The sequence below is a fragment of the Nicotiana tomentosiformis genome, chromosome 12, assembly GCF_000390325.3.
Source record: "Nicotiana tomentosiformis chromosome 12, ASM39032v3, whole genome shotgun sequence".
NCBI lineage: Eukaryota > Viridiplantae > Streptophyta > Magnoliopsida > Solanales > Solanaceae > Nicotiana > Nicotiana tomentosiformis.
In genome coordinates this window covers 23,919,439-23,991,527 of record NC_090823.1, presented here as the reverse complement: position 1 = coordinate 23,991,527, position 72,089 = coordinate 23,919,439, and the positions used below count along the sequence as shown (strand labels likewise).

Here is a 72,089-nt window from a genome sequence, read left to right as displayed (position 1 = left end):
CTTGTGGTGAAAATTTATGTGTTTAAATTCTCCCTTTGTGAAATTTAAATTTGTACTATACTATTAATAGGGAGTCATGCCTATTAGGCTTATTTGATAATTCTTTTATGTGTTATTGTGCATATTTAACTATATTCGTGTTGTAATTATTAAGTTTTAACCTACGGGGTGAGTGTCTAGGTGGCGTTAAATGTGACTCGTTAATACGGGTAAATAAATATGTGGTCTTCATGCTTCGCGTCTCGTTGTCATTATTGTGAAGGCTTGAGATGAGATTTTTGTTAACATGAAGTTAATTGACGATGCTGTAATTGATTATGAACAGCTATTAAGACCAGAAATGTGGTGATGAGCATACGTATGATGTGGGCATAGGCACAAGTTGATACCGCCGGTTAAGACTAATACCGTGTGTTGATATAAAAATCAGACTTTTTGAAAATGTTTGGAGTGTAAGAAATTTGGTTTTAAAGTAATAAATATGGATAAAAAAAAATCTCAATTGAGATGGTGTTGTCAGACATATGTCGATTGCGGTGGCGTAGAATCACCCGTGAGTATATGTGTAAGAGAAAAATCAGCAATTTGATAACCTCGTAATAATTCTTGCCACGTTCGAGGACGAACGTTTATTTTAGAGGTGGAGAATGTGATGATCCGATAGGTCATTTTTTAATCTTAACCTTCATTTATGTATTCCGAGACTTCGAATAGCTCCATTCAGCCTTCCTTGATTTTCTTGCGCAATCCGTATCTTTTTTCGAAAATATTTTATGTTAAAAAAAAAAGAAATTGTGAAATTTTGCCCTTAAAACTCAATCGAGTTGACTTTGGTCAATATTTTGAGCAAACGAACCCGGATCAGTGTTTTGATGGTTCTGGTGGGTCCGTATTGTGATTTGAGACTTGGGCGTATACCCGGAATCAAATTTGGAAGTCCCTAGCTTGAATTATCGCCATTTGACGAAAACTAGAAACCTAAAGGTTTAAGGAATTCCTAAATTTGGTCATAATTGTATTTTTGTTGATACCGGGTCCTGATTTGGATTCTGAGAGTCTAGTCAGATTCGTAACAATATTTATGACTTATGTATAAAATTTGAAGTTATTCCGAGGTGCGTAGGCACGTTTTCCGTTCGTTTTTGAAAAAAATAATAATAATAAAAGGTTTGATTTTATAAAGCTTGAATTTTTAAAGTTTGATCGAAGATTTAACTTTTGATCAAACGACTCCGGAATAGAATTTTAATTACTCCAATAGCTTTGTATGGTAATTTCGGACTTAGGCGCATGTCTGGATTTGGATTTGGAAGTCCGTAGGACAATTCGGCGCATTTTGGCGAAAGTTGGAAAATAGAGATTTTTGGAAAGTTTGACATGGGTTGAAATTATTGAGATCGGGGTTGGAATTCGATTTTGAAAATTGAAACAACTTCTTTATGTCATTTATGACTTTCATGCAAAATTTGGGATCATTCCGGATTGATTTGATAGGTTTCGACATCGAATGTAGAATTTGGAATTCGTTAGTTTTTATTACGCTTGAATTGGGGTGTGATTCGTATTTTTAGCATTGTTTGATGTGATTTAAGGCCTCAATGAAGTCTATAATATGTTTTGAGACTTGTTGGTGTGTTCGGACGGGGTCCCGAGGGGCTCAGGTGAGTTTCGGAGTGGTTTCAGATCATTTTTAATTGCTGGTTTTTGACAGCAGTGTACGAAATTTCTAATGCGCACAGCTGATATTGAAAGCTAATATCTCAAACTCTATAAGGAATCTGTGAATTATCAAAACATAAAAGTTGTAGACCTTTGATTCTAGTTTCCAGAATGATAAACCATTCATCATTTGAACATTTGTACAGAATATTATGGTTGACTGACTGAAGGCTGGTACTGCAGAGTTTGGCTACAGCAGTGTGCATTGTCAGAAATTTAAGATACGCAGAGCTGACTTTGGAAGTTTATATCTAGAAATCCATAAAGAATATAGAAATTATCAAAGCATGAAAATTTTAGCCCTTTGATTCTAGTTTCTATAATGATAAACCATTTATTATTTGGATATTTGTACAGAAAGTTATGATCGATTGACTGAAAGCTAGTACTGCTGATTTTGGCTATAGCCGTGTGCATCGCCAGAAATGTTTGCTGCACAGGGCTGATTTTGGGAGCTTATATCTAGCAATCTATAAGGAATTAAGAGATGATAAAAACATGAAAGTTAGTAGTCCTTGGTGTCTAGTTTCTATAAAGTTAAACCATTCATCATTTACACATTTGTACATAAAGTTATGATTTATTTACTGAAGCGTGGTAATACAGTTTTCACTGCAATTTCTGGTTGGAAATAAGTTTAAGTAGGTCGCATTTTAAAGATGCGACCTACCTGGGCAGAAGCTATATTTTGGGGTTTCGGCCATTTTAACATATTTGGAGCTATGCAGCTTGGATTGAAGCGACGTTTGAGGTGATTTTCATCATATGGATTGGGGTAATTGTTGTATATGCAAAAGTGATTATACTTTATGATTCCATGGTTATTTTCATCAATTATTAGTGAATCAAATAGAAGAAATTGTAAAACTTTTCAAAAACAAAAATTTAAGATTCGGAGGTCGATTCGTTATCGGAATTTGATAATATTGGTATGGTTGAACTCGTATCGCAATGAGTATTCGAATTTCGTCAATTTTTGTCAGGTTTCGAGATGCGGGCCCCGGGGCTGACTTTTAGAATAAAAATTAAAAATTGACATATTATTATCTGGAATTATTTTCTATGAATTGTAATTATTTTATAAAAATATTTTGACTAGATTGGAGTCGCCCAAATATCGTTTCGCACAAGATGGCTATTTTGGGATATTGGTCCAACTTCGTTAAGATAAGTGTCTTGTCTAACTTTGTGTGGGGAAAACCACCCCTTAGGATTTGAGATGATTGTGTCATTCGTGTTAGGTGAAGTTCGTGTACGCGAGGTGACGAGTGGGTACATGACCTATATGTGGTATTTGACGGGTTTGGACCGTTAGGCTCCTTTTATACAATTGATTGTAAATATTGCTTCATGATTATATCTTTTGTTATTAGAATTATTTGTACGTGCTTTACTGGGAATTGTTAGTACATGTTCCGTCCTTGTTGTCAAGTTCACCCTTATATGCTAATTGTTGATTGTAATCACTTGTTGAATTCGTGCTTTATATGCTACATGCCTTAATGGTTAATTAATGCTCATAAATTATGCCTTGGTTTGTGGATTGACTTTTCCCTGCTATTTGATTTCTCGAGCCATTATGTATCCATTTCATTAGTTGTGACTTCTTTGTATAGCCTTGTTATTTCTTTTGATTTTTGTGGTATACCATAGTCGGTTGTAAATTAGTTGCTTAATTTGTGTTGTTTGAGAGGGATTAGGTTGCACGCCGCAACAGATATAAATTACTCCCTCCGTTCCAATTTATGTGAACATGTTTGACTGGGCACAGAGTTTAAGAAAAAATGAAGACTTTTGGAATTTGTGATCCTAAACAATTCAAAAAGGGCCCTAGAGTATTTATGTGGTTATAAAAGCTTCTCATTAAGGGTAGAATTGTAAGTTTAAGCAAAATTATTTCCAAATTTAGATAGGGGTCATTCTTTTTGGAACGGACCAAAAAGGAAATAGGTTCATATAAACTAGAACATAGGGAGTATTATTGAGAGGGATCGGGTTGCACGCCGCAACATATATGAATTATTATTGAGAGGGATCGGGTTGCACGCCGCAACAAATATAATTTATTATTGAGAGGGATCAGGTTGCACGCCACAACATATATGAATTAATATTGAGAGGGATCAGGTTGCATGCCGCAGCAGATATGAATTATCATTGAGAGGGATATATGAAATAATTGTGAAATTAAGGTCAATTCCCATTGTGATTCTCATGATGCATTTCATGTTAGGACGGTTACTGCGATTTCTTAAATCACTTCATTGTATTTTGATCATAATTAATTAACCGTCAATATATTAAAAATGAAATAATATGAACTTTTTGTGTGAGTCATGCACCCTATGTGATATGTTAAGTTGATCCCAAATTTAGTGAAGGTATATGAAAGAATTTTCAAGTTGTTTCACCGTTGTGTCTTTCAAAGATAAAACTTATATCTTATTAAGAGATTTACTATTTAATTGGTGATTATATTTTACTCTAATTGATACTTCACCTTTCTCATTATCTTATTGTCGCGTAATTTGCGTGAAAAATTATTATTTTATTCTACTCTAATAAATTCCATATTTATCTCGTTATAACTTGATTGAATGTCTTATTTTGCATAAATACAATAATTTACTGGGTCTTATATATTTCTAAACTAAATTAAATTGATATTCTATTTGTACAACCACTCCACTATTTTACCTTATTTGAATCCTAAACTGGCTTAATAACTCATTTGATGCTTCATTGTATTAAATTTGGAAATTGTAATTAATTGTGTTTTAAATTATTCATTGGTCATCTTGGTGGATATTGATACGGGAACTATACCCATGGTAGCATGAGGAATTTGTCGTGCAAAAGTGATTCGGAAAGATGTGGGCACAAGTTGCCACATGTGTATGAATTGGAAGTTGTAAATCGAGATTTTAGATTTCCGAGGAATGATACCTCAGGCAATTTATGTTGAAATACATGCATTTTAAATGATTTCATGGATTGATTTATCATATGATTTCTTACTTGAACCCATTCATATGTAAATTGTACTCTGGTTATGTTGTTGCGTAATTACTTAATTGTCTTCTCGTTGTCATCCGCGTTCTCATTGTTCTCATTGTTGATTTGAATTGGAAATTTTTAGGTTATTGGCCTTACATTGATATTCCTTCCTTGTTAGATTTATGTAATATTTTGTACCGGTTTATATGTTCGGTAGGTATCTTGATCTGGCCTTATCATTACTCTACTGATGTTAGGCTTGGTACTTACTGGGTACCACTGTGGTGTACTCATGCTACCTTTCTGTATATTTTTGTGCAGAGCGAGGTATTGGAGATATCAGACTCGGACATAGTTAGAGTGTGATCGCAATGGTTCAAGGTAGAGCTGCTTAGTCGTCATAGTCCCTTGGAGTCTTTCCATTTTATCGTACTGTCAATTATTATTTGAACAATCTTGTATATTCGATTTCCTTGAGATCATTTCATATATTCAGTTAGAGTTCTTGACTCAGTATTACCAGTCTTGGGAGGTTATATCATTATTTCCGTTGTTGGTTTCGATTATCTATAAAAAAAATAAAAAATGGCTTGAATTGTTATTATGATCGGCTTACTTAGTCTTAGAGACTAAGTGCCATCACGACGCCTATGAGTGGAATTTTGGGTTGTGATAGTTTCACCCCCGATTTATTGCCTCTCCTATGTTATATTTTGGTTATGTAACTTGACAGGGTTTTTGATTCTAGTTTCGGGTGTGTTTCGGAGTGATATAGGACACAAAGTCCCTAAGTTGTTAAAGTTGACCGTAGTTTGACTTTTGTGAAGACGACTCCGTAATGGAGTTTTGACGGTTCCAATAGTTTTGTATGGTGATTTTGGACTTAGGAGCATGTCCGGATGTTGATTCGGAGGTCCGTAGGTCGTTTCGGCGAGAATTGGCGAAAGTTGAAGGTTGGAAAGTATGACCGGGAATTGACTTAATTGATATCGCAGTCGGAATCCGATTCCAGAAATTGGAATAGGTCCATCATGTCAATTATGACTTGTGTGCAAAATTTGAAGTCAATCTAAGTTGTTTTGGTATGAGTCAACATTAGTTTTGGAATTCGGAAGTTCATAAGTTCCTTAGGCTTGAATCGATGCAGGATTCATATTCTAGTGTTGTTTGATATGATTTGATGCTTCGAGCATTTTCGTATGATATTTTAGGAATTATTGGTATATTTGGTTGAGGTCCCGGGGGCCTCGGGTGTAATTCGAACCCTATTCAGCGTATTGCGGAGCCTCAAGGATTACTCAAGTTCTGGTTTTTCTACACGTCTGGTTTCCTTCTACGCATTCGTGAAGGTTTTCCCGCGTTCGCGTAGAGTCTTCAGGGATTGCTGGAGATTTACCCTTTGCGTTCATGAAGGGTCAGTGAGTTTGTGCACTGCGATCATGGACAGGGAGCCGCGTTCGCGAAGAGGAAAGGCAGGCTGGGGGGACCGCTCACGCATTTGGTTTACACATTCGCGAGTGAGGCTTCGTGATCGCGAGTGGGTTCTCGTGTTTGTGTAAGAGGAAATTTGGGCAGAAATATTTTTGTGCTTCGCAAACGCGAGGCATTTTCCGCGTTCGCGAAGAAGAAATCACTAGCAGTAGAACTTAAATTGCAAAACGAGGGTTCTATGTCATACTTAATAATTTGGACCTAGAGAGCTCAGTGTGATGCGATATTTCGAGAGAATTTCAAGAAAATCGTTGGGGTAAGTGATTCTAACCCAGATTGGGCTATATTTCATGAATCTATTACTATTTTCATCATCTAATTAGGGATTTGAGTTGCAAATTTGGGGGAAAATGGTAGAAATTTCCTAGACTAAATTTTTGAGTTTTGAAAGGCGATTTGAGGTCGAATTTGAGTAATTATTATATGATTGGACTCGTTATCGAATGGGTGTTCGAATTTTGTAAATTTGGTCGGGTTCCGAGATACGGGTCCGGGTTGACTTTTTGAGTTGACTTTTTATTTCTTTGCAAAGATCGTAACTTTATTATTCAAATTAGCTTCCTATAGTTTATATTTAGGGTATGAAGTTATTTTGGCTAGATTCGAGCCGTTCGAAGTTGGATAATCGAGGGAAAGGCCTTCTAGTGGATTGAGTTGGCGTAATTTGAGGTAAGTGACTTGTTTAACCTTGTGTGGGGGAATTTCCCCTTAGGATTGGTGTTGTTTTAATAATTGTGATGTGTGTAAGCCGTGTACGCAAGGTGACGAGTGTGTACACAGGCTAAATGTAAAAATTACTGGTTTTAGCTATGTAGATTCCTTTCTTGCCTTAGTTGAGTTAACTTAACATGTTATATTTATCATTATTGGTATATTTTCACATGTCTACTTGTCTTACTCTCTTACATGCTAATTGCCATACATGTTTAGGTAGCAACATTTTTGTGTTTCACGAACGCGAGGCATTTTCCGCGTTCGCGAAGAACAAATCACTAGCAGCAGAACTTAAATTGCAAAACGAGGGTTCTATCTCATTTTTCATAATTTGGACCTAGAGAGCTCGGTATGAGGCGATATTTTGAGGGATTTTCAAGAAAATCGTTGGCGTAAGTGATTCTAACCCGGATTGGTCTATATTTCATGAATCTATTACTATTTTTTATAGATTTATCATCTATAAAACTATTTTTATCATCTAATTAGGGATTTTTGTTGGAAATTTGGGAAAAATGGTATAAACTTCCTAGACTAAATTTTTGAGTTTGAAAGGTTGGACTTATTATCAAATGAGTATTCGAATTTTGTAAATTTGGTCGGGTTTCATGACTCGGGCTTGGGTTGACTTTTTGAGTTGACTTTTTATTTCTTTGCAAAGATCGTAACTTTATTATTCGAATTAGCTTTCTATAGTTTATATTTATGGTATGAAGTTGTTTTGACTAGACTCGAGCGGTTCAGAGTTAGATAATCGAGGGAAGGGCCTAATAGTGGATTGAGTTGGCTTGATTTGAGGTAAGTGACTTGCCTAACCTTATAGGGGAGAATTTTCCCTTAGGATTGGTGTTGTTTGTGATAATTTTGATGTGTGTAAGCCGTGCACTCAAGGTGACGAGTGTGTACACGGGGTAAATTTAAAAATTACCGGTTTTAGCTATTTAAATTCCTTTCATGCCTTAATTGAGTTATCCTAATATGTTATATTCATCATTATTGGTTTATTTTTACATGTCTACTTATCTTACTCTCTTACATGATAATTGCCCTACATGTTTAGTTGAGGTCCCTGTTTTCTTTATTCTGTATTCATTACTTAATTGTTGAACTCTTTACTTGAAATTGTTAAATCGTGGAATATCTTGTTGTTAAAATTGGAATTGACATATAAAGGTCATGATTCACATTGAGGCAAAGTAGTTGTTCATTTCGGTTGTTATTGTTGAGACTGTTGTATACTTTGTGGTTGAGCCATAGGCTCTTTACTATGAAAATATTGTTATTGTTTGATTTCTCTAGCAAGTTGTTATATTGGGCACTTGAGGTGCGATTTGTGATACATTGTGATATTGATACGCATGCAGTGGTATAAGGTTTGGGGGTTGAAACGCATGTGGTGAGATAAGGTGGGCTTGATACGCGTGGCTAGTAGGTGAACTACTAGAAGTCATGCGGCGTGATAAGGTGGGCTAAAACGCGGGATGCTATTTCGGAAAAATGATTTTCAAAACTAAATATAAAGGCTCCCGCGGTAATATAAGGAAAGATTGTGATTTATTCTTGTGATTTGAGACTACGAGGTTGTACCTCGGTAGTGACTTTTGTTGGCATTTCTCTATTTTTGCACTTGTCTTTGGTTGTTGTTGTTTCTTTAGCATATTGTTTATTGTTTTCTTTGTGTTGTACTAATTTCTTTAGTTCAGTATAGCTAACCTTGATATGCTATTTGTTGTTTCAATTTCATTACTGTCAGTATTATACTGCCTTACACTTGTTCAGTCTTTTATTTATTCTAGTAGGGCCTTGACCTGATCTCGTAACTACTCTACCGAGGTTAGGCTTGGCACTTATTGGGTACCGTTTTGGTGTACTTATACTACGCTTCTACACATATTTTGGTACAGATCCAGGTACCTCTTACCAGTCCAGGCATTAGTGATTTGAGTTCGAGCGTGGAGACTTCAAGGTATACCTGCCAGCGTCCGCAGGCCTCAGAGTCCCCTTCTACCTTGATTTTCATATTTCATTACCCTTTTATAGACATTGATGTATAGGATTATTCAATACTATTACGTAGAGCTTGTGAGTTATATTTCGTCGGGTTTTGGGAGTTGTACATGTTGAGTTGCAGATTTTATTTTATATAGTAGTTGAAATTTTGAGACTTTAAATTATTGCTGCAGTCATTTCTGCATGACTGTTAGGCTTACCTAGTCTTAGAGACTAGATGCCATCACGATATCCTACGGAATGAAATTAGGGTTGCGACAAATTGGTATCTGAGCTCTAGATTTATAGGTGTTATGAGTCAAAAGCAAGTTTAGTAGATTCTCGCGGATCGGTATAGAGACATCTATACTTATCTTCGGGAGGCTATGGAACTGTTAAGAAAAGTTTCACTTCTTTGATTCCTTATCGTACGAATTTGTTGACTTCAAAATTCTAAATCTCTGTCTTTCTATTCTCTAATAGATTGTGAGGACATGCATAACTTGATCTGATGATCAAACACCCGCGCCTCCTACTAGAGCCACGAGAGGCCGGGGTCGAGGATGGGGCAGAGTCCAAGGACGGGCATGTGGTGCAGCTAGAGCACCTACCCGAGCTGCGACAGAGGATCCACCAGTAGCTACAGTCGGGGGTTAGACACCCGAGGCACCTATTGCCGCCCTCGCACTTCAGGAGACCCTCGCACAGTTCATGAGTATGTTCAGCACTTTAGCTCAGGTGGGGTTGAACCCACTTGCACCAGCCACATCTCAGGCTGGGGGAGGAGCACAGACTCCCGCGGCCTGTACCCTAGAGCAGTGGATCCAGGTTGACCAGGTACTAGAGGTCATAATAGTACAACCAGTTGTTCCAGTTCAACCCGAGGTTAGGGCGACAACTTCTGAGAGGGAGTAGCTCAAGCTCGAGAGGTACAAAAAGTACCACCCTCCTACTTTCAGTGGTTTAGCTTCAGAGGATGCCCAGGGTTTTCTTGAGGAGTGCCACCGTATCCTCTGTACTATGGGTATATGGATTCGAGTGGAGTTGCTTTCACTACGTTCCAGCTTAAGGGAGCGGCTTATCAGTGGTGGCGGGCGTATGAGTTGGGTAGCCCGACCGATGCAGCTTCACTCACCTGGTCTCAGCTCTCAGAGATGTACATAAGGGAGTTTGTTCCCCCAGAGTCTTAGGGATGCATGGCACGCAGAGTTTGAGCAGTTGCGCCAGGGTTCTATGACCATATCAGAGTATGCAGTCTGGTTCAGTGATTTGTCCAGGCATGCACCAGCCTTGGTTGTTACTGTTAGAGAGTGAGTTTGTCAATTTATCGAGGGGATCAACCCCGGTATCAGATTCAGCATGGCCCGAGGGCTGGAGATGGACATCCCATACCAACAGGTAGTGGAGATCGCGTGAAGATTGGAGAGTATGTGGGCTCGAGAAAGAGAGGAGAGGGAAGACATGAGGCCTCGAGATTCTGGCACATATAATGGTGCATGTGCCCCAGTTGCAGCCCGTCATGGTAGGGGATATGTGAGCCGCCCTGTTCATTTATAAGTTCCAGCTTCCAGCAGTATTCCGGCCACTCCCAGGCCTTAGGTTGCCCATTATCCACCTCTACTGTCGAGTGCACCTCCTGCACGGGGTGCTTTCAGTGGTCAATCCAGCCAACCAGGCCCGAGTCAGTCTTAGTAGCCACGTCTTCTGAGAGCTTGTTTTGAGTGGTGATACTCGTCATATGGTGAGGGACTTCCCTAGACTTAGGAGGGGTGCACCTCAACAGACTACTCAGCTCCGCACATTCCATCGAGTCCTCAGGCTTCTCAGGTCGTGGTTACTGCACCAGTTTCCACTCCACCTATACAACCAGCTAGAGGTGGAGGTCGGGCAGGTAAAGGTCGCCCTAAAGAGGGAGGCCAGGCCATATATTATGCTCTTCCTGCTAGGACGGAGGCAGTTGCATCCAACTCAATTATCACAGACATTGTTCCAGTTTGTCATAGAGATGCATCAGTCTTATTTGATCCAGTCTCCACCTATTCCTATGTATCATCTTATTTTACTCCGTATTTGGGTATATCCCATGATTCTTTGAGTTCTCCTATCTATGTGTCCATGTATGTGGGAGATATAATTGTTGTTGACCATGTGTATCAGTCATGTTTAGTTGTTCTTGGTGATTTTGAGACCAGAGCCAATCTATTATTGCTCAGTATGATAGATTTTGATGTTATTTTGGGGGACTAGTTGTCGCCCTATCATGCTATCCTTGATTGTTACGCCAATATGGTGATGTTGGCTATGCCAGGTTTGCTGCGATTAGAGTAGAGAGGTACTTTAGATTATGTTCCTAGAAGGGTGGTATCTTTCCTTAAGGCACATAGGATGGTTGGAAAGAGGTGTGATACGTATCTAGCATATGTGAGAGATGCTAGTGTTGATACTCCTATCGTTGAGTCAGTTCCGGTAGTGAGGGATTATCCAGATGTATTTACGGTGGATCTTCCAAGCATGTCGTTCGATAGGGATATCGATTTTGGTATTGATTTATTATCGGGCACTCAACCCATTTTTATTCCACCATATCGTGTGGCCCCAGTCGAGTTGAATGATTTAAAGGAACAGTTGCAAGAGTTGCTTGATAAGGGTTTTATTCGGCCTAGTGTATCACCATGGGGTGCTCCGGTCTTGTCTGTAAAGAAGAAGGATGGTTCCATACGCATGTGTATTGATTATCTCTAGTTGAACAAGGTTACAGTGAAGAACAGGTATCCATTGCCACATATTGATGACCTATTTGATCAGCTATAGGGTGCTAGAGTGTTCTCAAAGATTGACTTATGGTCGGGTTATCATCAGTTGAAGATTCGGGAGACGGATATCCCGAAGACTGCCTTCAGGACTTGGTAGGGTCATTACGAGTTCCTTGTGATGTCATTTGGGTTGACCAACGCCCCAATAACATTCATGCACTTTATGAACAATGTATTCCAGCCCTATCTTGACTCATTCATCATTGTGTTTATTGATGACATTCTAGTGTACTCCCAAAGCCGGGAGGATCTTGAGCAGCACTTGAGGACCGTGCTCCAGACCTTGAGAGAAAAGAAGTTGTATGTAAAATTTTCAAAGTGTGAATTCTAGCTTAATTCAGTGGAACTTTTGGGTCATTTAGTGTCGAGTGAGGGGATTAAGGTAGATCCAAAGAAGATTGAAGCAGTGTAGAGTTATCCCAGACTGTCTTTAGCTACGGAGATCCGGAGTTTTCTTGGTTTGGCAGGGTATTACCATCGATTCGTAAAGGGTTTCTCATCTATTGTTGTACCTATGACCAGATTGACCCAGAAGGGTTCTCCATTCATGTGGACCGAGGAGTGTAAGGAGAGCTTTCAAAAGCTCAAGACAACTTTGACTACGGCCCCAGTGTTGGTGTTGCCTACAGGTTCGAGGCCTTATATTGTGTACTGTGATGCGTCGCGTATTGGTCTCGACACGATGTTGATGTAGGATGGTAGGGTGATTGCCTACTCATCTAGACAGCTGAAGGTGCATGAGAAGAATTATCCTGTCCACGACCTTGAGTTAGCAACTATTGTTCATGCCTTGAAGATTTGGCAGCACTATTTGTACGGTGTCCCTTGTGAGATCTATACCGACCACCGAAGTCTACAACATATGTTCAAACAGAAGGATCTTAACTTGAGGCAGTGGAGGTGGTTAGAGTTGCTTAAGGATTATGATATCACCATTCTATATCATCCTGGGAAGGCCAATGTGGAGGCCAATGCCTTGAGTCAAAAGCCGAAGAGCTTTGGCAGTTTAGCATATCTACTGGCAGCGGAGAGGCCATTAGCATTGGATGTTCAGGTCTTGGCCAACAAATTTGTTAAATTGGATATTTCAGAGCCGAGTCGAGTTTTGGCTTGTGTGGTTTCTCGGTCTTCTCCATATGATCGTATTAGAGAGCGTCAGTATGACGACCCCCATCTGATTTTCCTTAAAGAGACGGTTCAGCACGACGATGCCAAGGAGGTCACTATTGGGGATGACGGTGTGTTGCGGATGCAAGGCTGGGTTTGTGTGCCCAATGTTGATGATTTGCGTGAGTTGATTCTTTAGGAGGCCTACAGTTCACGGGACTCCATTCATTCGGGTGCCGCCAAGATGTATTAGGACTTGAGGCAGTACTACTGATGGAGGAGAATGAATAAGGACATAGTGGAGTATGTAGCTCGGTGCCTAAATTGCCAAAAAGTGAAGTATAAGAATCAATGACCACACAGATTGCTTCAGAGGCTAGAGATTCCAGAGTGGAAATAGGAGCGGGTTACTATAGATTTCGTTGTTAGGCTACCATGGACTCAGAGGAAGTTCGATGCAGTTTGGGTGATTGTGGATAGGTTGACCAAGTCGGCTAATTTCATTCCAATGGTTACTACTTATTCTTTAGAGCAGCTGGCTCAAATTTATATTCGCGAGATCATCCGACTTCATGGCGTGCTGGTATCCATCATCTCTGACCAGGGTACACAGTTTACATCGCGGTTTTGGAGGGCCGTACAATGTGAGTTAGGCATGCGGGTTGAGCTGAGTACAACATTTCACCCTCAGACGAACGGATAGTCCGAGCGCACTATTTAGATTCCTGAGGATATGCTTCGTCCATGTGCGATGAAATTTGGGGGTTCTTGGGATCAGTTCTTGCCGCTTACGGAGTTTGCCTACAACAACAGCTACCACTCGATCTTTCAGATGGATCAGTATAAGGCTTTATATGGGAGGCGGTGTCGGTCTCCGGTGGATTGGTTTGAGCTGAGTGAGGCTAGGCTATTGGGTACAGACTTGGTTCAGGATGCTTTGGAAAAGCTTAAATTGATTTAGGATCAGCTTCGCACAACCGAATCTAGACAGAAGAGTTATGTGGATCGGAAGGTTCACGACGTCGCATTCATGGTTGGGGAGTGTGTCTTGCTCAGGGTTTCGCCCATAAAGGGTGTTATGAGGTTCATAAAGAAGGACAAGTTGAGCCCTTAGTTGCTTCAGTGAAGGTTCGGTGGAGGGGTCAGATAGTCGAGGAGGCAACTTCGGAGACCGAGCATGATATACATAGCTGTTATCCTCAACTTTCCACCACTTCAGGTATGCCTCTATACTCGTTCGGGGACGAACGTTTATTTTAAGAGGGGGAGGATATAACGACCCGACCGGTTGTTTTGAGTGTTTCAGCCTCGATCCCCTATTTATTACCTCCCCTATGTTATATTGTGGTTATGTAACTTGTCGGGGTGTTTGGTTTTGGTTTCGGGTGAGTTTCAGAGTAAAATGGGACACATAGTCCCTAAGTTGCAGTCCTAAGTTGTTTGAGTTAACCGTAGTTTGACTTTTATAAATATAACCCCGGAAAGGAGTTTTGACGGTTCCAATAGCTCTGTATGGTAATTTTAGACTTAGTAGCGTGTCCGTATGTTGATTTGGAGGTTCGTAGGTCATTTCGGCGAGAATTGGCAAAAATTGGAAAGTCGAAGGTTTGGAAGGTTGGAAAGTTTGACTGAGAGTTGACTTTATTGATATCGGGATCAGACTCCAATTTTGAAAGTTGGAATAGGTCCGTCATTTCAATTATGACTTGTGTGCAAAATTTGAAGTCAATCAGAGTTATTTTGGTATGAGTCGGCATTAGTTTTGGAATTCGAAAGTTCATAAGTTCCTTAGGATTCAATCGATGCGCGATTCATGATTCTATTGTTGTTTGATATGATTTGACACTTCGAGCCTGTTCGTAAGATATTTTAGAACTTTTTTGTATGTTTGGTTGAGGTCCCCGGGGCCTCGGGTGTAATTCGGACCATGTCTAGCGTATTGCGGAACCTTAAAGATTGCTGAAGTTCTGGTTTTACTATAGGCCTGGTTATATTTCCCGCATTTGCATAGAGTCTTTAGGGATGGCTGGGGATATACCCTTCGCATTCGCGAAGAAAGGCCACGCATTCATGAAGGGTCAGTGAGTTTGTGCACTGCGATCGCGGACAGGGAGCCGCGTTCGCGAAAAAGAAAGGCTGGGGGGGGGGGGGGGGAGGGGCTCACGCATTTGATCTACGCGTTCGCTAGTGAAGCTTCACGATCGCAGAGCTTGGGAGCTTTGGTCATTGCGTTTGTGAGTGGGTTCTCGCGTTCGCGTAAGAGGAAATTTGGGCAACAATATTTTTGTGCTTCGCGAATGCGAGGCATTTTCCGCGTTCGCGAAGAACAAATCACTGGCAACAGAACTTAAATTGCAAAACGAGTGTTCTATATCATATTTCATAATTTGGATCTAGAGAGCTCGATGTGAGGCGATATTTTGAGGGATTTTCAAGAAAATCGATGGGGTAAGTGATTCTAACCCGGATTGGTCTATATTTTATAAATCTATTACTATTTTCATCATCTAATTAGGGATTTTAGTTGGAAATTTGGGAAGAAATGGTAGAAACTTCCTAGACTCAATTTTTGAGTTTTGAAAGGTTGGACTCGATATCGAATAAGTGTTCGGATTTTGTAAATTTGGTCGAGTTCCAAGACGGGGGCCCGGGTTGACTTTTTGAGTGGACTTTTTATTTCTTTGCAAAGATCGTAACTTTATTATTTGAATTAGCTTCCTATAGTTTATATTTATGGTATGAAGTTGTTTTGGCTAGATTCGAGGCGTTCGGAGTTAGATAATCGAGGGAAGGGCCTTATACTAGATTGAGTTGGCGTGATTTGAGGTAAGTGACTTGCCTAACCTTGTGTGAGGGAATTTTCCCATAAGATTGGTGTTGTTTGTGATAATTTTGATGTGTTTAAGCCGTGTTCGCAAGATGACGAGTGTGTACACGGATTAAATGTAGAAATTACCGATTTTAGCTACTTAGATTCCTTTCATGCCTTAATTTAGTTATCTTAATATGTTATATTCATCATTATTGGTCTATTTTTACATGTCTACTTGTCTTACTCTCTTAGATGCTAATTTTCCTACATGTTTAGCTGAAGTCCTTGTTTCCTTTATTCCGTATTCGTTACTTAATTGTTGAACTCTTTACTTGAAGTTGTTAAATCGTGGAATATCTTATTGTTGAAATTGATATTGAGATATAAATGTTGTGATTCACATTGAGGCAAAGTAGTTGTTCATTCCGGTTGTTATTGTTGAGATTCTTGTACACTTTGTGGTTGAGCCACGGGCTCTTTATTGTGAAAATACTATTATTGTTTGATTTCTCTAGCAAGTTGTTATATTGGGTACTTGAGGTGCGATTTGTGATATTGATACGCATGCAGTGGTATAAGGTTTTGGGGTTGAAACACATGTGGTGAGATAAGCTAAGTTGGGCTTGATACGTGTGGCTAGTAGGGGAACTACTAGAAGTCATGCGGTGTGCTAAGGTGAGCTAAAACGCGAGATGCTATTTCGGGAAAATGATTTTCAAAACTAAATGTAAAGGCTCCCGCGGTGATATAAGGAAAGATTGTGATTTATTCTTGTGGTTTGAGATTACGAGGCAGTACCTCAATAGTGACTCTTGTTGGCATTTCTCTATTTTTGTACTTGTCTTTGGTTGTTGTTTCCTTAGCATATTTTTTATTATTTTCTCCATGCTGCACTAATTACTTTAGTTCAGTGTAGCTAACCTTGATATGCTATTTCTTGTTTCAATTTCATTACTGTCATTATTACGCTGCCTTACACTTGTTCAGTCTTTTATTTATTCCAGTAGGGCCTTGACCTGACCTCGTCACTACTCTACCGAGGTTAGGCTTGGCATTTACTGCGTACCGTTATGGTGTACTCATGCTACGCTTCTGCACATCTTTTTGTGCAGATCCAGGTACCTCCTACCAGTCCAGGCATCAGTGATTTGAGTTCGAGCGTGGAGACTTTAAGGTATACCTGCCAGCGTCCGCAGGCCTCGAAATCCCCTTCTACCTTGTTTTCCTATTTCATAATCCTTTATAGACATTGATGTATAAGATTAATCTGGTCGAGCATTAAGGTTGTAGGTTAGGAGGTTGTTAAGTTCATTTAGTCTATCAGTGTGAGGCTAGGCTGATTGGATTTAGTCTTAGACTGCTAGTGGCCGGTATTGTGTTTTCACTACTCTTCCGTTATTTACTGATTATTATTTCTGCTTTCCATTTATTCACTGATTCTTGCGATGTCATGATTATTTACATATTTTTATTGATGGTACTGATATATTGTCTCTTTTCATCTTTTCGTCTTCTTGAGCCGAGGATCTTTCAGAAACATCCTCCCTACCATATCGGGGTAGAGGTAAGGTCTGCGTACACTACCCTCCCCAGACCCCACTTGTGGGACTATACTGGGTCGTTGTTGTTGATGTATTAGATTAATCAGTACTATTACGTAGAGCTTGTGAGTTATATTTCGTTGGGTTTTGGGAGTTGTACATGTTGAGTTGCAGATTTTATATTATATAGTTGTTGAAGTTTTGAGACTTTAAATTATTACTTCAGTCATCTCTGCATGAATGTTAGGCTTACCTAGTCTTAGAGACTAGGTGCCATCACGACATCCTATTGAGAAAAATTGAGGTCGTGACAATTTTTCTAAGTAAGAGTGCAGGACTAAGAAAATATCCATAGAATTAGACCAAATTTATAATCATAGTAATGAACTACACGAAATATCTTTTTCACCTCATTATTACCATCATTTTAATAAGTTCATATGTAAAATGGTGGTAATTATGAAGTAAAAATATATTTTCTATGGTGGTTTAATTTACTAATTATTCTAAATTTTGGTCTATTCCTATGGATATTTTCTTGTTAGTCTTGCTTCGCAAATGACCTTCTATCATAAGTTAGATAGTGCGAAAGTATCTATTCTCTTACTCATATTAAGTATGAAAATAGTTGAGCATTTCGATTTAAAATCTTAAAGTAATTAGTGAGTAATTTAAAAATTTTACAAAAATAAAATCCTCTTGATCGATGGTTTAGATACTTCTGAGAGAAATATTATATAATTCTACTGCCCGACTTCCCTCGTAAAACCTAATCCTAATACTCACGACAAGTGAAAGAATATTGTAATAAAAAAATTAAACTTTATCGTGGAATAAATTATAACTTTTATAAATTCAAACGCCCTCTTACACTTGATGTGACACATTGTGTGTATGTGTCTATATATATATATATATATATATATATATATATATATATCCAACTCATTAAAAAAACTTTACTGATAAATTGGTCGATTACTTTAGAAAACATTACTGACAAATGCAAATTGAAAAAGTCGTATTTTTACAATAAAAAGTTATACTGGTCAATTAATATATTCTTTTTTAATACGTTTCTTCAACTTGTTCTTAAATTATTAAATGGTGTTCAAATGCTAATAAATAACATAATTTTTAATTAAGAAAAATATGTAATGTCTAATTATGATCATTAAGGACTAGCGCTGTCTAGATAAAGAAACGATGAATGAAGGCCAAATGGGTTTGGTTCAAATCCTTCAAAAAAAGAAAGAACATAAGTTTCTAGATTCCGAGGTTATTTGAATTCATTTTCCTCAAACAATTACTTAAACGACATATTAGCAAAATAAAAGGTTATATTGATCATTTTATATTTTCTTTTTAAAACTATATTTAACTTGTTCCCAAATAAAATTGTGGTCAAGTGTAATCCAATAACATAATTCAAATTAAGAAAAATATGTATTGTCTAATTATGACCATTTAAAACTAGCGCTGGTGAGACAAAGAAACAAAGAAGGGAGGCAAAATGGTTTTAGTTCAAATCCTTCAAAAAAAGAAAGAACATAAGTTTCTAGATTCCGAGGTTATTTGAATTCATTTTCCTCAAACAATTACTTAAACGACATATTAGCAAAATAAAAGGTTATATTGATCATTTTATATTTTCTTTTTAAAACTATATTTAACTTGTTCCCAAATAAAATTGTGGTCAAGTGTAATCCAATAACATAATTCAAATTAAGAAAAATATGTATTGTCTAATTATGACCATTTAAAACTAGCGCTGGTGAGACAAAGAAACAAAGAATGGAGGCAAAATGGTTTCGGTTCAAATCCTTCAAAAAAAGAAAGAACATAAGTTTCTTGATTCCGAGGTTATTTGAATTCATTTTCCTCAAACAATTACTTAAACGACATATTAGCAAAATAAAAGGTTATATTGATAATTTAATATTTTCTTTTTAAAACTATATTTAACTTGTTTCCAAATACAATTGTGGTCAAGTGCAATCCAATAACATAATTCAAATTAAGAAAAATATGTATTGTCTAATTATGATCATTTAAAACTAGCGCTGGTGAGACAAAGAAACAAAGAATGGAGGCAAAATGGGTTTGGTTCAAATCCTTCAAAAAAAGAAAGAACATAAGTTTCTAGATTCCGAGGTTATTTGAAGTCATTTTCCTAAAACAATTACCTAAACGACATATTAGCAAAATAAAAGGTTATATTGATCATTTAATATTTTCTTTTTACAACTATATTTAACTTGTTCCCAAATAAAATTGTGGTCAAGTGCAATCCAATAACATAATTCAAATTAAGATAAATATGTATTGTCTAATTATGATCATTTAAAACTAGCGCTGGTGAGACAAAGAAACAAAGAATGGAGGCAAAATGGGTTTGGTTCAAATCCTTCAAAAAAATAAAGAACATAAGTTTCTAGATTGCGAAGTTATTTGAATTCATTTTCCTAAAACAATGAAAATGAGAATGTAAAATCACAATATCTTATATAAAGCTCTCGGTTTTGAGACTCAAAAATCACCAATTCTTTGTTTCTCAATCGAGTGTTTAATCAGCCATGGGTAAAAGGAGTAAAGGTCGCCAAAAGGTTGACATGGTGAAGATGCAAAACCAGAGTAACTTACAAGTAACTTTCTCTAAACGTCGTGCTGGTCTCTTCAAGAAGGCTAGTGAACTTTGTACACTATGTGGTGCTGAAGTTGCCCTTGTGGTATTTTCCCCGGGCAAGAAAGTTTACTCATTTGGCCACCCGTGTGTGGATTCAGTGGTAGATAGGTTTCTCACGAGGAACTATCCACCAAATAATGGGCATAACCAGCTCATTGTGGCTCATCGAAATGCTAATGTTCGTGATCTCAATATGGAGCTCACGAATATTGAGGGGATTCTCCAAATGGAAAAAAATCGCGGAGAAGCCCTACATGCAAGGAAGAGAGATAATGGTCATTGGTGGGAAGCTCCAATTGAAGAACTTAACTTATTTCAACTGCAACAATTGAAGGAGGCAATGGAAAGCATAAAGAAGAACGTTGAAAGAAAGGCACATAACCAACAAATGGTGACTAGTAATGCGTTCCCATTTCTCACCTTTGGAAGTGCCTTGGAACCTATTGGTGCTAGGGCAAGATCTTCATATGGTTCCTATGGCTCTTTTCCATTTCAAAATATGGTTTCGGGACTCACCTTTGGTGCCCCTTCTGCTAACAGTGCCGGTGGATCTGCTTCTTCAGTAGTTCCTGTTATTCCGGAAAATCCTGGGACTTCAAGACCTAGCATGCGTAATTGAATTTTTGGAAATAACAAGCTTAAATATCCTATGCACGTGTCTTTTGTGTCACGTATAATGGTCATTAGTTATGTTTCATATTACTAGGAGTTCAAGAGTTGAAACAATAGCTATATAAGTGATCAGTCCAATGTATTGGAGTTGTTTTTATAATATTATTACCGTGTTTTATGTTTGTCTCGCTATTCCATCATTTTTGTGCCTTATAAGTTTTTTCTTTTAAATATATTTTTGAATGGTGTTACTCATTTCTTTAACTTACAATAAAGTGGTAGAGTGCCCTAGTTTAAATTCCAACAAGAATCAATCATATAGTCATAGTAGTTTTGTTTAAGTATCTGAGGTTATTTTATTATATATACGGAGATAATTACATTTAGATTTTATCCTCATTGCTAGTGATAGTTCAGTGTGGGTAAATATTAACTATTAAGTTTGTAGTATCTATAATATTGATTTTCTTTCTCAGTATGTAAGTAAGGTGGAATGCACGAGCCATATTTATACCATTTGTTTACTTCGGTTAATCATTCATTGATGTGGAAATTGATAGTTACCGAGTTACCGAGTTATCGTGTCTCCACTATATCATATTATCGCAAGTAGTATTTCTTCTCAAGAACGTGTCACGACCCAATTTCACCTATAGGTCGTGATGGTGCCTAACGTCACCGCTAGGCAAGCCAACTAATGAATTAAACATATATTTCCTCTTTTAATAAGTTTTCGAGTAATTAAACTTTCCTTATTTGCAAGATTTAAGAAAATAAAAGGTTTAAATAAATAAAACCAAGCAATAGTTCAAAAACACAATTCTACTAGCGTGTGTGCCAAAACCTGGTGTCACAAGTGTATGAACATCTAGTAAATTATATAAAACTCAACTACTGTCTGAATATAAAATAGACATAATACAAATATAAAGGAGAGGCTCTAGGAACTACAGAATGGCTCAGAAAGTAGCTCAACACTAAGCCTCGGGATATCTGGGATGCGCGCCGGTAGGACCGCCTAATGCACCTGTCTCAGATCCTGTACAAAAAGTGCAGCAAGTGTAGCATGAGTACGTAAACAACGTGTACCCAGTAAGTATCAAGTCTAATCTCTAAGAAGTAGTGACGAGAGGTCGACTTCGACACTTACTATGGGTCAATAATATTAAGATAGGAATATTTAAATAAACACGATTTATGGGAATAATAACAAATTTCCTTAACAAGCAGGAATAAATAATTCTTTCACAATTTAATACATTCCAATAAGTCATTTATCTTTACAAGCTCCAATAATAATGTCAAGACACCGTGTAATTGTTATTATTAAGCACGATTTATGCCGAGGTCGTACGGCCCGATCCGGAATAATATGTACACTGTCGAGGGTCGAGCGACATGAACCATAGATGCATCTATCTACTGCCGAGGTGTTCGGCCCGCTCCACAAGAAGAGAAGGATATTTTATAAGCATTTGACTTAAACATTTTTGAGGTTTTATACAAAAATAATACCAATTTCACTAGCGATCTTTCACAATTTCCCCAACAAATACCAATATAATTTAGGCATTTTAACCTATTAAGTATGATGCAAAAATTCTAAATAGTTCATGAATTGGGTCCTAAACTACCCGGACAATAGCATAATAGTAGCTACGCATGGACTCTCATCACCTCGTACGTACGTAGCCCCCACAATTAGGAATAATTATTTATTTAAAATACCTATGGGGTAAATTTCCTCATACAAGGTTAGACAAAAAACTTATCTCGTCTCAAAGCTCACTTTCCGATCACAATTTCGCGTTATAGCCTCAGTTTGGTGCCGAAAAATCCAAAACTAGTCAAACATTACATAATTTAATCAATAAATACTCAAAATTTCATAATTTATCTATTAGAGTAATTACCCAACCCAAATTGGTAAAATTTCTAAAATTTACCCCGGGCCCACATGCCCGAATTCCGAAAATATTCGGAGGAAATCGTCACCCATAACCTTAAGAACTCAAATATACAGTTTTTATTCCATTCCATAACCATTTTCGTGGTTAAAATCTCATTTTTATCAAAATCTAGATTTTTCATCTAAACCCTTAATTTTCACAATTTATAAGTTATAATCTACCCATAATCTATGTATCTAACTCACAATAGGTAAAATTAACCTACCTCCAAGTTGCTAGGTGAACACCCCTTTCAAGAAGCTCCAAAATCGCCAAAGAATGGAAAAATGGGCTAAAAAATGGCTGAGCCCCGTTTTTAAGACATTTTGCCCAATAGGTTTTTCGCACCTACACTTTCGCTTCTGCGGGAAAATCCTCGCAGGTGCGGTCCTCCCCAGCTGGCCCAAAATTCCTGTAATGACCCCGCCGGTCGTTTTGAATATTATAACCTCGTTTTCCCATTTACTGCTCAATTTATGTCTTGTAATTGATTATTGACTTATCGGGTTAGTTGGTTCGGGTCCGGAAGGAATTCAGAATGAAATGAGACACTTAGTCTCATAATTAAAAATTTAAGTTAGAAAAGTGGACCGGATATGGACCTATGTGTAAACGACTTCGGATTTGAATTTGATGATTCCAATAGCTCCGTATGGTAATTTTGGACTTAGTAGCATGTCCGGAAAAATTTTTAGAGGTCCGTAGAGGAATTAGGCTTGAAATGCCGAAAGTTGAATTTTTGAAAAGTTTTATCGAGGGGTTGAATTTTTAATATCGGGGTCGAAATCCGATTTTGAAAATTTTAATATGTATGTTATGTCATTTAAGACTTGTGTGCAAAATTTGAGATCAATCGGATGTGATTTGATAGGTTTCAGTGTTGTTTGTAAAAATGGAAAGTTTCAAAATTTATTAGGCTTGAATCTATGTGTGATTCGTATTTTTAGTGTTGTGGGATGTGATTTGAAGACTCGACTAAGTTCGTATGATGTTTTAGGACTTGTTGGTATATTTGGTTGAGGTCCCGAGGGTCTCGAGTGAGTTTCGGATGGTTAACGGATCAAAAATTGAACTACAATAGCTGCTGCAATTTCCGTCTGTTGGAAATTTCTTCTGCCAGAATCGAGGGCCACGATCGAGCCCAGGGTCTAGGGCCACGATCGAAGGCAGGGTCAAGGATCAGGATCGAAGCCACGATCGAGCCGAGGGTCGAGGGCCACGATCGAAGGCAGGGTCGAAGACATGATCGAAGGCCAGGGTCGACGGCCATGATCGAGCCCAGGATCAAGGATCTCGATCGAAGCCCAAGATTGAGGCAGAACCGAGGCAGGCTGGGCAGAATTATAAAGCAGGGACTTCGTCCCATTCGCCATTTTTGAAAAATTGAAGCTTGAGGAGAGGCTATTTTTGATAGATTTTCAAGGAAAACTTGAGGTAAGTCCCTTGTAATCATTTCTACTCCATAATATTGTATTATCATCCAGTGTTTTAAAAGGTGTGGGCGTAAGGAGGGCATTTTACATATTTCTCAGCGGGGCGTAAGCCCCATAGGTATTTAATTTTTAATATTTTATAAAATAATATAATGACAATTAATATTTACAAACAGGTAAAATTGCATAAAAATTGAAGAAAACTATATATTTGTGTGCTCCATCCCCACAAAATAACTAATCAAAACAATCTATTATACGTTACTTACAAGCACAAGTAATTTGAGTCTAAAAGAATAAAGTTTTCTATATGGAGGAACAAAAAGGATGATTAACCTGCAATTTTAACTTTGCATTTGCTGCTATGAAGAAAAATGTAGTTCTCTTTGTATTTGTAAAAAAAATTAAATATTCGTTGCTTTTTGGAGATATTAGCAGACTAGAGGACAAAATAAAAATTTGAAAAAACCATGAATTAGGGCTTAAATCAATAAAAAAGGTCTTTACTTTTAAATTTAATACTTTTGAGTTCCTTTTTAAACCTTTTGAGTAATAACCAAACTCACTTTGGAGAATTTGAGTATTATATGAAGGACTAATTCAACAAATTTTGTTTTAATTTGAAAAAGTGTCTGGGGCTTACTCCTTACAAAAAAAAATGCGGCCCGAATGCCCGGGCGTACGCCCCGAACGCCCGGGCGTACTCCTCGAACGCCCGGGCGTACCCCCAAATTGCGGGGCGTATGCCTCTTGAGACTTTTGCCCCACACCATCGCCCCGGGGCATTTTTGGTACGACTCGCCCCAGGGCTCGCCCCAGAAACGCCTTTTAAAACAGAGTTATCATTGAATAATCCGACTAGATTACATCATTTTGAGGTGTAAATCGGAGATTGGAACTTAGAAATTTGAAAATAAGATTTGTAGATTTGAGGGTTGAGTTGAGGTCGGATTTTGGTAAAATTGGTATGCTTAGACTCGTGGTTGAATGGGCTTTCAGATTTTGTAATTTTTGTCAGATTCCGAGGCGTGGGCCCCACAGGCAATTTTTGAGCTAAATTTATGATTTTTATGGAAAACTAGTATTTTCTTATGGAATTAATTCCAATAAATTTTATTGACCGAAAAGAATTATTTGTGACTAGATTCGAGGCATTCAGAGGCCGATTTGCGAGGCAAAAGCATAGCAGAGTAAAGAATTGCACGTTTGAGGTAAGTAACAATTATAAATCTGGTCCTGAGGGTATGAAACCCCGGATTTTGTATCATGCGATTATTTTGGAGGTGACACATATGCTAGGTGACGGGCGTGTGGGCGTGCACCGAGGGAATTGGGACTTGGTCCGTTCCGTGGAAACTGTATAGTTGAATAATTTATTGTTAGCTATATGCTCTCTATGTGTTGAAGAAATTTGACTGTAAATCATGTCAGAAATCATTTTTAGGCTATGTGATAGTGCTGTTGAATACCACAGAGGTCACGTACTTATTGAATTATTTGCTAATTTCTATCTTATGCTCAGTCATGATTTTACTTTCATGTGATACCTCAGTCTTTCTTGATAGTTGTTGATGCATTATGTTATCTTTGTTTGGGATGATCTTTGTGATTTCTATGAGTCCGAGAGACCAGAGAGGTTAAGGACTGAGTAAGGCCGAAGGCCTGTCGGTGAGGTAAGGATATTATGGCACTCTCGTGCAGGATATTATAGCACGCGAGTTGTCCGTGCAGATTATGGCGCTTGGGCTGTAGGAGCCCCTCCGGAGTCTGTACACACCCCCAGTGAGCGCGAGTACCCATTGAGTGTGAGTGCTGAGGGATGAGAGCCGAGTGGTTGAGTTGTGGTGACGAGTTGAGTGATTGTTGCCTGAGAGGTTGTACTTGCTTTTATTTGTTAGTGCACTTAATTGCTATCTGTCACTGTTGTGAAATTCTGTGAAAGATTTTTTATCCGGATTACATGAAATTAAACTGTATAAAAATTGATTTGACTTAAACTACCGGATTTGAAAGCATGTCTATTCTTTGCTGGAATTACTGAAAGTGAACTAAAACTGTGTAGCTCGTCATTATCTTCAGTTTCTTAAATATTATTGTTACTTGCTGAGTTGGTTGTACTCATACTACACCCTGCACTTTGGGTGCAGATCCAGGTATTTCCGGACATAGCGGGTGTTGATCATTTTGCGCAGTTGATTTTTCAGGAGATTTTGAGGTAGCTGCCGTGTTCCGCAGACCTTATCTCTCCTTCCCTATCTCCTTATTACTATATTTTGGTCTTAGACTATTATAAACCGTGCTTTTTCAGACTTGTATTCATATTAGATGCTCATGTACTCAGTGACACCAGATTTTGGGGAGTGTTCATATCAGTATTTGTTATATTTTGTACTGTATTTAATAATTGTATTTTCAAACTTAAGAGAAAATATGGTTTATCTAGATTATCGGCTTGCCTAGTATCAAGATAGGCACCATCACGACAGGTTGGGATTTTGGGTCGTGACGATTCTACACCTGCGGACCAGTGGTTCGCTTCTACGCATCCGCTGGTGCGACCAGCCTTCCGCACCTGCAGCCCTCGTCGCGCCTGCGGTCCCTTCCTTGGCACCTGCGCGCTCGCAGGTGTGCCAAATCCTCTGCGCCTGCGGTCACTGGGCTGCCCTCATTGGTTCGCTTTTGAGGCTCATGGCTCTCACCTGCGAGCTAGCACCTGTGGCTGGCCAAGTGCAGGTGCGATTTTACCAGAAGCTGAAAGCTTCAGCTATTGCTCATAAGTCCAAACTTGGTCCGAGCCTCATCCGATTAACATCCGGTGCCCCCGGGGCCCGTCTGAACATACCAACAAGTTTGAAATCATAAAATGGACTCGCTCGAACTCTCGGAACGCATAAAACAACATCAAAACTAAGAATAATATCCCAAACGAAATTGATTCAACTTAGAAACTTCAAGTTCTTCAAGCTTACTCTGAACGTGCCGAAACATACTTAAACTATTCGGAATGACATCAAATTTTGCGTGCAAGTCTTAAATCACCATACAGAACTATTCAGCGGACATCGATTACTCCAAAACCTACTCCAAACAAAATTTGAAGAACTTTAAACCTTTAAATAGCTAATTTTCACTATTAAGCGCCGAAACGCTCCTTAGTTGTCCAAAACCCGATTCGAGCATACGCCCAAGTCCAAAATCATCATACGATCCTATTGGAACCGTCAAATCCTGATTCCAAGGTCGTTTACTCAAAACGTTGACCGAAGTCAAACGTACCTTTTTCAAGCCAAACTAAGGAACCAAGTGTTCCGTTTTCAACCCGAACCCTTCAAATTCCTAAACTAACTACCCCCGCAAGTCATAAAACAGTAAAAACACATACAGGGAGCCTTAATTAGAGGAACGGGGTTCTAGAAAGCAAAACGACCGGTTGAGTCGTTATATTCTCCACCTCTTAAATAAACGTTCTTCCTCGAATGGGTTTAGAATCATACCTGGAGTGCTGAATAAGTGTGGATATGTGCTCCGCTTGTCCTCCTCGGTCTCCCAAGTCACTTCCTCGACTGGTTGTCCCCTCCACTGAACCTTTACCCCTGGAAATCTTCTTGGACCTCAATTGGAAACCCTGCCTATCAACAATGGCAACTGGCTCCTCCTCATAACCCAAGCTCTCATATAACTGAACCGTGCTGAAGTCTAACACATGCGACATGTTGGCATGATACTTCCGGATCATAGTTACATGGAAAATTGGATGAACTCCTGATAAACTAGGAGTCAAGGAAAGCTCGTAAACAACCTCCCCAACTTATCTCAACACCTCAAATGGGCCTATAAACCTTGGACTCAATTTGCCCTTCTTTCCGAACCTCGTGATTCCCTTAATCGGCGAAACCTTCAAGAGAACATTCTCGCCCACCATAAATGATAAATCACGCGCAATCTGATCCACGTAACTCTTCTGTCTAGATTGTGTTGTACGAAGTCACTCCTGAATCAACTTTACCTTTTCCAAGGCATCCTTCACCAAATAAGTACCATATAACTTAGCCTCGCCGGGCTCAAACCATCCAATGGGCGAACGACATTGCCGACCATATAAAGCCTCAAATGGAGCCATTTCGATGCTGGATTGGTAATTGTTGTTATAAGAAAACTCGGTCAAAGGCAAGAAATGATCCCACTGACCTCCAAAGTCAATCACACATGCCCTGAGCATATCCTCCAAGATCTGAACTGTCCGCTTTGACTGCCCGTCGGTCTGCGGATGAAAGGCTATGCTAAGCACTACACGAGTCCCAATTCACTCTGTACTACTCTCCAGAAATGTGAAGTAAAGTGAGGGCCTCTATCTGATATGATGGAAATTGGCACACCATGAAACCGAACTATCTTCTGAATATAAATTTGGGCCAACCTCTCTGAAGTATACGTAGTCACAACCGGAATGAAGTGTGCCGACTTGGTCAACCTGTCGACAATGACCCAAACTGCATCAAACTTCCGCAAGGTCTGCGACAACTCAACTATGAAGTACATAGTAATGTGCTCCCATTTCCACTCCGGTATAGTCATTTTCTGAAGTAGGCCACCAGGCCTCTGGTGCTTATACTTAACTTGCTGGCAATTTAGGCACCTGGCTACATACTCAACTATGTCTTTCTTCATCCGCTGCCACCAATAATGCTGCCTCATGTCGCAATATATCTTTATAGCACCTGAATGAATAGAATACCGAGAACTGTGTGCTTCTTCTAGGATCTTTTCCCTCAGCCCATCCACATTAGAAACACATAGACGACCCTGGAGTCGCAGAACACCATATTCGCCGATAGTAATCTCCTTGGAACTACCCCGTAGTATGGTATCTCGGAGAACCAACAAGTGTGGATCATCAAACTGGCGAACCTTGATCCACTCAAATAGTGAAGATTGGGCAACAACACATACAACAACTCGACTGGGCTCTGAAATATCCAGCCTTACAAGTCTGTTAGACAAGGACTGAATGTCCAAAGCTAATGGCCTCTCCTCTGCTGAAATGAAGGTCAAACTATCCATACTCTCTGCCTTTCTGCTCAAGGCGTCTGCAACTACGTTTGCATTGCCCGGATGATAAAGGATAGTAATATCATATTCTTTTAGTAACTTAAGCCACATGCACTGTCTCAAATTTAGATCCTTCTATTTGACCAAATGCTGCAAGCTGCGATAATCAGTGTAAACCTCACATGACACCCCATAAAGATAATGCCTCCAGATCTTAAGAGCATGAACTATCGTGGCCAATTCTAAATCATGTACTGGGTAATTCTTCTCATGGGGCTTCAACTGACGTGAAACATATGCAATAACTTGCCCTTCCTACACCAATACACAACCTAGGCTAACACGTGAAGCGCCGCAATACATTGTATACATCCCTAAACCAGAAGGCAACACTAACACCGATGCTGAAGTCAATGCGATCTTGAACTTCTGAAAGCTAACCTCACAATCATCGGACCATCAGAACGGAGCACCCTTCTGGGTCAATTTTGTTAAAGGTGCTGCAATAGATGAAAATCCCTCCACAAACCGACGATAATAACCTGCTAACATCAGAAAACTCCTGATCTCAGTCACCGAGGTAGGACAATGCCAATTCTGAACTGCCTCGATCTTTCTGGGATCAACTTTAACACCCTCGCCAGATACAATATGTCCTAAGAAAGCTACAGAGTCTAGCCAAAATTCATACTTGGAGAACTTAGCATATAGCTTTTGTCCCCTCAAGGTCTAAAGCACCAATCTCAAATGTTGCTCGTGTTCCTCTATGCTACGCGAATAGATCAAAATGTCGTCAATGAAAACGATGACAAACGAGTCGATATACAGCCTGAACACCCGGTTCATCAGATCCATAAACACCATCGGGGCGTTAGTCAGACCGAAGGAGATTACCAGAAACTCATAATGGCCATATCTAGTCCGGAAAGCAGTCTTCGGAACATCCGAATCTCTAATCTTCAACTGATGGTACCTCGATCTCAAGTCGATCTTAGAGAACACTCTGGCACCCTACAACTGGTCAAATAAATCATTAATATGTGGCAACAAGTGCTTGTTCTTAATAGTAACTTTGTTCAATTGGCGATAATCAATACACATACGCACAGTCCCATCTTTCTTCTTCACAAATAATACCGGTGCGCCCCAAGGCGACACACTCGGCCTGACGAACCCCTTTGCTAACAACTCCTCAAGCTGTTCCTTCAACTCTTTTGGAACCATACGGTACGGTGGGATAGATATAGACTGGGTACCTGGGGCTAAATCAATATAGAAATCAATATCACGATCTGGTGGCATGCCTGGAAGATCCAGAGGAAACACATCGGAGAACTCTCGGACTACGGGCACCAAATCAATGGCTGAAGTCTTTGCCGTAGTGTCCCGAACATAGGCCAAATAAGCCAAACAACCCTTCTCGACCATGTGTCGAGACTTCATAAAGGAAATAACCTGACTAGATGCACTGAGAAACGAACCCATCCATTCCAATCTAGGCAACTCTGGCATTGCCAAGGGACCAGTCCTAGCATGACAGTCTAGGATGGCATGATATGGAGATAACTAGCCCATGCCCAGGATGATCTCAAAGTCGGTCATATCAAGCAGCAGAAGATTTGCTCTAGTTTCGTAACCACATAATGTAACAATGCAGGACCGGTAGATCCGATCCATAACAACAGAATCGCCCAAAAGAGTGGACACATAAATAAGAGTACCCAAGGACTCACGAGAAATACCCAGGAAATGAGAAAACAAAGATGACACATATGAAAACGTAGACCTTGGATCAAATAATACTGAGGCATCTTTACCGCAGACAAAAATAATACCTGTGATCACGGCATCTGAGGCCACTACATCTGGTCTAGCCAGAAATGCATAAAACCTAGCTGGAGCGCCACCTGACTGGCCTCCACCTCTAGGAGGACCCCTACCCACATGCTCTCCACCTCTGGGCGGCCGAACGACTGGTGGAACAATTGGCACTGTAATCATAGGCTGCTGACCCTGCTGCACTGCCTTGCTCCAAAGCCTGGGGCAGATTCTCCGTACATGACCGAAATCTCCGCATTCGAAACAACTCTTCAGTACGGTGGACTGGTGACCTGAAATCTGGCCTTGATGGTTTGAATACCCACTGGAGGAACCCTGGATAGCTGATGGGCGGTAAGTACTCTCTCGCATAGCACTGAAATAAGGTGGCACAGAAGCACTCCGAGGAGGTGGCGGTGCTGGATAAGGGGTTTGCTAGACTGACCCCTCACGAACTGACCTCTGCCCTTAACCGGGGCACCACTGAACTCTTTTGAATATCGAAACCGCTTGTCCCTCGCCACCTGCTCCCGGCTTCGCTGACCGACACCCTTGATCCTTCGAGCTATCTCCACAACTAGCCCGTAAGAAGTCTCTATCTCCACCTCTCGAGCCATGGTGGCCTAAATACCATAGTGCAATCCGGCGAAAAAACTCTGCACTCTCTCTACCTCGGTAGGTAGTATCAGAAGCGCATGGCGAGACAACTTAGAGAACCTTGTCTCATAGTCGGTCACTGATATCTGACCCTGCTGGAGCTGCTCGAACTAGAATCGCAACTCTTCCTTTTGAGAGGGTGGAATGTATCTGTCCAAGAAGAGGTGTGTGAACTGTTCCCAAGTCATAGGAGGGGAACTTGCTAGTCTGCCAAGAAGATGTGACTGCCACCACTTACATACCATTCCCTCAATCTAAAAAGTAGTGAAGTCCACCCCATCAGACTTTAGTATCATCATGTTGTGCAGTCTCTCCCTACACAGATCAATAAAATCCTCGGGGTCCTCGTGTCGCTCACCTCCGAAAGTAGGAGGATGAAGCTTGGTCTATCTGTCTAATAGCTTGTGCGGATCAATGGCCGCAGTTGGTATGGGCTCCGGTGTAGCTGCTGCAACTTGCTGAGCTCCACCCATGGGTAGTGCACCCTGGGTCTGATATACCACAGCTGCATGCCCATGAGCCTGCGCGGTAGGGGTCTGTGCTCCCCCTCCCACTTGATATGTGGGTGGGTTTGTCGTAAAATAAATCGGCCTGAGTCATGGTATCCATAAATCGCAGCATACGACCCATGACCTCCTGAAATCCCGAAGCGGTTGTGAAATCCACTTAAGCTGGCTGTGCCGCAGGCACCTCGCCCTGCTCCTCAATAATAGGATCCTCTACTTGTAGCATAGCTGGAGCAACTCTGGGACGTCCTCATCCCCTACCACGGGCTGGAGCCCTCCCCCGACCTCTTCCTCAGCCTCTAGCAACAAGGGGCAGCTCTTCCCTGGTCTGGAACCTCCGTAGAGCGTGTTCTCACCATCTGTGAGAGAATAAGGGAAAGATACTTAGTATTACATCAACTTCACGATAGGAGATGAAGAAAGGTAGTTTCCTAACACCCTATAGCCTCTCGAAGATAAGTACAGATGTCTCCATACCGATCCGCAAGACTCTATTAGGCATGCTCATAACTTGTGAGACCTACGTGAACCTAGTGCTCTAATACCATGTTATCGCGACCCAATGTCACCTATAGGTCATGATGTCGCCCAACGTCACCGCTAGGCAAGCAAACTAATGAATCAAACATATATTTCCTCTTTTAATAAGTTTTCGAGTAATTAAACTTTCCTTATTTGCAAGATTTAAAAAAGTAAAAGGTTTAAATAAATAAAACCAAGTAATAGTTCAAAACCACAATTATACTAGCGTGTGTGCCAAGACCTAGTGTCACAAGTGTATGAGCATCTAGTAGATTATACAAAACTCAACTAATGTATGAACATGAAATAGATAGAATACAAATACAAAGGAGAGACTCTAGGAACTACATAACGGCTTAGAAAGCAGCTCACCACTAAGCCTCGGGATATCTGGGATGCACGCCTGTAGGATTGCCTGATGCACTGTCTCAGATCCTGCACAAAAAAGTGCAGCAAGTGTAGCATGAGTACGTAAACAACGTATACCAGGTAAGTATTAAGTCTAATCTCGAAGAAGTAGTGACGAGAGTTCGACTTCGACACTTACTATGGGTCAATAATATTAAGATAGGAATATTTAAATAAATACAGTTTATGGGAATAATAACAAATTTCCTTAACAAACAGGAATAAATAATTCTTTCACAATTTAATAATTTCTAATAGGTCATTTATCTTCACAAGATGCAATAATAATGTCAAGACACCGTGTAATTGTTATTATTAAGCACGATTTATACCGTGGTCGTACGGCTCGATCTGAAATAATGTGTACACTGCCGAAGGTCGAGCGACACGAACCATAGATGTATCTATCTACTGCCGAGGCGTTCGGCCCGCTCCACAAGAAGAGAAGGATATTTTATAAGCATTTGACTAAAACATTTTTGAGGTTTTATACAAAAATAATACCAATTTCACTAGCGATCTTTCACAATTTCTCCAACAAATACTAATATAATTTAGGCATTTTAAACTATCAAGTATGATGCAAAAATTCCAAATAGTTCATGAATTGGGTACTAAACTACCCGGACAATAGCATAATAGTAGCTACGCACGGACTCTTGTCACCTCGTACGTACGTAGTCCCCATAATTAGGACCAATTATTTATTTAAAACATCTATGGGATAAATTCCCTCTTACAAGGTTAGACATGAGACTTACCTCATCTCAAAGCTCACTTCCCGATCACAATTTCACGTTATAGCCTCGGTTTGGTGCCGAAAAATCCAAAACTAGTCAAACATTACATAATTCAATCAATAAATACTAAAAATTCCATAATTTATCTATTAGAGTAATTACCCAACCCAAATTGGTAAAATTCCTAAACTTTACCCCGGGCCCACGTGCCCGGATTCTAGAAATATTTGGAGGGAATTGTCACCCATAACCTTAAGAACTCAAATATATAATTTTTATCCCATTTCATAACCATTTTCGTGGTTAAAATCTCATTTTTATTAAAACCGAGGTTTTTTTATCTAAACCCTTGATTTTCATAATTTACATGTTATAATCTACCTATAATCTATGTATCTAACTCACAATAGGTAGAATTAACTTACCTCCAAGTTGCTAGGTGAACACCCCTCTCAAGAAGCTCCAAAATCGCCCAAGAATGGAGAAAATGGGCTCAAAATGGTTGAGCCCCGTTTTTAAGACATTCTGCCCAGTAGGTTTTTCACACATGCGCTTCCGCTTCTGCGGAAAAATCCTCGCAGGTGCGGTCCTGTAATGTCCCGACTTGTCGTTTTAAGAATTTACGCCCCGTTGAGTGACTTAAGGTCTCGAGCAGCCTCACAATATGTATTATGACCCACGTATGTGGTCGAGTTTGATTTACGGATGATTCGGAGTGATTTGGGACACTTAGTCCCTAAGATAGAAGCTTAAGTCTTAGAATTTTTACTGTAGTCAGAAGTGTATGAAGACGACTCCGAAATAGAGTTTTGTCGGTTCCATTAGCTCCGGTGGGTGATTTTGGACTTAGGAGCGTGTCCGGACTGTGAATCTGAGGTCTGTAGCCAATTTAGGCTTGAAATGGCGAAAGTCGAATTTTTAAAAAGTTTGACCGGGGGTTGACTTTTTGATATCGGGGTCGGAATGCGATTTCGAAAGTTGAAACAACTCCGTTATGTAATTTGAGACGTGCCTGCAAAATTTGACATCATTCCGGGTTGTTTTGATAGGTTTCGGCACGAGTTTTAGAAGTTTGAAAGTTTTGGAAGTTCATAAGTTTGATTCGTGATGCGATTTGTATTTTCGGCCTTATTTGATGTGATTTGAGACCTCGAGCGAGTCCGTGTTAGGTTGTGAAACTTGTTGGTATGTTTAGACGGGGTCCCGAGGGCCTCGGGTGTATTTCGGGGTGGTTTCGGACCAAACTGGAGCTGTTTGGACTGCTGTTGCTGAAGTCTTGTTTCTTTCTTCGTGAACGCGAAGGGAGTTGTTCGCGAAGAGGAATTTCAGGGGCTGATGGTTTAGCCTTCGCGAACGTGAAGATGTGGACGCGAACGCGAAGAAGGAGCAGGGCAAGCCTTCGCGAACGCGGCCGAGGCAATGCGAACGCAAAGAAGAAAGGAAGGGTTGGGGCAGAGGTCGTGTGACCTTCGCGAACGCGAAGCGCGGAACACGAACACGAAAGAGTTGGTCAGCTGGTCATCGCGAACGCGACGAGGAGGTCGCGAACACGAAGAGGAAATGATGGGACAGGAACAGTTGGCCTTCACGAACGCGACTCTGGTCACGCGAACGTGACTCTGGTCACGCGAACGCGAAGAAGGATTTGAGGCAGCTGGGTTTTGGCCTTCGCGAACGTGAAGAAGGTGTATCTGGGCAGAATTAAAAGTCCCAAAAATGGGGGTTTGAGTTCATAACTCAAAAATCAAATTGGGAGCTCGGTAGAAGGCGATTTTTGGAGAGATTCTTGCTTGGGTGTTTGGGGTAAGTGATTCTTATCCAATTATGATTAATTTCCATGATTATGTCTTTGAATCCATCATTTAATTCGGATTTAATAGAGGAAAAATCAAGATTTTTGTAAAATCTTTCAAAAACGATAATTTAAGATTTGGAGGCCGAGTTGTTATTGGAATTCGATAAAATTGGTATGGTTGAACTCGTATCGGAATGGGTGTTCGAATTTCATGAAAATTATGTCAGGATCCGAGAGGCAAGTCCTGCGTTGACTTTTGTTGACTTTTTGGAATAAATTTTTAAGTCGATGTGTTATTATCCAGAATTATTTCCGATGAATTTTAATGAAATTATACAATTGAATTGGATAGATTTGAGCTGTCCGGATGTCAAATTCAAGCAAGAAAGCTATTTTGGAATATCGACATAACTTCAATAAGGTAAGTGTCTTGCTTAACCTCGAGTAGGGGAATTACCTCTTAGGCATTGAGTCTTATGTGACGTTTGTGAAATGTAAAAAGTCGTGTACGCGAGGTGACGAGTACGTACTCGGGCTTATACGTGCAAAATTCATTGAATTAAAGTCTTAGGCATTATTGTGTAGTAAATTGGAAAATTGTGGAAAACTATTAAATCATTTGTTTGCCATGCCTAAATCCTTATTGTTGAATTTGTTTTTATATGATAATTTGATGTGATTGTTACTTGAAATATTTATGAAATTTCGTGAGTATTGTTGGTTTAATATTTTTTGAAAATTAATTCCAATATGAATTTTCTTAGGCAAATAATTAATTTAAGCGAGCTTAAGAATAAGTATTAATATAATTATCTAAACATGCATTAATAAAGGTTTTGCTTTATGCTGAGTAATTTCTATCTCTATTGATTGTTTTTGGGTGTTATATACATTTTTTGTGGAGCCTTGGATTATTTGTTGTGAAATTAATTGATTTCGTTATATCTTTGGAATTTGGTTGTGGCCATTGGGAAAATTGTGATATGAATTAATTTTGTTATGTTGTTGTGATAATTTCCCGTGTGAATTGTTGTGTTGTGTGAATTGTTATTTTGGGGAGATAAGGGTGGCATTTCACCGTTGATTTTATGGGGTTATAAGGGTGACATTTCACTGTTGTGTTTGTTGGGATATTGTCTGGGCGGAGCGATAAGGGTGGTAATAGGAGCGATAAGGGTGTCTATTATCAGGGACGATATGTGATAACATGGAGTTATGGTGTTGATGATTTTCATGTGATGTTGTGATTTTCTTGTGTTTATTTTTATACCTTGTACAATTTGTCTTGTTGTCGGTAAATTGATGATAATCTGATTTATGTTGAAATTGAGAGCCTGTGACTATGGCCAGGCGGATTATAAAAAGAAATGTGGGCACGAGGTTCCGTGAGTAAATAATGAGGATATTTGGCACGTGAATTGTCCGTGCAGTTGAGATATAAAATGTGGGCACGAGGTGCTGTGATGAAATGATAATGATATTTGGCACGTGAGTAGTCCGTGCAGTTGTGATATGAAATGAGGGCACGAGGTGCCAAGGAAATATGATGATTTAATTCTGGGCACGAGGTGCCGTGGAAACATGAAAAATGGGCTAAAACCCGTGTTTATGAAAAATATAAAAATGGGCTGACACCCGTATTTTTATGATTATGAAAAGAGGTGTCACATGGTGACTTTTTAATTTAAAGAATTATATTCAAAATATTTATTTGGAAGGATTTTTACTTAGAAAGTATTATATGAAAGAATTGTATTTGAAAGATATTTATTTGAGAAAATTATATTTGAAAAGATTTATTGAAAGAATTATATTTGAAAAATAATTATTTGAGAAAATTATATTTGAAAGAGAATTATTTGGAAGCATTATATGTGAAAGACATTTATTTGAAGGACTTGATTTAATTGGGTGTAATTATACTTATTAATCGTTGAGCGATATTAATGGTATTCTTGTTGTCTGCTGTGCATATCACTGGTTGTTTCATGTTGCCCTATGGTTATTGTTTCCTATTATTTTGTATATTATATCGCACAGGTTATTAGACTAGTGAGTGTCTTGACTGTACCTCGTCTCTACTCCATTGAGGTTAGTCTTGATACTTACTGGGTACCGACCATGGCGTACTCATACTACACTTCTGCATATTTTTGTCCAGAGCCAGGTATTAAAGATAACGGACTTGAGCACAGTTAAAACGGGATCGTAAGGATTCAAGGTAGAGCTGATTGGTGGTCGCAGTCCCTTGGAGTCTTTTCATTTCATTGTACTGTTAACTTATAATCAAACAGTATTTTATATTCGGTCCTCGTGATCATTCTATGTATTCAGTTAGAGTTCGTGACTCAGTAATACCAGTCTTGGGAGGTTGTGTATTGTAATTATTTCTGATGTTAGTTTTCAAAAAAAAATGGCTTCAAAAGGTAATTTAAATCGGCTTACCTAGTCTTAGAGACTAGGTTCCATCACGACGCCTGTGGTGGGATTTTGGGTCGTGACAAGTTGGTATCAGAGCTCTAGGTTCATAGGTTCTATGAGTCACGAACGAGTCTAGTAAAGTTGCGGATCGGTACGGAGACGTCTGTACTTATCTTCGAGAGACTACAGAACTGTTAGGAAATTTCCATTTCTTTCATTTATGTCGTTCAGAATTTGTTGAATTTGGAATTTGAACCTTTGTATCTCCATTCTCTCACAGATGGTGAGGACATGTGCTACTGGGTTAGCTGAGCAGACATCCACAAATACTGCTAGGGTTGCAAGAGGCCGGGGTCGAGGTAGAGGCCGAGGAAGGGCTCGTGCTACGACTAGAGCACCTGTCAGAACAACAGTTGAGGAACCACCAGTAGCTCCAGTTGGGGGACAGGTACCAGAAGCACCTGTTATTACCCTCGGACTTCAGGAGACTTTGGCACAGTTCCTGAGTATGTTTGGTACATTAACTCAAGCGGGATTGATCTCTGTTGCACCAAACATTCCGCAGATTGGGGGAGTAGCTCAGACTCCTACCACAACTCCAGAGCAACGAGTTCACATTGGTCAGGTTCCAGGTGTAGTACCGGCAAAACCTGTTATTCCGGTTCGGCCTGAGGTCATGCCCGAGGCATCAGAAGAAGAACAAAAGAGATTTGAAAGGTTTAAGAGGTATAGTCCACCAACTTTCACTGGCACAACTACAGAGGATGCCCAAGAATTTCTAGAAAATTGTCACTATATTCTCCGCACCATGGGTATTGTGGAGGTGAGCGAAGTTGCATTTACTACATTTCAACTATTAGGCGCAGCGTATCGGTGGTGGAAAATCTATGAAGAAGGTAGACCAGCCGATGCCACACCACCAACTTAGGCTCAATTTTCAGAAATATTCGTGAAAGAGTTTGTTCCCTAGACTCTCAGAGATGCGTGGCGCACAAAGTTTGAATGGTTGCGTCAGGGCACTATGGCAGTGTCAGAATATGCTATCAGGTTCAGTGAGTTAGCCCGTCATGCACCTATCTTAGTTCCTACAATCAGAGAACAGGTCCGCAAATTTATTGAGGGGCTCGATTATGATATTAAAATATGCATGGCTCGAGAGTTGCAAACTGATACTCCATTTCAACAAGTAGTGGAGAATGCAAGGAAGATTGAGGGTGTTTTAGGCGAGGAAAGGGAGTCTAAGGAGGCCAAAAGGTCTCGAAAATCTGGAGGGTTCAGTAGATTTTACTCTTCAGCTAGAACCCATTATAGCGGAGGCTCGAGCAGTCGATCAGCTCAGTCCGCACATCAGAATACTCGGAGTGCTCCAGTTTACAGTGCACCACCGACACGAGATTCTTACAGTGGTTATTTCAGTTATCCGGCACAAACTCAGTACGAGCAGCCGCAACCTCAGAGGGGTTGTTATGAGTGTGGTGATACTAGGCATATCATGAGAGATTGTCCCAGACTTAGGAGGGGTGTATTTAATCAGAACACTCTAGCTACAAGCTTTATTCCAGTTGATACTCCACGTGCACAGTCAGCTAGACCTGGAGGACAGGCAGGTAGTGGGCTCCTAAGAGGTGGAGGTCCAACCCGTTGATTTAATCACTATGATTTGGCTGAGGCCAATATACCAGATGGTGTCGTTACAAGTACGATCCTAATTTTTATTATAAAAGGATATTTTCCTTAATTTGATTCGGTTCTGAATATTGAGGTGAATCCTCTAATTATGCTCCACTTATGGGTGAGCTTCGTAAATTTATGACCCACTTATATGTGTATCCCTGTTGGGAGATTTAAAGATGTGAGTCTGTGTCTATCATTTTATTTTTGTGCACCATTGAGGGCTATAAGTCCAAAAGTAAAAATTTATTATTCAATACAATGGGTTTAATGTGTTTCAGAATAATTGATTCCAATATTTATGAATCATACGCCCTACCGGTGTGAAGTTCATTATATGTTGTGAAAATTATTTATGAAATATATTGAAAAGAAGAAAGAAAGGAAATTAAAAATTTCAATTGGCACTATGTGCAACAAAATTGTGATTCGGATTTGAGGACGAGATCCTAGTATTTTTACATGATGTGAAATATTTAAACTGGGTTGCAAGCCGCGGTAGAAGTTATGTCCCTTCCTTCGCACCTGCGCGCTCGCAGGTGCGCCAAATCCTCCGCGTCTGCGATCACTAGGCTGCCCTCATTAGTTCGCTTCTACGGCTCGTGGCTCGCACCTGCGGCTGGCCAAGCGCATGTGCGATTGCACCAGAGGCTGAAAGCTTCATCTGTTGCTCATAAGTCCAAACTTGGTCCGTGCCTCATCCGATTAACACCCGAGGACCCCGGGGTCCCATCCGAACATACCAACAAGTTTGAAATCATAAAACGGACTCGCTCGAACTCTCGAAATGCATAAAACAATATCAAAACTAAGAATCATATCCCAAACCAAATTGATTCAACTTAGAAACTTCAAGTTCTTCAAGCGTACTCCGAACATGCCGAAATATACTTAACCTACTCGGAATGACATCAAATTTTGTGTGCACGTCTTAAATCACCATACGGAACTATTCTCAGGCTCAGAATTTCAAACGGACCTCGATTAATCCAAAACCCACTCCAAACCAAATTTGAAGAACTTTAAACCTTCAAACATCCAATTTTCACTATTAAGCGCGGAAACACTGCCGGGTTGTCCAAAACCCGATTCGAGCATACGCCCAAGTCCAAAATCATCATACAAACCTATTGAAACTGTCAAATCCCGATTTCGAGGAAATTTACTCAAAACGTTGACCGAAGTCAAATTTACCTTTTTAAAGCCAAACTAAGGAACCAAGTGTTCCGTTTTCAACCTGAACCCTTTAAATTCCTGAACTAATCACCCTCGCAAGTCATAAAACAGTAAAAGCACATATGGGGAGTCTTATTTAGGGGAACAGGGTTGTAGAAGGCGAAACGATCGGTTGGGTCGTTACATAACGAAGGGACCTCTTAATTAAGATCGTAAAGTTTGTAAGAGCTGATAATTAATTATATATTTATATATCATAAACCAAGACATTAGAAACAATCTCGTAGAAGAAAAAATCACAGTGTTCCTGCATATATAATTATCATGCCGTGTGCTAGATTCTTATATGGCTGCAAGACGTGATTGATTTAATCTGTACATGAAATAATCATCTTTTTTTTAAGAATTAACTGTATATTACATTGTAAGCACATGTTATTATTGTTTTATTTTGCCTTGTACTTTGCTTTAAATCTAAGCCTGATTATATTTTCCACGGAAACAAGGTCATTTTAGGTCTAATTTTCCTCCACGGCACTCCCCCCAAACCCCCCCCCCCAAAAAAAAAAAAAGGAAGAGTTCTAACTGTACGAGGGCTAGCACACAACATATAACTTTCTATCTGATATGTTGAGGCTCATTTCTTCAAATTCAATGTTGTTTTAGTAGGAGTGTTGATCTTACATCACATCTTATTAAAATGACGTATAACTTTCTATGGTTCTAATAAGCACATTAGGAAAGAGATAGATAATTAAAAAGAAACTGATAAGATATTTAGATAAGCATAACCTACATGTTCTTTCCTACTTTCCTGCAAGTATGCATTTGCCATATTAATTGGTATTTTGAACAAATAGCAGTCAACTTTACTATTTTTTTTTTTGGTATATATAAATTATTTACTGATTATATATGATTTGACATATATTATACATGAAACACACACACATATTTTTGCCTACTATTTTTAATTTAAGTGATTGCGCGTGAGCGGCTATTTAGGCTAATTCTTCTTTATCAAATAAATTATTCCAGCATCAGTAAAAAATAATTTAAATCCAAACTTATATTCTATAAAGCCCTAGCAATCTGACTGATAACGAAGGTGTTTATAGGACTTATTATTATTATGACATGGATACATCAAGAAACCACAAATAGTATGATTCCAAAGGTTGTTAAGTTTTTTTTTTTAAAGTAGTACTTGCTAATTGATAAGAAAGTTTTTTTTTTTCTAATTGCAACACCCACATGGAACACTTGCTTTTGGTAAAAAAAGGAATATATGAAAATCTATTGGTTGTTTGCATACTATTTCGCAGGTTTAAATAACAAAATTTTAAGTTCTGTTACAGTTTGAATCATCTCAATTTATTTAATAATAATGGTGTCCGAATTACCTTACGCACGTGACTATTCCCATTTTTTGGATTGTTTTAGTATACTATTTCTTTAAGTGTGAATATTGACATGATTTTATATTTTTTTATCTGTATATGTTTAAAGCATCTAAATCTTATAAAGTCTAATAAGCTTTTCGTGATGGTGGGGAGTTGAATAAGTATCTAGGTCTTATATTAGCGTTAGTAGATACTTAAGAGACTAGAGCATATTTAGCAGAATGGGAAAAGAACAGAAATAACTTTATCCAATGAGTTTCAAACTATACGTAGTCATTGACTTTTGGGGATTTCTCCATTATCAGAGAAAGAAAAAAGAAAGAAATGTATAATACCTGCTTTCATGAAACAATATTTCTAATTATGCCAATTCTTAAGAGAAAATAACTTAATTATATATCCAAATATTGATGCTTGTATCGAATCACATCTATTTGTATGGTTAAATAATAAATTAAGGTAATTATATATATATATATATATATATTAATTAACTATATTTACGTGATTAAACTGTATGTAAAAGATAACTGACATATAACCTTCACTGATTTGATGTAAATATTAAAACATATCCTAATCCTCCGCGACAGCTCGAATATTACCAAAAATAGGAAAATAACAAAAAAGAGAATATAAATAAAAGCAACGGTAAACGGAAGTAGGAGTATTGAAACATGTCCAAATCTTCCACGACAACTCGAATATTATCAAAAATTGAAATAATAAAAAAGAGAATATATATAAAAATATGCCATAATTTTCAGCGGCAACTCGAAAAATTACCAAAAATTAGAAATAGTAAAAAAAAAAAAAAGAGTAAAAATAAAAATAATGGTAAACTAAACTGGAATACTTATTCATTCATTTGCAAATTAAGGGATATTATTAAGAGAGTATCAAATACTAATAATCTTAGAATATCAAATCACTACTGGTCTGGGCTGGGCCTGAAAATTGACTTGACCGTCACAATATTGTAGAGGTAATTTTGAAATTCTTTTGAAAAATGGAGAGTACAGTCACCACTATAATTAAATATCTAAATTTACTTGCCTCATAACATGTGAACACTAAAGAAAATAAACTGGATTCATCTCTATGAACTACCAAAGCTGAAAAACCAAAGATGTTGGAAAAAATCTATAAATACTAGGCTTCTGCATTACAAAGTTCATATCATAGAGTAACTTTTAGTAATAAATACTCCCTCTGTTTCAATTTATGTGAACCTATTTCCTTTTTAGTCCGTGCCAAAAAGAATGACATCTTTCCTTATTTGGAAACAATTTACCTTTATGCAATGATTTATAGCCACACAAAATATATGTGCTTCATTCTACACCACAAGTTCAAAAGTCTTCTCTCTTTTCTTAAACTCTGTGCCCAGTCAAATGGGTTCACATAAATTAAAACAGAGGGAGTACAAGTTATATCATTATCATCCTGGAGAATGAGTACTAGGTTTATTAAGGATCGCAAAAGTATTTTTCTTGCGAAGATAGAAAATCAGAATAATCGACAAGTGACCTCAATGCTGAAATGGTGTCTTCAAGAAAGCAAACGAGCTTGCTGCTATGAATGGTGCTGAAGATGGCATCATCATTTTTTCACCAGGTAACAAGCCTTAAGTTTTTTTTGGTTATCTAGATATACATAATATATAACATCAACAAATATATGTAAATGTACATGCGGTTCATAATTAAACATGCAAATCCAAGAGTTTGAACATGATACTTAATCTCAAGTAAAATTAAAGCATCATATATAAAAATAATTCATGACACGGGAGACGTTATAACAGTAGATAAATTGATTTCTCTCCTCTTGCCATATTTTCTATTACTGATTTCTCTCCTCTAACCCTATAGGTAGCAAGCCTTACTCTTTTGGTCATCCAAATGTAAATGAAACCATTAACAAATATGTTGGGGAAGAAAAGCCTCCATCACCATTATCATCAGGCATTGATGACAAGTATGTGCAGACGTTCCTAAAAGTCAATTCTAGAAAACTTAACGCACAACTCAATACTCTACAAGACCAGCTGGATTTTGCGTTAAACTTGAAAAATAAACTCAAGGAGATGAATAAGAATGTGGAGAGCCAACAAGAGTGGTCCAGGGGCCCTATAGAGAAGATGAACTACACAAAGGCTTCAATATTAAAAGAGGAGTTGGAAGATCTTCTCTTGAAGGTAAAGAACTATGGTATTGAACGTGGGTATGGTTACGAAATGAAAAGTGGAAGGCTGAATAAAAGCAACTACTAGTTTGTTACGATCAAACAATCGAAGCAATTTACAGAGAGAATAAATCAGAACATTAGTTCTGAGAGAAAGAGAAAAGGGGGAATTTTTATTGAACGTGATAAAGTGAGTTCTCTGATCTTTACAAATCAGCCTACTACAATATATATATATATATATATATATATATATATATATATATATATATATATATATATATAAAGTAAATAATGCTATATGTGTAAAAGAATGGCCACTACTAAAACAAGGTTACAACTATAAATATGACTAAGGGTCTTCCGAGTTGTCTTCATTATGGACCAGTGGGCCTGTGTCTTTAAGCTGGGCTGAAGTGGATATAGGAGAATATTGCGGATAGAAGAACGATTGTCACAAACCACTGGAACAGGGGTGAGGGAAGAAATGCCAAACTCACCCAGCAACATGACCATCCATACAATTTCAGCAACTAAATGTCTCAGAGCCCTGTACTCAGCCTCTGCTGAAGAGAGTGAAATAGTAGCCTGCTTCTTGGACTTCCAGAAAACAGGACACCCACCTAATAGTAATACAAAACCACTAACAAACTTTCTGGAAATAGAACAGCTGGCCCAATCAGAGTCACAGAAGCCAGTTAAGGAAAAGGAAGAGGAGTTGTTGAATAGCAAACCCAACTCAGGTGTATCCACTAAATATCTCAACACATGCAACCCAGCTTCAAAATGAGAAACTCTGGGTTGGGACATAAACTGACTAAGATGTTGAACACTGTAAGAAGTTTCAGGTCGAGTATGTTAAAGAAAATTTAACTTGCCAACTAATTTTCTATACAAAGAAGGGTCTAGAAGCAAGTCTCCAGAATCAGCATCCAACTTAGAATGTATGTCCAAAGGTGAAACAACAGAACTAACATGGGGGCAACAGAATTCAGAAAGTAAATACATATTAAACTTATGTTGAGTGACTACCAGACCTTGAGGATACTTAATAATTTGCAAACCTAAGAAATAGTGGGCTTCCCCCAAATCTTTGATCCGGAATTGAGCATCCAAAAAATGTTTTAAGGTAAAAATTTCAGCATGATCATCACCAGTCAACAAAATGTCATCCACATAAACAGCTACAATGGTAAGGGAGCAACCAACCAATTTAGTAAACAAGGAATAACCATTTTTGTTAGGAATTTACCCCTTTGACTGAAGAGCTGAGGAGAGCTTTGCATACCACTGCCTTGAAACTTGTCTAAGGCCATACAAAGATTTGTTAAGTTTACAAACTAGAGGAATAAAAGGATCAGGGGAAACAACCTGTAGGCCAAGAGGTATCTTCATATACACCTCTTCATCTAAATCGCCATGTAAAAAGGAATTATTCACATCCAATTGAAAAATAGTCCAATATTTCTTAATAACAATACTAAGCAAGCATCTAATAGTGGTAAGTTTGACAACAGGAGAAAATATTTCAGTAAAATCAATCCCCTCTTGTTGAGTATCCTCCTTAATGACAAACCTAGCTTTGTATCTTTCTATACTACCATCTGCCTTTTGTTTAACCTTATAAACCCATTTAGAAGAAATAGCGTTCTTACAAGAAAGTAAAGGAACTATTGCCCAAGTATTATTTGCCTCTAAGGCTTGAAATTCAGCCAACATAGTAGCCTGCCAAGCAGGGTTAGACACAGCCTGATGGTAGAATTGTGGTTCAAACAAGCAAGCATCAGAAGTAGAATTAGATTCCTTAGAAATAGACACACTTGTGCAAACATAATCTTTTAGGTGTGGAGGAGGGTTATGTGGCCTGGATGACCTCTTTAGAGAAACAGAAGAATCACCAGAAGAGGAAGTAGAAGAAGGAGAGATATTAGGAGAAACAAGATAATCAGCAGGAGTAGACATACAAGAAGGAAAGAAAACAGGGGGAGAAGAAGCAGAATAAGGAAAGACAGACTCTTGGAATGTAACATCTCTGGAAAAAAAATACATTATGCTTGGTCAAATTGAGCAACTTATATGCTTTCTTAGTCATAATATATCCAAGAAATACACAACTAATAGTTCTTGATTGAAACTTGTCCCTATAAGGCTTAGGAACAATAGCAAAACATAAACAACTAAAAACTTTAAGGTGAGAATAAGAGGGAGGCTGATCATACAACAGTTCATAAGGTATTTTATGATGGAGCAAGGGTGATGGAAACCTATTAATAAGGTAAGTATCAGTGAGAAGATACTCCCCCAGTACTTTAGAGGCAACTTAGATTGAAACAGTAGAGATCTAGCAGTTTCTAACATGTGTTTGTGCTTCCTTTCCACAACTCTCTTTTGTCGTGGAGTGTGTGGAAAAGAAGTCTGATGTATAATACCCTAGGAGGAGAAAAATGAAACAGCTTCAGCACTAGACCCTAACTCAAATGCATTGTCATACCTAAGTGTCTTAACAGAAAAACTGAATTGATTTTGAACTAAAAATATGAAAGATTTCAAAAGGGTGAAGGCATTTGACTTAGTAGAAAGAAAATGAGTCCAAGTGCCCCTTGAAAAATCATCTACAATGGTAAGAAAATATCTAAAATCATTATAGGTTTGAGTATGATAAGGGCCCCATAAATCTACATGAACAAGTTGAAAAGGACCGGTGATTTTAATAAAACTATTAGGGAAAGAAAGCCTTTGCTGCCTAGCCATAGGACAAATATTACAAATAAAAGACTGTTTCTTGGATAACTTATCTTTAATATGAGAAATTAATTTTATTTTATTAAAAGGCATATGACCAAGTCTGGGATACCAAAACATATCAAAATCAAAGGCAGAAGGAACAGGATGTACACCAGTAGTGACTGTTTTATTTGCTTCAGTGGTATTTATAGTGTTTGTGGAAATTGAATCAGATAGACAAGAAACAAAATTAGCAAAAACAGTGGAAACAACATCACCAACTGAAGTAGTATAAATGGAAGGTAGGAAAGAATCTGCCTGGAAGAGGTAGAGTCCATTGGAGATTTTACCAAGAACCAGAGGCCTCTTCAGAGAAGGGCCCTGTAAAACACAATCATAAGATGAAAAAAGAGCTTTACAAGCCAGTTATAAAAGAAGTTGATGCAAGGAAATCACGTTATATTGAAATGAAGGTACAAACAAGACATTATGCAGAATTATATGAGCAGATAGAGGTAAGGACCTTGAACAAGTCACCTTAACTCTATAACCATTTGGCAGGATCACTAAGTAAGGAATTACTAGAGGTTTTAGATTGATTAAGAGAGATTTGTTAGGTGTCATATGATTTGTTGCACCAGAATCTATTATCCAAGGATCACCTTCTAATCTAGACACATTGCAAGTAAAAACATAACAGTTTCTAACATCAAGACAGTGCACCAAACCTGCAAAGTTGGCAGATCCAGAAATGGCAGTGTCTTGTGGTGAGACCTTGGTCTGGTAGAACAGGTTCAACAAATGTTCATATTGCTCCTTTGTAAAACCATAGTTATTTTTGGTAGACTGCTCAGAATGATTATTAGGAATAGAAGTATCAAAAGTAACTGCACTCTGAGAATCTGCTACATGAGCATAGGTTGTAGTCTTCTTGAATTTGTTTGGCTGAGAATTGTTAGGAGGACCACTATTAGGATAACCATGTAGTTTATAGTATTTTTCTATGGTGTGGCCTGGTTTTCTGCAATACTTGCATATCTAATTGGGCCTCTTAGATTCAAAAACAACCTTCTGTTGAAAGGGCCTCTGCATTCCAGCAGTAACAGGCAGGACCAGGATATGATTTTTGAACATTTGTTGAGAAGGAGGCAGTCTCAGGATATGTTGAAGATTGAGCCTCACACTAACTTTCATCATTGAGCAACATAGAATATGCAGTGTCAATGTCTGGAAGAGGCTTCATTGCTAGAATATTCCTTCTAATGATGGTGTAAGTATCATTTAACCCCATTAAAAATTGGTGCAACTTCTAATCTTCTTCCAATTTATGAATTGCTTCTTTACACCCACACACACAATTAGGATAGGTGATGGAGTAGGCTAATTCATCCCACAACTTTTTGATTCTAGAGAAATTGGCAGCAATGTTTGAGTTTCCTTGAGAAATTGAAGACAGACTTGCGAATTTGATAAACTTTGGATCCATTAGGTTGAACATAATGTTTTTCTATATTCTTCCACAGCTTAGCAGCTGACTCAGTGTACATTACACTCTCTCGAATTTGAGCTTCTAAACTATTCAAAATCCATGCAATCGCCATGTCATTGCATCGACACCAAGCCTCAAACAGTGGTGAAGTGGAATTAGGTTTGCTAATCGTTTCATTTATTATTCCTAGCTTATTTTTACATGACAACACAATCAACATTCCTCGATGCCAACTACCATAACCCATTCCATTGAATCTATCAACAACAATAACAGTTCCAGGATTATCAGTTGGATAGAGGTATAGTTGATGAGAAGGTTCGACAGTATTTGCATTAGAGCCAGTCGTAACAGAGGTAGAAGAATCAGTATTCAACATGTTGAAATTAGGGTTTATAGAAAAATTAGGGCACACAGTAGTGAAATGCAAAATTGAAAGAGAATACCAATCTTCTTCAGCAACTTGAAGAAGCAAAAGTCTTCATTATGGGCCAGTAGGCCTGTGTCTTTAAGCTGGGCTGAAGTGGATGTAGGAGAATATTGTGGTCCAACATAGTTTTCTTTTATAATCGTTCTTGTTATTTATTTTTAAAGGTGAACTTTGGAGCAACCATAAAAGTTGTCGCCGTGTGACTAGGATGTCACAGGTTTAAAGCACAAAAATAATATGTTGGTTCTACAAAAGACCCAATATGGTTTGTCTCTTCCTCTGGTCATATTCCTGCACATAACGGGAGTTTAGTACAAGAAATGTTCTAATTAATCATTTTTCGTTTTTTTTGGTTGTGGGTATTATGTGATGTTTTGATGATATCTGCTATGTATGTTCAATCAATGAAAACTTTATGTTTTATAAGTGTGATCTTTCTATCGTTTAATAGGACATCCCGATCTAATTATAAGATGAAATAATTAAACATTGATTCAATTGAGCTTAAATATTCGTAATAATGAAAAATTGATAAGCAAAGATGTGCGTGTTTCAGCAAATCCAATATTACACAATTGTGACGTTTGAGATTCGAGTTGTTGTATTTGTCCAGTATGTTTTAATTTTTAAAGAATCCTTCCCAAGAAAAAAAAGAAAGATATATATATATATATACACAATTGTGACGTTTGAGATTCGAGTTGTTGTATTTGTCCAGTATGTTTTAATTTTTAAAGAATCCTTCCCAAGAAAAAAAAGAAAGATATATATATATATATATATATATATATATATATATATATATATATATATATATATAACGTGACTAATATTTTAAATGATTTGTTTACATGATAATCTACATTCAAGAAAAAGGACTCCATCATTATCGGAGCCTAAGATACTAATTTGGTTGGTATTCACTTCAAGATTTAAGTGTTTTTTTTTTTAACTAAATCGAAGCCATTTATTTTTGACAGAAGCTAAAAGAGTGTTATTATATTACAAAGATTTAAGTGATTTACTAAGTGTAAATCTCAAAATAACAAAAATCTTGATTAAAATCGTAATTTTTTTGGAAGAATTGTGTGCATGTCATCAATCCAATGTTACGTGTTTATGAGATTTGAGTTGTAATCTAATGAGTGTAATTGCGTTTTGCATAACTCAACGGCGGTTTTGAATTTTCAAGGAATATTTTCCTCTTCTATCTTCAATTCTTACTATTCAAATTCTTAGATTTTTTTTTTGAAAGAGAATAAAAGAAAAGAGAGAAGAAAATGTTATGTGATTATGATTTCAAATGAACTTTTTACACTAATAAGTTCTACTTTCAAGAGGAAGGATTTGATAACAAACGAAACCTAAAGATATTAATTTGATTGAGATTCCCTTCATGATTTAAGGGGCCAGTTTCCGATATAATCTACAATACAGCCCACTTAAATTATTGACGTGCAAAAAAATAAATTTATTATAAGAAAAAAGAAATTCTTTATTTGATCCAATTCCTATCCCATTTGATCGTTTTGCTCAGTTACTCAAATTTCATTAGTTATATCTTTAGAAAAACTAGTCTTACGGTACGCGCGTGTATCTTATCTAAGTAAATTATTTAAAAAAAATAACTAAATCATCACGCCAAGTAAACTAAATAGTCCAAAAATATTTTATTTTGGTGTGTGTGGGGGGTTGATAATTCCTATATATTTTTGATTTTTTAAATATTAAACTTTAAATATTAGCTAGCATTAAAATGTCTTTTCATGAAAAACTAAAATATTTAAATTAATTATAAATACAATTTTGTTTGAAATGGAGTATATTTTCAAAGCATAAAAAGTTGATCAATATTTTTATAGGGATTTGTGCTTTAAAATAGTATAGCTTAGATAGATATAAGAAATTGATAAATATAGAAAGTTGTTTGTTGATTAATTTATTTTTAAAAATATCTAATTGAATTGTTGATCACACCCAAATCTAGTCCTAAAAAAGATAAGCAGTCGCTGCAAATATTACCTGGCTTATAAGTCCAGGGTCGAATCCCACAGAGAATAAAGGCCTAGCTATAGCTATTTAATATCACTAAGAAAGCAAGTTCAAACAATTTTCGAGTGATAAAGATTAAAATTTTTGCTTTAAACTGCTTAACAAAAAAATACTAAAGTAATAAGATTACCAACTAAAGAGAAATATGTGAATTGAAGAGAAAAAAAGCCTAGGATTACGATTTTCTCAATTATGAGGATAAATTTTTAACGTGTTCAATATAATCACACCGATTTATTCTTCATTTATTGTCACGACCCGAAATTCCCACCTTCGGGACCGTGATGACGCCTAACATTTTACTTGCTAGGCAAGCCAACGTTAGAATAATCTTAACCATTTTTAAACGAATCAAATTAAACGGAATTCAATTACTGAAATAAAGTGTAAAAGACCGTAACTACCGAATCATCAAAATACATCCTCGAATCTGGTGTCACAAGTGCACGAGCTACTAGAATAATACAAAAAAAGGTCTCAATCAAATTCAAGCTGTTTGAAAGATAATACACAGCTAAGATAAGATAGAAGGGGACTTCAAAATTGCGGACACTGTGCAGTTATACCTCAACTCTCCTCTGGATAGCTGAATCCGAGTAAGTCTATGGTACGCCGCTGGGACCAGCTCCAAAATCTGCACAAGAAGTGCAGAGTGTAGTATGAGTACAACTGACCCTCTGTACTCCGTAAGTGTCGAGCCTAACCTCGACAAAGTAGTGACGAGGCTATGACAAGACACGTACGTAAACAACCTGTACAAACATATACAAATACGAAGCAACAATAACACAATAATTAATAATTATAAATTTGAGAGGGAACATGCGAAGGGGGATGATATAATAATTTCAGTAGGAGAAGTGTCACGTAGCAGCGAATTAATTCATCAATAATAAAATGCGCAGCTGATAATATGAGAATGGCACGGCACCACCCTTGGTGCTTTTACTCTCATTCTTCCCATAAATTGATAAATAAATAATAATAATTGGCACGGCATCACCCTTCGTATTTTAACTCTCTTCTGGCACGACATCACCCTTCGTGCTTTAACTCTTTTTAAAAATGGCACGGCATCACCCTTCGTGCTTTTACACTCTTTCTCACCATGGCAAAGATAATATAAATAATATAAATGACACGGCATCACCCTTCGTGCTTTTACACTCTTTCTCACCATGGCAAGGATAATATAAATAATATAAATGGCACGGCATCACCCTTCGTGCTTTTACACTCTTCCTTACCATAAAAATAATAATATAAATTCGGAAGAATATTTAAATACGGGGATATATATACTTATCAATCAATTCAATACCAGAATACCGACCTCACCTTCCAAAATATTCAATAATAATTAAACTAACAATAGTCTCATGAAAAATGATCAAATAAACAATAATAATCTTAAGCAGGAATATCTTAATTAAATAGGTAATTATTCACAATAAAAAATTCACCCGTATGCTTTGACTCAACCACAACGCATAAGTACTTGTCACCTCACATATACGTTGTACCCGTACATTAAATCACATAGCAAATAGACAAATAAGTCCTACTTTCTCAAGTCAAGGTTAACCACGACGCTTACCTTGATTTGCAACCAACTCAAGATTTCAATACACATTTGCCTCGCGAATTAGTGTCCGAAAGCTTCAAATCTAATCACAAATAATTCAATATACTCAACACGATTCGTAGGAATTAATTCCACATGGAATTTCTAATTTTCTCAATTAAATTCCGAATTTCATCTCAAAAACCAATAGTGGGACCCACTCTCGAATCTCGAAAAAACTTACGAAATCCGAACACCCGTTCCGAGAAGAGTCCAACCATACAAAAATTATTAAATTCCGATGTCAAATGGACCTTCAAATACTAAATTTTCGTTTTTGGAAAGTTGTATAAAAATTCTAATTTCTTCCATCTAAATCTGAAATAAACGATGAATATAAAAATAGATTTATGAAATATAATCACTTTCGGGTATAAAACACTTACCCAAGTCAAATTCGTGAAAAACTATTTTGGAATCGCCCAAATCCGAGACTCGAAACTCAAAAATGAGTAAAAATGGCTAAATCCCGATTTTATGGGTTCTGCCCAGGCTTTTTTGCATCTACGGGCACAAGTGCCGCATCTGCGAGCTCGCATTTGCGAGAATAATCTCACATCTGTGAAATGGCTTGCCAGGTTGGTGTCCGCATCTGCAGAAATTGGGCCGCATTTTCGGCTGCGTAGAAGCGCATGAAGGAGCCGCAGAAGCGGTACCTTCCGCATTTGCGATCGTCAAGCCGCAGAAGCGGTGGTCGCATCTGCGACCATTTTCTCACAGAAGCGAGTAGGCTTCCTAGGCTCCAAATTCGCAGGAGCGACGAGATTCACCGCAGAAGCAGGGCCGCACTTGCGCTCCTAAAGTCGTAGGTGCGAAATACCAGAACCAGACCTGTAAAATTTTACAAATATGATCTGAAACACGTCTGAAACTCTCCCGAGCCCCTCAGGACCTTGTCCAAATATTCTAATAAATACTATAACATAATATGAACTTACTCGGGGTCTCATATCACGTCAAACAATGCTAAAATTACAATTCACACCTCGATTCGGACTTATGAGTTTCAAACTTTTAAATTTACAAAACTCGTGCCGAAACGTATTAAACGAATCCAGAATGAATTCAAATTTGGCACACAAGTCATAAATGATATAACAGAACTATTATAATTTTCAGAATCGAAATCCGAACCCGATATCAATAAAAATCAATTTGTGGTCATACTTTGAAATCTTTAAGCCTTTAAGCTTCTAGTTTTCGTCAAATGGCGATAATTCAATCTAGAGACTTCCGAATTAAATTCCGTGCATACGCCCAAGTGTCAAATCACGATATGAACCTACCGGAGCTGTCAAAATACGGATCCGGGTCCATTTCCTCAAAACGTTGATCGAAGTCAACTTAAATGAGTTTTGAAGTACTATTTCACATTTAATCAATTATTTTCACATAAAAACTTTCCGAAAAAATTTACGGATTACGTACGCAAGTCGAGAAATGCTGAAAGGTGCTATTCGAGGTCTCAGAACACAGAAATGAATGTTAAATTTAAAGATGAACTTTCGGGTCATCACATTCTCCACCTCTAAAACAAACGTTCGTTCTCGAATGGAATTAGAAAATTACCTGAGCTGGTGAAAAGGTGTGGATATCTACTCCTTATGTCTGACTCGGACTCCCAGGTAGCTGCCTCAATCGACTGACCTCTCCATTGCACCCGAACTGAAGGATAACTCTTAGACCTCAATTGTCGGACCTGTCGGGCTCTAATAGCTATCGGCTCCTCCTCATAAGTCAAATCCTTGTCCAACTAGACTGAGCTGAAATCTAACACATGGGACAGATCACCAAGATATTTTCGGAGCATAGACACATGGAACACCGGATGAACTGTTGATAAACTAGGTGGTAATGCAAGCATGTAGGCTACTTCACCTACCCTTTCAAGAATTTCAAAGGGTCCGATATACCTAAGGCTCAACTTGCCCTTATTTCCGAACCTTATTACACCCTTCATAGGTAAAACCCGAAGTAATACTCTTTCTCCAACAATGAATGCAACATCACGAACTTTACGGTCAGCATAACTCTTTTTCCTAGACTGAGCTATGCGAAGTCGATCTTGATTAACCTTGACCTTATCCAAGGAATCTTGTACCAATTCGGTACCCAACAATCGAGCCTCTCCCGGTTCAAACCAGCCAACGGGAGAGCGACATCGCCTCCTGTATAATGCTTCATATGGAGCCTTCTTAATGCTCGACTGGTAGCTATTATTATAGGCAAACTTTACAAGTGGCAAAAACTGATCCCAAAAACCTCCAAAGTCTATAACACAAGCGCGAAGCATATCTTCCAATACCTGAATAATACGCTCGGACTGTTCGTTTGACTGTGGATGAAATATTGTACTCAACTCAACCCGCGTGCCTAACTCATATTGTACAGCCTTCCAGAAGTGCGAGGTAAACTGCATACCTCGATCAGAAATGATAAACACGGGCACATCGTGAAGGCGTACAATCTCGCAGATGTAAATCTCCGCTAACCGCTCTGAAGAATAGGTAACTTCTATTGCAATGAAATGTGCTGACTTGTTCAACCTGTCCACAATGACCCATACTACATCGAACTTCCTCTGAGTCCGTGGAAGACGAATAACAAAATCCATAGTGATACGCTCCCACTTCCACTCAGGAATTTCTAACTTCTGAAGCAAACCACTAGGTCTCTGATGCTCGTACTTGACTTGCTGACAATTTAGACACCGAACTACATATGGCACTATATCCTTCTTCATTCTCCTCCACCAATAATGTTGTCGCAAATCTTGATACATTTTGGCGGCACCTGGATGAATGGAATACCGGGAACTATGGGCCTCTTCCGGAATTAATTCACGAAGCTCATCCACATTAGGCACACAAATATGACCCTGCATCCGCAGAACTCCATCATCCCCTACAGAAACCCATTTGGCACCACTGTGCCGTACCATGTCCTTAAGGATAAGCAAATGAGGATCGTCATACTGTCGATCTCTGATACGCTCATATAAAGAAGACCGAGCAACTGTGCAAACTAGAACCCGACTGGGCTCTGAAATATCTAACCTCACGAACTGATTGGCCAAAGTTTGAACATATGGATCTAACGGCCTCTCACTAACCGGAATATACGCAAGGCTGCCCATACTCACCGCCTTTCTACTCAAAGCATCGGCCACCACATTAGTCTTTTCGGGGTAATACAAAATGGTAATATCATAGTCTTTCAACAGCTCCAACCATCTTCGCTACCTCAAATTGAGATCTTTTTGTTTGAACAGATATTATAGGCTACGATGATCAGTAAATACCTCACACGAGACACCGTAAAGGTAATGCCTCCAAATTGTCAGCGCATAAACAATGGCTGCCAATTCTAAGTCATGTACAGGGTAATTCTTTTCATGAACCTTCAACTGTTGTGACAAATATGCAATCACTCTACCATCTTGCATTAATACTGCACCAAGCCCAATGCGAGATGTATTACAATACACCGTATAAGATCCTAAACTTGTGGGTAATACCAACACTGGTGTCGTAGTCAAAGCAGTCTTGAGCTTTTGAAAGCTCAACTCACACTCGTCTGACCATCTGAATGGGGCACCCTTCTGGGTCAATTTGGTCAATGGAGATGCTATAGATGAAAACCCCTCCACAAACCGGCGATAATAACCTGCCAAACCCAGGAAACTCCGGATCTCTAAAGCTGAAGTAGGTCTAGTCCTATTCTGAACGGCCTCAATCTTCTTAAGATGCACTCTTATGCCTTCTCCCGATACAACGTTCCCCAAGAAGGCAACTGAGTCTAACCAAAATTCACATTTTGAAAATTTGGCATATAACTGATTATTTTTCAAAGTCTGAAACACACTCCGATGATGCTACTCATGCTCCTCTCAACTGCTGGAGTAAATCAAGATATCATCAATGAATACATCCACAAAAGAATACAAATAGGGCTTGAATACCCGGTTCATCAAATCTATAAATGCTGCTGGGGCATTTGTCAGCCCAAATGACATCACTAGGAATTCGTAATGCCCATACCGAGTCCGAAAAGCCGTCTTAGGGATATCGGATGCCCTAATCTTCAACTAATGGTAACTAGACCTCAAATTAATCTTTGAAAACACCTTGGCACCCTGAAGCTGATCGAATAAGTCATCAATTCTTGGCAGCGGATACTTGTTCTTGATAGTAGCCTTGTTCAACTGCCGATAATCTATACACATCCGCATTAAACCATATTTCTTCTTTACAAATAACACTGGTGCACCCCAAGGTGAGACGCTAGGGCTAATGAATCCCTGATCAAGCAAGTCTTGTAATTGCTCCTTCAATTCCTTTAGCTCCGGCGGGGCTATACGGTATGGTGGAATAGAAATGGGTTGGGTGCCCGAAGCCAAATCAATACAGAAGTCAATATCTTTGTCGGGTGGCATCCCCGGCAAATCTGCAGGAAATACATCTGGAAATTCATGGACAACTGGGACTGAATCCATAGAAGGAACATCCGTACTAGAATCGCGAATATGAGCCAAATAAGCTAGACAGCCCTTCTCGACCATACGTCGAGCTCTCATATAAGAGATAACCCTGCTAGTAGAATGGCCAGGAATCCCTTTCCACTATAAGTGAGGCAACCCCGGCATAGCTAAGGTCACCATTTTGGTGTGACAATCCAATATAACATGATAAGGTGACAGCCAATCCATACCCAAGATGACATCAAAATCTACCATATCAAGTAGTAGAAGATCCACGCTAGTCTCAAGACTCCCAATAGTAACCACACATGAATGATAGACATGATCTACCACAACAGAACCTTCCACCGGTATGGACACACACACAAAAGCACTCAGAGAATCATGAGGCACAACCAGATATAAAGCAAAATAGGAGGAAACATAGGAATAAGTAGATCATGGATCATATAGAACTGAAGCATCTCTATGGAAAACTAAAACAATATATGTGATCACGGCATCAAAAGACTCGGCCTCAGGCTTAGCTGGAAAAGCATAAAATCAGGGCTGGGCCCCACCACTCTGAACTACGTCTATGGGACGGCCTCTAACTGGCTGGCCTCTACCTCTGACCTCCACCTCTAATGGTTTGACGTCCACCTCTAGCTGGCTGACCCCTGCCTCTTGCTGGCTGAGCAGGCGGCGAAGCAACTGGTGACGGGACCATGGTACGAGAAACCTGCTGTTGTGAGCTGCCCGGTGCCCGAGGGAAAAATCTAGCAATGTGCCTCGGATCACCACACGTGTAACAGGACCTCGATTGCTATGACTGATGACCATGTCGACCTGAGAAACCACCCTGAAAACTCTGGATAGGAGGTACACTAATATGAGCTGGTGGTGCACTGCAAGCTAGCTGGTCGGGATGAGACACATGAGGGCCGCGACCACCTGAAGCACTGTGGGATGCCCGGACCGCTGAATGAAACGGCCTGGGAGGATGACCCCTACCAAAATTACCCTTGCCTCCATACGAGGCACTACTGAACCCACCGAACTGACGAAGCCTCTTATCATAGCCCTGCCCTCTCTCTTGTGCAAGAACCATCTCGATCCTCCTAGCAACATTAGCAGCCACCTGAAAGGAAATCTCACTTCCGGTCTCCTTGGCCATCTGAAACCTGATAGGGTGAGTGAGTCCAATAATAAACCTCCCCATTCTCTCTCCCTTAGGAGGAAGTATAAGGAGAGCATGCCGGGCTAGATCCACAAAATGGGTCTCGTATTGAGTAACAATCATACTGCCCTGTTGGAGATGCTCAAATTGCATGCGATAATCCTCTCTCAATATGATAGGGAGGAACTTCTCTAAAAATAACCGTGAGAACTGCTCCCAAGTCAATGCAGGGGACCCAACTGTTCTGGTCAACATATAATCTCTCCACCACCTCTTGGCAGAACCCGTCATCTGAAATACTACAAAATCGACCCCATTGTTCTCAACTATACCCTTGTTCCAAAACACCTCATGGCAGCAGTCAAGATAATCATGTGGGTCCTCAGAAGGTGTACCACTAAAGTGAACCGGAAAGAGCTTAGTAAACTAGTCCAACCTCAATAAAGCCTCAGAAGACATGGCGGGCCTATCACCGGCCTGTGCCGCAACAACTGGCTAAACTACCCTAACTAGCGGGGCTGCTGGAACCTGATACTGGGGAGCCATCTGCTCCGGAGCGGGAGTAGTGGCAGTTTGTGCTCCTCCCCCAGCCTGTGAGACGGCTGGTGCCACTGAAAATGTACCATTCTGGGCCACGCCCTCCATAAGACTCACCAAACGGACTAAAGCGTCCTGAAGCACTGGAGTAGCTATGAATCCTTCCGGGACTTGAACTGGTCCAACGGGTACAGTCTAAACTGGAACCTCCTCCTGAAGATCCACCTGATGCTTCACTACAGGTACTACTGCTCGAGCTCTAGCTTGAACTATGCCTCTGCCTCTACCTCGGTCTCTGGCACGACCACGGCCTCGACCTCTGCCCCTGGTCATAGTTGCCAACGTGGGCTCTAGTCCCTGTTCGTCGGTAGATGTATTACGTGTTCTCGCCATCTGCGAGAGAATAAGAATAGAATTGTTCAACCATCGATGATAGAATAAAATTGCACGACTTAATAAGAAAGAAGTGTTATAGTTCCTAATCTTCATAACCTCTGGAAGATAAGTATAGACGTCTCCGTACCGATCCTTTAGACTCTACTAAGCTTGCTCATGACTCGTGAGACCTAAGTAACCTAGTGCTCTGATACCAACTTGTCACGACCCGAAATTCCCACCTTCGGGACCGTGATGACGCCTAACATTTCACTTGCTAGGCAAGCCAACGTTAGAATAATCTTAACTATTTTTAAACGAATTAAATTAAATGGAAGTCAATTACAGAAATAAAGTGAGGAAGACCGTAACTACTGAATCATCAAAATACATCTCCGATTCTAGTGTCACAAGTACACGAGCTACTAGAATAATACAAATAAAGGTCTGAGTCAAATTAAAGCTATTTGAAATATAATAAACAGCTAAGATAAGATAGAAGGGGACTTCAGAACTGTGGACGCTGTGCAGTTATACCTATAGTCTCATCTAGATAGCTGAATTCGAGCAAGTCTATGGTACGCCTCTGGGACCAACTCCAAAATCTGCACAAGAAGTGCAGAGTGTAGTATGAGTAAAACCGACCCCATGTACTCCGTATGTGTCGAGCCTAACCTCGGCGAAGTAGTGACGAGGCTATGACAAGACACGTACGTAAACAACCTGTACAAACATATACAAATACGAAGCAACAATAACACAATAATTAACAGTTATAAATTTGGGAGGGAACATGCGAAGGGGGATGATATAATAATTTCAGCAAGAGAAGTGTCACGTAGCAGCCAATTAATTCATCAACAATAAAATGGGCAACTGATAATATGAGAATGGCACGGCACCACCCTTGGTGCTTTTACTCTCATTCTTCCCATAAATTGATTAATAAATAATAATAATTGGCACGGCATCACCCTTCGTGCTTTAACTCTCTTCTGGCACGGCATCACCATTTGTGCTTTAACTCTCTTTAAATATGGCACGACATCACCCTTCGTGTTTTTACACTCTTTCTCACCATGGCAAGGATAATATAAATAATATAAATGGCACAGCATCACCCTTCGAACTTTTACACTCTTCCTTACTATGAAAAAAATAATATAAATTCGAAAGAGAATTTAAATGCGGGGATATATATACTTATCAATCAATTCAATACCAGAATACCGACCTCACCTTCCAAAATATTCAACAATAATTAATGTAACAATAATCTCATGAAAATGATCAAATAAATAATAATAATCTTAAGCAGGAATATCTTAATTAAATAGGCAATTATTCACAATAAACAAATTCCACCTGCATGCTTTGACTCAACCACAACGCATAAATACTCTTCACCTCATATATACGTTGTACCAGCACATTAAATCACATAGCAAATAGACAAATAAGTTCTACTTCCTCAAGTCAAGGTTAACCACGACACTTACCTCGATTTGCAATCAACTAAAGATTCCAATACACATTTGCCTCGCGAATTAGTGTCCGAAATCTTCAAATGTAGTCACAAACAATTCAATATACTCAACATGATTCGTAGGAATTAATTCCACATGAAATTTCTAATTTTCTCAATTAAATTCCGAATTTCATCTCAAAAACCAAAAGTGGGACCCACTCTCGAATCTCGAAAAAACTTATAAAATCCGAACACCCGTTCCGAGATGAGTCCAACCATACAAAAATTATTAAATTCCGATGTCAAATGGACCTTCAAATACTAAATTTTCGTTTTTGGAAAGTTGTATAAAAATTCTAATTTCTTCCATCTAAATCTGAAATAAACGATGAATATAAAAATGGATTTATGAAATATAATCACTTTCGGGTATAGAACACTTACCCAAGTCAAATTCGTGAAAAACTATTTTGGAATCGCCCAAATCCGAGACTCAAAACTCAAAAATGAGTAAAAATGGCTAAATCCTGATTTTATGGGTTCAGCCCAGGCTTTTTTGCATCTGCGAGCTCGCATTTGCGAGAATAATCTCACATCTACGAAATGGCTTACCAGGCTGGTGTTCGCATCTGCGGCTGCGCAGAAGTGGTACCTTCTGCATTTGCGATCGTCAAGCCGCAGAAGCGGTAGTCGCATCTGCGACCATTTTCTCACAGAAGCGAGTAGGCTGCCAGGCTCCAAATTCGCAGGAGCGACGAGACTCACCGCATAAGTGGGGCTACACTTGCGCTCCTAAAGTTGCAGGTGCGAACCACCAGAACCAGACTTGTAAAGTTTTACAAAAATGATCTGAAACACGTCCGAAACTCACCCCGAGCTTCTCGGGATCTCATCCAAATATTCCCACATGTACCATAACATAATACGAACTTACTCGGGGTCTCATATCACGTCAAACAATGCTAAAATTATAATTCATATCTCAATTCGGATTTATGAGTTTCAAACTTTTAAATTTACAAAACTCGTGCCGAAACGTATTAAACGAATCCAGAATGACTTAAAATTTGGCACACAAGTCATAAATGATATAACTGAACTATTACAACTTTCAGAATCAAAATTCGAGCCTGATATCAATAAAAATCAATTTGTGGTCATACTTTGAAATCTTTAAGCCTTTAAGCTTCTAGTTTTCATCAAATGGCGATAATTCAAGCTAGGGACTTCCGAATTAAATTCCATGCATACGCCCAAGTGTCAAATCATGATACGAACCTACCGAAACTGTCAAAATACGGATTCGGGTCCATTTTCTCAAAACGTTGACCGAAGTCAACTTAAATGAGTTTTGAAGTAGTATTTCACATTTAATCAATTGTTTTCACATAAAAACTTTCCGAAAAAAATTACGGAATGCGCACACAAGTCGAGGAAAGCTGAAAGGTACTATTCGAGGTCTCAGAACACAGAAATGAATATTAAATTTAAAGATGACCTTTCGGGTCATCACATTAATCGTGAGTTCTCCTGTTACCACAATTATCTCTCGATCAAAGATAGTAATTGTCACGACCCGAAATTCTCACCTTCCGGTTCGTGATGACGCCTAACATTTCACCTGTTAGGCAAGCCAACGTTAGAATAATTTTAGTCATTTTTAACAATTCAGTTTAAATGGTAATAAAGAAACCAATTATGTGGAATAATCTGGAATAGAAATTTTCTACAATCCCAAAACTGGTAGTACAAGTCACAAGCTCTATAGTGTTTACTAGAAAATCTCTAATTACAACCGTTCTAGAATAGAATCATGCAGTGCGAAGAAAATATCTGAAGGTAACTCTGAAGCCTGCGAACGCGGCAGCAGGTATACCTTGAGTCTCCACAACAATGCTCGATCAACAAACAAGAATATCAATAACTCTGGGGGTACCTGGATCTGCACAAAAAGATGTGCAGAAGCGTAGTATGAGTAGACCATAGCGGTACCCAGTAAGTATCAAGCTTAACCTCAATAGAGTAGTGACGAGGCCAGGTCAAGACACCTACCGAATATATAAAGTTGTACAATAAGTGGCATGAAGCTGACAAGGAAAGAGTATCAATGTAAGGCCAATAATAGAAGAATTTCCAATACAAATCAACAATGAAAATAATGAGAACACGGATGACATCGAGCAAACAATCAAGCAATTGAGCAACCACACAGTCAAAGTACAAATAATATAAAAATGGCACGGCATCACCCTTCGTACTTTTATTCTCGTCCTTACCATGAGATGATGAATAATTTAAACACGATTCAAGACAATTCCAACAACATAGTAAAGCGTCAAATGAGTTATTAAGCCAATTTAGGATTTAAATAAGGTAAAATAGTGGAGAGGTTGTGCAAATAGAATATCAATTGAGTTTAGTCTAGAAATATATGAGATCCAATATAACATTGTATTTATACAATTTAAGAAATTCAATCAAATATTTAAAGCGATAAATATGAGATTTATTAAAGTAAAACGTAATAACAATTTTTTCACATAAATTACACGACAATAAGATAATGAGGAAGTCGAGGTATCAATTAGACTAAAAATATAATCACCATTTAAATTAGTATATCTTCGAATAAGATATGAGTTTTATTTTTGAAAGACACACAAGTGGAACAACTTGAAAATTCTTTCGTTTATATCTGCTAAATTTTTAGCAACTTAACATATCACATAAAATGCATGATTCACACAAGAAGCCCATATTATTCCATATTTAATATATTGATGGTTAATTAATTATGCTCAAAGTATAATGAAGTGATTTAAGAAACCATAATAACCGACCTAGCATGGAATGCATCATGAGAATCACAACCGGAATTAACCTTAATATCACAATAATTTAATATTTATTCTTTTGTTGCGGCGTGCAACCCGTTCCCAAAATATAATCCTTAAATTAAATTCTGTTGCGGCGTGTGACCTGATCCATCAATATAAACTGAAGATAAAATTTGTTGCAGAATGCAACCCGATCCCACAATATAATCCTTCAAATAAATTCCGTTGCGGCGTGCAACCCGATCCAATAATATAATCTTTCAAATAAATTCCGTTGTGGCGTGCAACCCGTTCCAACAATATAATCTTTCAAATATATTACGTTGCGGTGTGCAACCCTATCCTCAAACAACACCAATAAAGCAACCAATTTACAACCAACTACGGTATACCACAAAATCAAAAGGGATAACGAGGCTATACAAAGAAGTCACAACTAATGAAAAAGGCTGCACGATAGCTCACGAAATCAAATAGCAAGGAAGTGACAATCCATAAGCCAAGGCACAATTTATGATCATTAATTGACAATTAAGGCATGTAGCAAGTAAAGCATGAGTTCAACCAGTGATTACAATCAATAATTAGCATATAAGGGTGAACTTGATAACAAGGATGGAACTTGTGTTAACAATTTCAAGTAAAGCACGTACAAACAATTCTAAAAATAAAAGATATAATCATGAAACGATATTTTGCAATCAATTGTATAAAAGGAGCTTAACGGTTCAAACCGGTCAAATACCACATATAGGCCGTGTACCCACTCGTCACCTCGCGTACACAACCTTCACATAACACGAATGACACAATCATCTCAAATTTTAAGGAGTAGTTTCTCCCACACAAAGTTAGACAAGACACTTACGTTAATGAATTTAGGCCGATATTCCAAAATAGCCTTCTTGCGCGAAACGACCTTCGGATGGCTCCAATCTAGTCAAAATATTTTTGTAAAATAATTACAATTCATAGAAAATAATTCCGGATAATACTACGTCGATTTCTAATTTTTATTCTAAAAGTCAGCCCTGGGGCTCGCATCTCGGAACCCGACAAAAATTGAGGAAATTCGAATACCCATTCCGATACGAGTTCAACCATACCAATTTTATCAAATTTCGATAACGAACCGACCTCCAAATCTTAAATTTTCGTTTTTGAAAAGTTTTACAAATTTCTCCATTTTGTTCCATTTGATTCACTAATAATTGATGAAAATAACCATGGAATCATGAAGTATAATCACTTTTGGATATAGAACACTCACCCCAATCTATATGGTAAACATTGCCTCACAAATCGCTTCAATCCGAGCTCCATAGCTCCAAATATGTTAAAATGGCCGAAACCCAGTAATATAGCTTCTGCCCAGGTAGGTCGCATCTTTAAAATGCGACCTATTTCAACTTATTTCCAACCAGAAACTGCAGTTACAGTCTCTAGCAAATCGATCATAACTTTCGATAGAAATATCCAAATGATGAATGATTTAACTTTCTGGAAACTAGACACCGAGAGCTATAACTTTTATATTTTTCTTATCTCCCATTCCTTATAGATGTTGATATATAAGATCCCAAAACTATCCCTCTACAACAAAACTTTCTTCTTTGCGATTTCAAAACTATTCCCAGACAGCATGTAGTATATCAACCATAAATTCTTGTACATAGCTCCAAATGCCAAATGATTGCATTTCTGAAAACTAGACACAAAGAGAAACAACTTTCATTTTTGGATTATCTCCAACTTCCTTATAGATTGCGAGATATAAGCTTCTAAAGTCAGCTATGTGCAACAGAAATATCTGTGATGCACACTGCCACGCAAAACAACTACAGTACCAGGCTTCGGTTAACCGATCATATCTTTCTGTACAAATTTCCAAATGATAAATGATTTATGTTTCTGGAAACTAGACTCAAAGGGATACAACTTTTATTTTTGGATTATCTCAAATTCCTTACCAATTACGAGATATAGCTTCCAAATTTAGCCCTGCGCAGCAGAAATTCCTTCTTCGCGATTTCAAAACTCTTCCCAGACAGCTTGTAGTGTATCAACCATAACTTCTTGTACACAACTCTAATGCCAAATGGTTTGCATTTCTGAAAACTAGACACAAAGGGTTACAACTTTAATTTTTGTAATATCTCAAACTTCCTTATAGATTGCGAGATATAAGCTTCCAACGTCAGCCATGTGCAGCAGAAATTTCTTCGATGCACACTACCAGGCAAAACAATTGCAATACTAGGCTTTGGTTAATCGATCATAATTTTCTGTAAAAATGTCCAAATGATGAATTGTTTATATTTTTGGAAACTAGACTCAAAGAGCTATGACTTTCGTGTTTGGATCATCTTCCTTACCGATTACGAGATATAAGCTTCCAAAGTTAGCCCTGCGCAGCAGAAATTTCTGCGATGCACACTGTTGTAGCCAACCAGCAGTTAACAATGGCCTAGAAATGGTGCGAAACCACTCTGAATCTCACTCGAGCCCCTCAGAACCCCGTCTGAACATACAAACAAGTCTCAAAATATATTACGGACTTAGTCGAGGCCTCAAATCACATCAAACAACACTCAAACATGAATCACACCCTAATTCAAGCTTAATAAAAATTAACGAATTCCAAATTCTACATTTGATACCGAAACCTATCAAATCAATCCGGAATGACCCCGAATTTTGCACACGAGTCCTAAATGACATAATGGAGCTGTTCTAATTTTTGGAATTGAATTTCAACCACGATATCAATAAAGTCAACTCCTGGTCAAACTTTCTAAAAATCTTCCATTTTTCAACTTTCGCCAAAATGCGTAAAATTGTCCTACGGACTTCCAAATTCAAATCCGGACATACGCCTAAGTCCGAAATTATCATACGAAGCTATTGGAATCATCAAAATTCTATTCCAGAGTCGTTTGCTCAAAAGTCAAATCTCTTGTCAAACTTTAGAAATTCAAGCTTTATAAAATCAAACATTTTATTTATATTGTTTTTGTTTTTCAAAAACTAACGGAAAAACGTACCTACACACCTTGGAATAGCTTCAAATTTTGTACATAGGTCATAAATTTTGTTACGGGGCTTATCGAACTCTCGGAATCTAAATCGGGACCCGGTATCAAGAAAAATCCAATTATGGCCAAATTTAACAATTCTTTAAATCTTTAAATTTTTAGTATCCGTCAAATGGTGATAATTCAAGCTAGGGACATCCAAATTTGATTCCGGGCATACGCCCAAGTCCCAAATCACGATACGGACCCACCGAAATCGTTAAAACACTAATCCAGGTCCATTTGCTCAAAATATTGATCGAAGTCAACTCAAATGAGTTTTAAAGGCAAAATTTCACATTTTCTTTGGTTTTTCACATAAAAAATTTTCGAAAAATGATACAGCTTGTGCACGTAAATCGTGGAAGGCTGAATCGAGCTATTCGAGGTCTCGGAATACATAAATGAAGGTTAAAATTAAAAATGACCTATCGGGACATCACATTCTCCACCTCTAAAACAAACGTTCGTCCTCGAACGTGGCTAGAATTATTCTGAGGTTATCAAATTGCAGATTGTTCTGTTACACATATACTCACGGGTGATTCTACATCACCGCAATCGACATGCGTCTGACAACACCATCTCAAACATTTTCAAGAAGTCCGATTTTCATATCAACGTACAGTATTAGTCTCAACCGGCGGTAGCAACTCGTGCCTACGCACACATCATACATATGCCCATAACCACATCACTAGTCTTAATAGCTGTTCATAATCAATTACAGCATCGTCAATTAACCTCATGTTAACAAAAACCTCGTTTCAAACCTTCACCTTACTAACAACGAGACACGAGGCATGAAGACCTCATAATTATTTATCCGAATTAACGAGTCACATTTAACGCCACCTGGGCACCCACATCATAGGTTAAAACTCAATAATTACAACACGAATATGGTTAAATATGCACAGAGAAATACATACAAGTATTATCAAATAAGCCTAACACGCATGACTCCCTATTAGTGCTATAGTTCAAATTTAATTTCACAAGGGAGAATTTAAATACATAAAGTTTCATCACAAGGATCTCGTCCTTATATAACTTCCACCACGGCTTGTAGTCCAGTTTAGACATATCAAATCATATTAAAATGCGAGGATCCCGTCCTCAGCTCTGAATCACAAGTAATATGCACATCGTGCCAATCGAAATCTTTCCAATTTTCTTCTTTACAATAATTTCCGTTAAACAAGGCCACAACACATAATGAACTCCCATACCGGTAGGGCATATAATTCACAATTTATAATTAATTATCCGAAAATTACATTAATACCCACTGTAGTGAGTAACAGAAAGTCACTTTTGGACTCATAGCCCTCAATAGTGTACAAAACAAAAATGATAGACACGGGCTAATACCATCAAATCTCCCAATAGGGATAAACATGGGAGTAGAGTACAAATTCACAAATTCACCATATAAGGAGCATGAAAGGAGATCTCACCTCGATAATCGGAATAGAATCAAAATAAGAATAGTCTTACTCTATTATGAATCAAAATGATACCTGTAACGACACCATCTGGTGTAACGGTCTCGACCAATTCATAGCAATTATATCAATGGGTCAGGCCTCCACCTCTAGGACGACCTCTACCCGCATGTCCTCTACCCCTAACGAAATATGTAGGTAGAGTAGCAACTGAAATGGAGCATGTGGCTTGTGTGCTCTGATGTAATATGTCTCTCCTAAGTCTGGGATAATTTTTCATGATGTGCCTAGTATCATCACACTCATAACAGCCCTTTTGCGAGTTCTGCTGCTCATACTGAGTCTGTGCCGGATAACTGAAATAACCATTATAGGAATCTCGTGTCGGTGGTGCAATAAAAGAACTTACTGGTGCACCCCGAGTAATCTGATGCGCGGACTTAGCCGACCCATTTCTTCACATACTCCTCGATTCTTCCTTTGGGGTAACTGTCACGTCCCGAACTCGGGGAGTGTGACCGGCGCTCAATCGAGTGAACCTGGTCAAGCAAGCCAATTAGATACTTTCTACCCAGATCACTTATGAATACAGAGAATACATATTTCCATTAATTATACGATACGGAGACCGTGTATACAATACCAATTCATTACCAAAGGTTACTTCATTTTAAAGTCTCAAATTACACACATTTTCATGGTCTAAAGTGGAACCAGTAATTCAAACACAACATAACTAGTTTGACTTCCCTAGCACTGATATACAATCCACACTATGTGTACGGAGCCTCTAATAGATACATAAGAGTATTATGATAGTGCCGGCAACAAGGCGGCAGCTATACCTCAAACACAATACACAAAGAACAAAAGATACATGACCCCGGAATGAAGTGGGGCTCACCAAGTCAGCTGGGAAGAGGATGTACCACTATCACTAATCAATGTCTCCTGCTGTGGAACCACCTGCATCCATTGAAGATGCAACGCCCCCGGAAAAATGGACGTTAGTACATATGGAATAGTACTAGTATGAATGACACAACACCCTCTCAATAGAATGATAAATACTACAAGCAAGAACAATCATAATATCAGTGGAAGCCACAAACAACATCAAACCTCAAATTAGGATCAAGATAATGTTCAAATTAATTTCCATATCTTAAGTAGGGAGATTTTTAGTACCAATATGCCAACGTTCACAATACCAATACCACCGTACTTTTAGCACAGATTTCGATCATGACCCGATCGGCTAGGCCGTCTCATTCGAGAAATCAACCACAATCACAATTTCCAGCACAATCACGACCATGTGTGCGGCATGGCGTCCTATCAAGACCCGGTCGGCTAGGCCGTCTCATTCGAGTCATCATCCTTTTTTATACCAATCATCTCATTTCATACTTCTTTCACATCTTTTCATTTCATTGGCACTAGTGGCCACAATTATAAAATCATTCTTGGCATGTTAGCCGTATTTAGTATTTCATGCTCACCTTTTTCACTTTCAAATATCATCATCATCAACAACAATAAGACATTTCAAATCAAGATTTTAGGTACACATATGAGCAATAGGAGTTTTAGATGCATGGAGTATTCTTTCCAAGTTATGCATAATGGACTTTCATTTGAAACACGACTCAAAGCCATAACATTTTAATACATATATCATTCTTGAACACATTCCCGAAGGTTAACATAATGTGATAGGAACATTCAGAACACATTTTGAATACATAATCCTCGACACTTTCTTACTTGGGACTATCAAATTTATTGGGAACAACTCGAAACATGGGAATAAGGGACTTGAGCCAACAATACTTGAAACTTACGGGAACATCGTGGGTTTCAATTCTAAAAGAGGAGTTTAGCCAACATGCCTAAAATTCATCCCTTAATTATACCACAATTCTCCACTACACTAAACAACTTCAATCTATAATAACAACATCCAATGGAACCAATATTAGTAACAAATTCCATAGTTTAGGCCATTTAGGCATTTTATCGAACACCTAGTAGACATGAATCTCTACATCTCTTAACCATAGAATTAGTTCATCCAACTACTACCATTTACCAAATATTTATCCCACCATCATTCTTAAACAATTCATAACTTCCAACATCACATACATGACCATCCATCCACACCCAACCAACAAAAATCCATCAAATAATCATTGTTCAATCTCTACATGGTTATGTATTTAAATTGGAAACTTATGGCTTCCAATCACCATACCATAAGTTCCAACACTTAATTTATACTCATATTTCCATAATATATCCATACATGTAAGTCTATGGGTGTAGGATTACCTTTTGGAAGAAATATTGCAAAACCCTCCTTTGAGTTCTTGAAGAAATTTCTTGAAGATCTATGTATTTTATGGAGGATTGAGTTAGTTTTAGGGGGGGAATTGATGGAATGAAACACCAAATCAGTATGGATTACTCACCTTTCGGGCGCCACAGGTGGCGTGGGGTGCTGGTTCCAGAACTTCAAGATTCCCAGCGCCAGGGATATCGCCCCACGCTACCCTGGGCGTTGGTGATGGGAAATCATTTCTATTTCCCCCGAAAATGGGGATAACTCTCTCATACGATGTCCAAATTCGACTATTCTTTTTGTTATGGCTCCGTAATTTTCATACGGATCTAATGCTTTAATCAAAACTGAATTTGTAGCTCATTAGCTTAATGGGATGCCACTTATACTCGAAGTCACAATGTGGATACATCCTAGAAATATCCAAATTAAATTTCAGGCATACACCCGGGTCCAAAATCATGATCCGGACCTAACGGAATCATCACAACTCCATAATACATCATATGAAGCTACTTAAGACTTCAAATAGTTGAAAGGAGTGTAAATGTTCAAAATGAAAAGTCGGGTCGTTACATTCTGCCCCACTTAAGATCATTCGTCCTCGAATGAGGGTTACATCTATGCCTATCTACACTAATAATTCATGAATCAATCCCAATCTCCGAGTTAACTCATTAGCATTCAATGTGGCCCAACTGCTAATTCACACACACTAGCTGTTTCAAAATTTTGGCTTGCTCCCTAAACTTCCAAAAATCTCGCCAGAGTCTCCCCTTTAACTGGGCCTATTCACCTGTCAGAGAATCTCGGAAACCAATCCTAACAATATATACCTAATCCGATGACACAATATAACATGAAAACAACACCAATCGTGGTCTCATAAGCATAAAATATTACTAGAAAAGGAACACCCTTAGCATAAGCTGTACAAATGATATGTAATTCATAGGGAACAATTTCATAGAACGATTACATAGCTATTCAAACAAATAAGGGTACTTCTCCTTCATTTCTTCCTCGGTCTCCCAAGTAGCCTCTTCAACCTATTGGTTTCGCCATAACACTTTCATAGAGGCAATTTCTTTATTTCTCAACTTTCGGACTTGCCGATCAGTAATAGAAACTCGAATCTCTTCATAAGTCAATTCCTCATTAACCTCAATAGTCTCAACCGGAACAATGAGTGTCGGGTCTCCAACTACTTTCTTCAACATAGACACATGAAACACCGGGTGCACTAATGACATCTCAGGTGGTAGCTCAAGCTTGTACGCCACCTCACCGATCCTCTGAATGATTTTGTACAGTCCGACATACCTCGGACTCAATTTCCCTTTTTTACCAAATCGCATTACACCCTTCATGGGGAAAACCTTCAAGAATACCCAATCATCTTCTTTGAACTCCAAATCCCTACGACGAATATCTGAATAGGACTTCTGACGACTCTGAGCAGTCTTCAACTAGTCCTTAATGATCTTAACTTTTTCTAGAGCCTGATGCACGAGGTCTGGCCCTATCAACTCTGCTTCCCCAATTTCGAACTACCCAATGGGAGATCTACATCTCCTACCATATAAGGCCTCGAATGGTGCCATCTGAATGGTAGCATGTTAACTATTATTGTAGGAAAATTCTATGAGTGGAAATTGGTCATCCCAGCTACCTTTAAAGTCTAGAACACAAGTGCGCAACATATCCTCAAGCGTCTGAATAGTCTGATTTTCCTGTCCGTCAGTCTGTGGGTGAAAGGCTGTACTGAGATTCACCTGAGTACACAAACCTTGCTGAAATTTCTTCCAAAACTTAGCAATGAATTGTGCTCC

The 72,089-nt window shown here is 38.5% G+C and overlaps 3 protein-coding genes across 3 annotated transcripts; 2 read left to right on the top strand and 1 right to left on the bottom strand.

Moving 5' to 3' along the window:
* The first annotated feature begins 19,759 nt into the window (after positions 1 to 19,759).
* LOC104096939 (agamous-like MADS-box protein AGL62) lies at positions 19,760 to 20,535 on the top strand. Its single transcript, XM_009603396.3, has one exon. The coding sequence runs from the start codon at positions 19,760 to 19,762 to the stop codon at positions 20,486 to 20,488; it is 729 nt and encodes a 242-aa protein (XP_009601691.1). The 3' UTR covers positions 20,489 to 20,535.
* A 23,071-nt stretch (positions 20,536 to 43,606) lies between these two features.
* On the top strand, positions 43,607 to 44,304 carry LOC104096942 (agamous-like MADS-box protein AGL61). The gene is made up of 2 exons (XM_009603400.1): positions 43,607 to 43,646; positions 43,904 to 44,304. Exons 1-2 carry the CDS (start codon positions 43,607 to 43,609, stop codon positions 44,302 to 44,304), a joined length of 441 nt encoding a protein of 146 aa, XP_009601695.1.
* A 209-nt stretch (positions 44,305 to 44,513) lies between these two features.
* LOC138902361 (uncharacterized) lies at positions 44,514 to 57,724 on the bottom strand. The gene is made up of 9 exons (XM_070190218.1): positions 57,631 to 57,724; positions 48,399 to 48,891; positions 47,478 to 47,961; positions 47,071 to 47,321; positions 46,896 to 46,959; positions 46,525 to 46,646; positions 45,469 to 46,248; positions 45,091 to 45,186; positions 44,514 to 45,048 (listed from the first exon to the last, which is right to left on the bottom strand). Exons 1-9 carry the CDS (start codon positions 57,722 to 57,724, stop codon positions 44,514 to 44,516), a joined length of 2,919 nt encoding a protein of 972 aa, XP_070046319.1.
* Between the last annotated feature and the right edge of the window lie 14,365 nt (positions 57,725 to 72,089).

Excerpts from the sequence above, each read along its gene's own strand:
- LOC104096939 (XM_009603396.3), top strand. The coding sequence starts at position 19,760 with ATGGGTAAAAGGAGTAAAGGTCGCCAAAAGGTTGACATGGTGAAGATG.
- LOC104096942 (XM_009603400.1), top strand. The coding sequence starts at position 43,607 with ATGAATGGTGCTGAAGATGGCATCATCATTTTTTCACCAG. Across the intron at positions 43,647-43,903 it reads CATCATCATTTTTTCACCAG|GTAGCAAGCCTTACTCTTTT; the intron begins GTAACAAGCCTT and ends CTAACCCTATAG.
- LOC138902361 (XM_070190218.1), bottom strand. The coding sequence starts at position 57,724 with ATGGTCCCGTCACCAGTTGCTTCGCCGCCTGCTCAGCCAGCAAGAGGC. Across the intron at positions 47,962-48,398 it reads AAAGTTTATCAAATTCGCAA|AAAACCAGGCCACACCATAG; the intron begins GTCTGTCTTCAA and ends CAAGTATTGCAG. Across the intron at positions 45,049-45,090 it reads TATAGAAAATTAGTTGGCAA|TGTTCAACATCTTAGTCAGT; the intron begins GTTAAATTTTCT and ends AACTTCTTACAG.